Source organism: Magallana gigas, chromosome 5, assembly GCF_963853765.1.
Source record: "Magallana gigas chromosome 5, xbMagGiga1.1, whole genome shotgun sequence".
Lineage (NCBI taxonomy): Eukaryota > Metazoa > Mollusca > Bivalvia > Ostreida > Ostreidae > Magallana > Magallana gigas.
In genome coordinates this window covers 45,377,108-45,449,196 of record NC_088857.1, presented here as the reverse complement: position 1 = coordinate 45,449,196, position 72,089 = coordinate 45,377,108, and the positions used below count along the sequence as shown (strand labels likewise).

The 72,089-nt window shown below is 33.6% G+C and overlaps 4 protein-coding genes across 4 annotated transcripts; 2 read left to right on the top strand and 2 right to left on the bottom strand.

Moving 5' to 3' along the window:
- Window positions 1–12,769: 12,769 nt before the first annotated feature.
- On the top strand, window positions 12,770–15,091 carry LOC105339784 (SAM pointed domain-containing Ets transcription factor). The gene is made up of 4 exons (XM_011445507.4): window positions 12,770–13,284; window positions 13,408–13,605; window positions 13,942–14,268; window positions 14,409–15,091. Exons 1-4 carry the CDS (start codon window positions 12,771–12,773, stop codon window positions 14,717–14,719), a joined length of 1,350 nt encoding a protein of 449 aa, XP_011443809.2. The 5' UTR covers window position 12,770; the 3' UTR covers window positions 14,720–15,091.
- A 3,717-nt stretch (window positions 15,092–18,808) lies between these two features.
- Window positions 18,809–31,945, bottom strand: LOC105339783 (mitochondrial potassium channel ATP-binding subunit). Its single transcript, XM_011445506.4, has 18 exons — window positions 31,791–31,945; window positions 29,924–30,242; window positions 28,158–28,313; window positions 27,612–27,757; window positions 27,196–27,271; window positions 26,764–26,904; window positions 25,736–25,821; window positions 25,165–25,262; window positions 24,974–25,079; window positions 24,791–24,863; window positions 24,517–24,636; window positions 24,154–24,226; window positions 22,881–23,014; window positions 22,522–22,593; window positions 21,908–22,086; window positions 20,101–20,159; window positions 19,919–20,007; window positions 18,809–19,586 (listed from the first exon to the last, which is right to left on the bottom strand). The coding sequence occupies exons 1-18, from the start codon at window positions 31,829–31,831 to the stop codon at window positions 19,473–19,475; spliced, it is 2,082 nt and encodes a 693-aa protein (XP_011443808.3). The 5' UTR covers window positions 31,832–31,945; the 3' UTR covers window positions 18,809–19,472.
- Window positions 31,946–32,095: 150 nt separating this feature from the next.
- Window positions 32,096–48,605, top strand: LOC105339782 (opioid growth factor receptor-like protein 1). Its single transcript, XM_011445505.4, has 7 exons — window positions 32,096–32,252; window positions 35,933–36,025; window positions 37,010–37,082; window positions 38,058–38,136; window positions 39,070–39,136; window positions 39,412–39,557; window positions 47,494–48,605. The coding sequence occupies exons 1-7, from the start codon at window positions 32,133–32,135 to the stop codon at window positions 48,317–48,319; spliced, it is 1,404 nt and encodes a 467-aa protein (XP_011443807.3). The 5' UTR covers window positions 32,096–32,132; the 3' UTR covers window positions 48,320–48,605.
- A 1,985-nt stretch (window positions 48,606–50,590) lies between these two features.
- On the bottom strand, window positions 50,591–56,003 carry LOC105339793 (clumping factor A). Its single transcript, XM_011445516.4, has 3 exons — window positions 55,841–56,003; window positions 54,364–54,419; window positions 50,591–52,130 (listed from the first exon to the last, which is right to left on the bottom strand). The coding sequence occupies exons 1-3, from the start codon at window positions 56,001–56,003 to the stop codon at window positions 50,790–50,792; spliced, it is 1,560 nt and encodes a 519-aa protein (XP_011443818.3). The 3' UTR covers window positions 50,591–50,789.
- Window positions 56,004–72,089: the final 16,086 nt, after the last annotated feature.

The window sequence follows — 72,089 nt, the reverse complement described above, 5'->3', positions numbered from 1 at the left end:
ATCAAAATTTTGAGATATGGTGTATTTCATCGTTTTAAAGCATTTTTCGATATTTTTGTAATGTGTGTAATTCGAATATATAAACGAAAAAGTGAGATAAAACCAACAGAAAATATGCAAAATTATGTTGACTAACAAATAAAATCTTAATTTTGAATATTACAGTACTACTACATGTAAAAAATATGTCAGTGAAAAACAAAATATAAAAATATTAGTCCGAATTTCCTCCGTTTTGCTAAAAGTCCAACTTTGTTTGAGCCTAATTCCATAATATATTAAAAATATCGAATGGTATGTCAATAATAATTCATTTCATAAATATTTTTAGTGTTTAGAACAAATTTTACTTATGACATTGAACTTTATAACAATCGGAATTTGAGAACTCAAACCCTGAGTAAGCAACGTCCTTGAGATCCTTCTCAGGGACTCATGGAAGGTTGACAGTTCGCTCAAATCAGTCTCTGTCATTCTCCAGCACTCTGATCCGTACAAAAAGATAGGTAGAATGCAGCTTTTGTATAGTTTTAGTTTTGTTCTAATGGTGTATTGACCATTTCTCCAAACAGTTTGTAGGTGTTAAATGCTGCTCTTGCCTTGGATAATCTGAAAATTAATGAAAATTAATTAACTAATTTGTATAAGCATGCAAAATAAGAACCCTTCTTTTTTATACTTGCACTTACAGTACATGTAAATTTACATTAATTCGAACGCAACTGAAAAAAACATGCTTATGAATATTAATTATTATAAAGAATTCAATATTTCAATTTTCAATATTCTTTATACTTGACTCAATACACATAGCTAACTTTAGTGTAAGTTTTATATATATAAATAACGCTACGTTTCCACCATCACGATTCGCGGTGCGATTGAAATTCCGGTTTTAATCTTGGAGTTATCGTAGTATCGTATCAATTCTCACTAGATCTTGAGTTTTGTCGTGGTAATTTTGTTGACTGTAGAGAATGTTTTCACTGTCAAAAAATGTTCTACGATCAACACGATTGAATTTATGATCATTGTATCAGATCGCATTGCATCGTAACAGCGCAAAATGTCGCATTGAATCGTGCTAGTATGATTTTTTGGATCAATCTAAAATAAAACAAGCACAATGCTGCTCTGCGTTCAGTTGCGATATGTCAATATGGTCAGTCGGGCTATATTAATATATCCATCGGGGTTCAATCGTAGCTCAAATCGTGATCACCTTCCATCTTTATCGTGAAAAGAATCGCCGTCATCATCTTGCCCTATCGCACTGCCCTGTTCGTCCTGAACATATCGAAATGAATACAAATGCATAGTACCCGCGTACGCAAGCTACCCAAATCGGGGGCTTGAGTCGTGATGTTCGGACCAGACCAAGATCTAATCGGCAATTTTATCTGGACAATTTTACCAAAACGCACATGTTATCGTTTCCAACGGGCAATGAGATCGTGATAGATCACACGTCACTTAAAATTGATATATTCATTTTGACGGATTCAGAACTCAACGAATCGCAGCAGAAAGTATCGACTCGCATCATATCGTATTCATTTCTAAAGTCCAGAGAAGTCCTACGGTGAGTTACGATTTGTCAATTGCAGTAGATTGCAAGACAGTCGAATCTAGCAATAAAGATTACAAACTATGATACGTAATGTTCAGCGTTCGTCGCAGCATGTATGTGTTGTCACGATAAAGATCCTTCACGATTAGGAAACTTCATTTGCAAGGAGAATTTTACACAAAGTGAAACATCTCAATCGTATTACCCTCTACTTTCCTCCAGGAAAGATTATTTGTAGAAGACAATGAAAATGATGAAAGATGGGTGTGAATTTAGTTTATGAAAAGATCGATATGTAAAATTATAAGGAAGATTATGGTAACGAAACATAATTTGAAAATAAGTCTGAAACGTAAGATTTGGTATTACTTGTGACTTAAAATTTCGTAAGTAAAATTATTTTAATAAAAGATTATTATGGATATTAAATTTTAAAATGGATTACATAGTATCTTCATTGACTTGAGAAAAAAAATTAAAATATATGGAATATGAAGAAAGAATATACTTCATTTTGCATATCAGTTGGATGTTGGAGGAAAAATCCAGACTGTTTAAGTAGTTGTTCAGTAGCGATACATCTTATTTTCTTAAAGTTAACATTTCTTCAGGTTGTTGACCAATTGATGATGGGTTCCTGCGTATGGTTTACAATTCTAGTCTCATCAGGCAAAACCTCAGTTATATTACATGGAATGTCCATTGCCGACAGAGAAAATGTCTTAGTTTTAAGTGTACAACATAAAACATGTAAGCATTTTAGTATAAAATAAGACGGATCAGCATCATGCAAGTGTCAGAAAGAATAATTGAAATATATAAAAGATGATTGAACGAAAATAACAGCGAATTATCAAACGGACATAATCAACCTCATCAAATATCACACAGCACTTCCAGGAGGACCATCAAAAGAGAAATATAAAAGAGGGTGAATCCATTTCGGATGGCATGATTGCAAGAAACAAAATCCAGCTGCCAAAAGACAATGCTGTTACAGTATGTGAGCATTGTTTTGCCTCAGACGCAAAGCATTGGTAAAACGCGTCGCGTAATTGCTTTTATATCCCTTTAGTTGGCACCTAGCAAATAATACACGGCAACATGGCGGCCGTGACGTCATTTTTAATATATACTATATTACTATTGGCAAAGTGGTATCTCATTTTTTTTTAAGAAAAAGTTGAAGTCAACTATTTTAAAGAAAGTTACTCCCCCCCTAAAAATGACAAACAATAGGGGAAAAGCCAAACAAACAAACCAAACGAAATGACATTTCTTTGGCTATCATTGATGGGGACGTCGTCTTGTTTTTAAATGTTGCCTGACTAAGATATCTGAGAAACGCAGGTGATACTTGATGAAAGGATAATTCCCATAAATCTCCTGGCCAGTTCTCAATGGTACAGTTGTACTAATTGAAAAGGTATGGATTTTAATTATGCGAAGATCTTCCCAATTTGATACCATGCTACTGGGATACTGTGATATTGTGTTACTATAAGCCAATATTGCAGTTTAAGAAACATTTGTTTTTGATACACACATAAGACACAAGGAATATAACTTTTATACAAATCCACAAAATATAAATCATTAGCTACACACTATAACAGAAGTTTGAAACATAAAAACTAAGCAATTTTACACCATCAAATTAAATTTCGTGTTTTTAAGACAAATTTGGCGTTATTTAAAACAAATTAGCTATCATCCATTTATATTTTATTTCCTCTACACTGAGGTAATGACAATCGGGCAACAAGCTACATAATTACATTTTAAAACATAACAGGTTAGAATATTGGTTAGCCACAAAGAATCTGCACACAATGATCTGTTGTAACATTTACTCACAGGAAACCATTGCATCAGCGTATAAATAACACACCAACACACACACAAACCACAATACCATGTTACGCAACGTATGGTTTACGTGCAATTATAAAGCTGTGATTAAAAAATCTACGTCAATTTACATTTATGAAATACGATTTAACGGGTGCACGGTGGTTGACGTCAAACGATTGTTTACGAGGTACTTTGCTACACTCGAGGCTTAGTGGGGGCTATACAGTTTCAAGGATTAAGATACTTAACGTTTCCGACTATCCATGATATTTGTAAAACTGACCCTATTGGTGGCCAGTACATGAGCATTGTATTCCTTTATGTTTAACTAAAATGCACATTGTAATCTTGAACGTTAATTATGGTTGCCAAATAATTTTAAATTAGTGTTTTTGTTAATCAGTTGATAATCACTTTAATAAAGGCACCTTTTTTGGACAGAGCTCAACCCTATCCGATTTTCTATTACCAAAATGTCGATGTATTTTTGCATGAATACAGTCTCCATAGACCGGGAAAGTCGTTTTTTAGTGATCTTCACTTTTTATGAATTTTAGCTGATAAGAATTCGGTTTATATTTTAAGAAATACGAGTGTGCACTTTATAAAATTGCAATCTTCTGTGAATGCAGCCACGATGGGGCTCTGGGCGCCAACATACACAACACTGGGCTGTATGTCAGAACTGAAATTAAGCTTTATAAAAGGTGGTGGTATATGATTGTTTGAATAAACATGCCAAAAAAAATAAAAACATGTACAAGTGAGACAATCACATGCATAATAATCAAGTCAACGAACAAAAATGAAATGTATCGCGTGAAAGAAGAATATTAATTCTTGTTTTTATGCGACTTTGTGACACCGTAACATTAAGGTACATGGACATCTAGGTACAGCAGTGTCCATAGTGAAGATACGTCGAGACGCCAGTGTGACCACTCACTCGGTGGATGTATATCATTTTAATCTATCTAAAACAAACAAAGGGGGACATTCATATAGTAATACCATATAATTTTTTTCTTTTTAATAAATTAAAACTTCTCGGAAAATACAATAAATCTTGGTTAAATTTAGATGGTTAATTTATGTCGAGAGCAGAATATAATCGTTCGAAAAACGCATTTGCTATCCTGAAACTAGTTTTAAATATTTAAAGTGTGCAAAACTTGAACACCATATGGACTCTGAATTATTCATGTATTGGGGCAAATATGTTAAAAGAAGTTGCAGTGCAAAAAATAATTCACTTCAAGTGAACAAATGAACCTCGAGTAGATATACAGCTAATTTATTATAATTTCTTATCTCTTTTTTTTTACATATTAGATAATTTTTAATGTCACTTAATTTGATAACACGACGTCTTCCAACCTTGGTCATTATACTTCTAAAAAAAGTCAGCTTATTCATTCTTTATTCACTTTAGGCTTTTCAGGCCATCAGTATTCATGTTTATACAACACATATACCATACAAATATGCCAGTAGAACAGGAGAATAGAGAATATACTTAAATATATTTAACAAATCATTTCGTAATATTAAACTATAATTTATAATTTCCAAGATTATTCATAATTTGGACATATTTTTTCTAGCTTACTCGTAATTCCACATGTCAGATTTTAATTCATAGTAGTAAAAAAAAATATTTATTTGGCCTATACATCACATATCGACATATATATGCAGTAAGCCAAGGAGCTGTATTAAGGGCCCACGAGTGTTTTAATTGATATGGAGATAGGAGATTAAATGACCACTTATAAGCGAGCTTGTCGGAAGAGATTGGAGGCTTATTGGCCGTGGCTCAGACTGGCAGAGGAAGTGTCAAACACAGTAACACATCCACGCCGTAATATGAACGCACACAGTTATTATACGATTAAGTCAGCTTGTATCATTTTACAAAATAGTATTTGATTCATAACTGCAATAAACCTTAATCAATGCGGTAAGCCTGATGGTCAAGGACATCTGGCGTGCACGCGCCTCGTTTACAACATTTGAATAGAATATTCTTTAATTTTATTATAATATTCGTGATAATAAAACCCCTAAGAATATAAGATTTATTTTTTGTAGATAAGAATTTAAAGTACATGTAGATATTAACTAAAACTTACGCACAACGCCAATGGTCAATATACAAAATTATGAAATAATGTTCTTTATATATACATTATATATAGATATATATGTGTTTTTTAAAAAAATTTCCATAAATGTGCATAATCAGCTGTTACAATAATCCGGATAATTCCAGGACAACATCATTTTGTATAAACCGGAATAATACATGTGTGTTTTTGTTACATTTACAAAAATAACATGTTTTTTCATATGTTGATCAAAATGTCGTACTACATGTATATGTGCCATTCCTGAAATTATCAGTTACATGTATGTCCACATGTTATAAGCCATACATAAAACTTAAAATTTTGATACTGATTTTGTAGACTGGTGCATGAGTTGATGACGTCAAACGGTGTAACCAAGGGCCGGTCAACAGTTCATGCACTCATGCGCGTTCATGTAATGGCTTCAAACTGATTTCCTGTTTATTGAAATTGCCGTTTACTAGTTGGCAAAATTTGTGAGATCGTGAGTTTGTCGAGTCCAAAATTTGCTGAAATAGAGCGAGAGCTTCAACTGCGTAGATAGGGACACTGGAGAAATTGTTACACGTTTACATATCAGTAACCTTTTAAAATCAAAATTTGTATTTGGCAATTTAAACATGTAGAAAAAATATATTAAATTTTTTTTTGATATTAAGTACATATTAGTATCTAAAATCTAAGGTTGTGGAAACAACAGTAAGTCCTGTACGGTCTTATTCAGGGGAAAAAATTACACAACTCACATTATATTGAATATTTTTGAATAAACATGAATTTTTAATGCTTTCATTTTTAGGTTGAAATGATAATATAGTACACAATATTTATTTAATACCATATTTAATATTTTGTCAATAAAATATTTTTTACAACGTTACATTTTGAAGGAAAATAAATATTTATAATGATTATTTTTGAAAAATTTATTTCACAAAATGTATAAGGTTCAATTATAAAATAATAATAAGTAATTCCATGTTTTGAAACTCGAAAAATGGAGAATTTATTCATGTAGTTTATGATTCATAATTGTATTATTCATTTATTTTCATATCAAAATTATTCGCTACGACTCATTTACACAAAGATTTAAAAAATTAAATTTAAAAAAGCAATTACTGTTTTACAATAAACCCTTTAAAAAACTTTACACAAATTAAAATAACCAAAAACCGTCATTAAGTTAAAATTGAAAATGTAAGCCGTGTTTATAAGAGAAAAAACCAAACAATAATGACAAAAACCCTTAGATAAAAGATTCATTGTAAAACATAAAGTGACAGTGGTTTCATGATAAATATTGATATTGCACATGTATATATCCCCTTTTTCAACTTGAGAGGTAGGTCGACGAACCTTGTATTTGAAAAAAAAATGAAAAAAGTAACATCTTATAACATAGTATTAATTAATCGGAATTAATTAACTTGCATTTACAATTACTAATCTGTTTAACAGATAAATCACGCATATATACAAATCAGCAAAATCAATCTACAGTTCATGTACTTGACTCGCAGCAATCAATTGAAGGTTATTGGCCGGAAGAGCTGACACCTCACTACAACCACAGTATAACCTTTACATTATGTCACACCCCTCCAGCGGGACCAAATTCGACTTTGTGCAGACTCCAGCAGAAATTGTTATCCTTTGATTTTTTTTCGATGAGAGTGACTGGTGTAGAAGGAAAAATGTATCATCTAGAAATTTTTGAAAGTATACGGCTATGTTTAGCTTTTTTACGTAACCATGTATGTATATACATGTAGTCGGGATGGCAATCGATTGCAGAATTGCTTTTCGCTTAATTGAAATTCGTTTTGACCGATTCCCCGTAACTCTTTTTAAAAAATGTTATCGTTATTTTTAATAACTTATAAATAACACAGAAAGTATGATAGAAATATTCTGTTTCTGTATAAATCAAAATATATTACAAAAATTGTAACGCATTATAATTATAGAAAATCTTATACAACAATTGCGGACAAACAGTCATAAAATAGTTTCACTGCTTTAATACATTTCTCAGTTTTTAAAAAAAGAGTCAGTTTAACTTCTCAAAACATAATCTGACAATGACAAGTAATAGATCTCCATTTGAAATAATTTATCCTTTCGGATCGAAGTAACATGTAACTATGTGCTCACTTTAGACAGTTGCATTTTCTATGTAATAAATAAATGTCTTGTGTAAAAGGAACGACATGAAATGTTGTTTTGATATCATGATTAAGACATACTGACCAATTTCTGATTTCCAGTGCTCTGTAATTGAGGACAACGAGATCACAGCCCCTTTTCCTGTGATTACGGGAGTCGAACACAGATAATGGGTGTCAGGTTTCTTGTTCCTCCTCATCATAGACTGGGTAATGCAACATAGAGAACGCGAATTCCCTGGAACTTCACCACTATGTTTGAAGACCTTGACTTTTGCTGACGACATTGCCCTTCTGTCATCAACAATGAACCATCTCCAGTTCACGACAACAAAGCGGGAGGACAACTCGATCAGCAAAAGTGTGGATAAAACTGAATGCCAAGATATGGAAACTGCTGAAGCTGAACACAAAGAGAAGAAGAAGTTGACAGCTTCACATACCTTGGCACCAATGTCAACAAAAACAGTGGGAGCATGGCTGACATCAAGAAGAGAATAGCAATGGCCGGCGCATCCTTCAGGAGGCTACACAATATCTGGAAGGCCACGGATATAGTTAGAAACACCAAAGTCTCCCTCTTTAAGAGCCTGGTCCATATTGTCCATATTGCTGTATATATGGATGTGAGACTTAGAAGATAACCAAGACCGAGGAAAAGAGAATAGACACCTTTAAGACCAAGTACCTTCGAGGAATTCTAAAGATAAGATGGCAGCAATATATCCTTAACAAGGCAGTTCTGGTGATGGCAGAGGCAGAAAACACCAGTCGTGAGGTTAGGCGAAGGAGTTGGAACTGGATCAGTCAAATTCTAAAATAAAGGAAACGAATGAGTGTGCTGCGGCACTCGTGTGGACGCCTGAGGGGAGAAGGAAGAGGGACCAAAAACAACATTGCGACAGATGGTGGAGGTTGAACGGAACAATGCCTGGTGGAGCTACTAGGACGCGGCACGCCGTGCAGCCTCAGACCGACATCAATGGAAAGACAATGTCTAAACCCTATGTGCCTTTGCTTTTAACAGTGGGGTTTTTTAATGACAGTAAAGTAAATTAAAACAGTACGATGCAGCACTTTTGTCTTGTTAATACCTGCGTAGTATTCAAATATTTGTGGGTCTTTGCTTTGTTGTCCTTTTTAATAAGTAAATTACACAGTGCATCGGTTTAAATGAGGAGTCTTTATTTACTAAAATAACTAGATATATATCTAGGCCGCCATGTTCTTGATATAGCGAATCAAACATGATCAAACATCAAAGGTTCAAACATGAGGGCACCCGAAATAACTTGGGAAAGTACATTTCGAATATGAAGTTAAAAGAAAACATGGGAATATGACGTAAAAACAACGGTTAAAGTCATAATTATAATGACTTGTACATGTATAAAGTAAATACTAAATAAAAGATTACAATCGCATTTATTTGAATTCATTCCCTGTATAAGATTTGAATTTGATTTGAACATATTTTATTGTATTTAATTAAAATACATACAAATAATTAGGACACAAGTTCTGAAAACTTACTAGGTCTTTACCATTAAAATAGAAAAATTGTACAAAATTTACAACTGTTATAACATGATATATATTTGTAATAACAAAAAAGCAAAATAAGTAATATCTACGTACGAGAATAAGAAACATGCACACTGTGTATGTGCATAAACTCGATGTATCATGATTATCTTGCCTTTATTGTAAATGAAAAGTCTTGCATCGATGCCGCCATATCCACTAATGTGTATATGAAATAAAATATTTGTTCAAACTTATTTTCACAATAAAACCTTGGTATAAATTTTAGGCATGAAAACAGTGGGGAAAAAATGATAAATATGCCAATATTTCTTGGTCAATTTTAATAGTGTTGATGTGTAATAACCAACATTGTCGAGGGTGTTTTATGCGGTCATTTTCTCGAAGAATTACGTATGAGTAAATGGGGCGGAGGCATTGTAAAATTTATTCCATTAATTCATGATGAGACAGATCTGTGTTTATTAATTAAAATTATTTCTAAACTGCAATTTTCTCCAAAAAATGTGCTTTTTAAACAGCAATCTGTAGAAACGTAACTCTTCTTCGTTATACCAAAAACAGTCCAGAGTATTGACTGAAGGTGAAAAATTAACCCTCCTTAATATTTGGATGGGTTCGTTTGCAATATACATGCAATTATTAGCATGATCTATAAGAAACGGGGAGTAGTTCTGTTTTCATAGTGTCAAAATTACGTCAAATTTATTAATAAAATGAAATTAGGTTAAAAGACATGGGAAAATTGTTTCCCCATATTTTTCCTTTTTCAACCAATGAAAACCCGGGAAAAAACAGGATTCAGAATTATAATGAAATATGCTGTAATAGCAACAACGGTTTTACCAATTTGAACGTTCATGGAGCAAGTGTGATAATAAACTCTGTCCTGTCTGAACTGCATGTAATACATAAGCAGCTTACTAACCATGTTTCATGCCTGATGTACACGTGCCACAATGCTATGCCGGAAATAAATAGTTTAACTCTATAGTTACAACTTCTCTACTCTCGATATGTGAAACATTTGTCAACTTGCTTACTTATATCTCGTTCTGTATTCACAGACATTTAATTAAGTGCTTTAAATATTACTACTACATTAAATAAACTACGAAATACTAAGCATTTGTTTACAACCGTTTTCAAATGTTCAACAACAATCAATATAAAATAGAGCAGTTATGAAAAATGCCCCGAGGGCTTGCACTTTATGTGAGAGCATTATTACGCAGTATACGCTTTCGTTCAACTTATTTATCACAATAAAAAAAAATTGTTACATTAATTAGATTTACAATCAAGAATTAAATTGAAGCCGTTTTGTATGAAAACACTTGCTTATTCACGTCTTGTTTCAACGACACCGTGCATGCTGACAGGTGAAATCAAATATAACATACGTGTAATTGTTTATTTTAATTTTCAAAACAAAGTTACCATCTAAGGCAAGACTATGGTCACTTCGTCTCCTTCGCTCCTCCTTCTAAAATGATCTAAACATTACATTACAAAATTTTGCTTTTTTTGCAGAAAGTTAAGTGTTCTCGATTAGCATCGTAATTTATGCCAAATCCTTTATATTTATGTATTGATCGACGTAAATAATATTTAAACTCGTTATCTTAATGCAAGGAAGTGAGTCTAATTCTAAATATGTCGCTGCAAATGTATGCCAATGACGTTGTATTTTGATTGGCTCTGTAGATTAAGGTATTCCATTATTTTTAGCCAGTGATTGACAAAATCTATTAGTTCTTTGTAGTTATAAGTCGTTCTAAAATACGCATTTTCCTGAACTTTAGGGAAATCAGAGATACCATTTAATCATATTCAGGATAGATATTGAATACTGGTTCAGCTTAGGTTAGATCCGACAAGTTTTTAGATACACATCATGTTTCCTTGTCAATTTTTTCTGTATCTGATGATCTGAAATGTTGATTTTTTGCCACAAGACTTTAAAACCAAACCTTTATAGCGTTGACGATGTATTGATTTGCACATAATTATCGTTCTGCGCAAAAAGAGAAAATTATAGAGAAAACAGGAAGGGTTATACAAATGTATACAGGTGTTTATCACTTTTAACATCTTAACATTTCTTGTTTATATGAGAAAGTATTACAGCTTTTCATTACATCATTTATATAATTCATTACATCATTTATCAATTTTTCTTCATCCAACATGTTTATTTTCATTTACTCAATAAAAAAAATACAATAATTATGTTAAGAAAATCGACATTTCATAAATAAAAATTGTCATGCGGTTTTTTTTCTTACAATTATAATATCTTGTCCAAAGCCACTTAGCGTATTTCATTCAAACATGAAACAAACCCTGGTATCGTAAAAGATTTCAGTAACAAAAATGATATATATTAGATGTAAATATACAAAAAAAAAAAAAAAAAAAAAAAAAAATGAAAGTTAACGTACGTGTTATAAAAAGTTTTTGTTCAATCAGATCTTGATTCATGGACCTTCAGAAGAGTCGTTGTTAAATATTTATTTGAAAATATTTTGTTTATGATTAACAAGAAACTTTCTGGGGGCTGGGTTGTCATACAAAGATACAACATACAATTCAGGATAAACTTAATTCATATTATTATATGTAAATCATATATTGATTATGCCTTATCTTCAAGAGAATATTTTTCTTCAAAAACTTTTTCATCTTTATCAGTTAAAAATATCAAAAATTATATCTGTATCCCGTTTTGTCTTTGTAATTGTTCGAAATATATTAATAGACTGTTTAACAATTAATGATAATTTTTATTTTAACCCTTTTTTGTGTATTTTTTTTTATATTTTGTGATACTACAATCTGTATTGCAATATTTTAAAACTGAGTAATTCAAAATACATAATATATCATCTTTCGATTCCATTTTTTAAAAAGTCTATTTTATATAATGTCATCTTTTTTAAATCTAAAATAAAAAGTTATGTTTAAGTTTACTTAATTTTGTTAATTAGCCCTAAGAAGATTTCAAAAGATATTTAGATTTAATTCAAATTCATAAAAGTGATTTCACAACTTTGATGCGATAAGATTAAAAAAAAGTTGTCATCTTTTGATAAATTATCAAGGACGCTTAAATTGTGTGTGACGAATCAGGTAGAATCCTGTTCAAAAACTATGTATCAGAGGAATGGAAGAGTATATAAACATTGGTCCGGTATATAATAACGCTGTTGAAGGAAACGTCATCAGTATGAAAAGACAGAGAGAACCAGTGACAAAATTAATGTGGTGATTGTCTTGTGTCAGATATACTGTGTACATTTAAAGGAATGCGTCTTACATATTGTGCTTCAGATGCAATGCACTGTCAATTCAATTGTCCGGAAATGTCCGCTCTCCTATGACAAGAGGGCATGTTGAAGTTTTCCGGTCAGCTCACGTGGTTACATACCGTTATTTAAAATCAATCATAAGTAATAATTGTCACATTCCTCGCGCACCTCTACCCTGGACAACATCGTGGAAATGTCGTCTGTTGCAATCGCAGCCTCATCTCCAGATCCAAGATTCGTTCAGTCGATTCTCATGGAGGACACACATTTACCTGGAGGAGGTGCTAATTGTCACGTGACCTACAGCACAGTGAAAACCGAAATCATGTCATCAGAAGAAAGACCTCTAAGTTACGAGAACTCCAGTCCTTGTTACACTCTTCTTCAGCCGATGCAGCAAAATCCCAGTCCTGTTTTGTTTTCTGGACCTTCTGAGGTTCAGGTTCAAAGACGCTTTGATCGGTCCCCGCCACCCCTCATTTTCGATGACCCAAGGACCTATCAGAATTCACCAAGGATATTTGAAGAACCAGGGTTAAAAGTAGACACTCACTTTGGCGATATTTCTCCTTCTTTGCCCCCACAACATTCTGGATTCCCTCCACAAACTCAGCCGGGACAACAATCGGAAAACTTCGAAGAATCTGTTCTGAAGGCATTACAAGAGGAAATCGACCATATTTGCCACATTCTTGAAATATGTCCAGGTACACAATATTAACGTATATATACCTAATACGAAAAAAGTAGGTTTTTTCATAATTTATAATGTGTCTTTAACGAAATAGTTGTATTGCTTTATTTCTAAATTTAATAATTATCTATCAAAGATCCAACAAAATGGACGAATCAAGAAGTAAACAAATGGATCGTGTGGTACGGGGACCAGTTTGGTGCCCCTCAGGGAATCACCGACAGGTTCCGCATGTCGGGGGAGGAGCTTTGTCGCCTCACCCTGGAGGATTTTAAACAGAAATCCAAGGATGCTGGCCCGAACTTCCACGCTCAGCTTGATGTTTGGAAAAATGGTGAGTTGCTTTAAAATTCTGAAATAAAAATATTGGCTTCAAAATCAGAATCATTTTAATTTGAATGCTGGTATATATTATAATTAAGTTAAATATAAATATATAGAAAAGTGTAAAAATAAAAATTGCAAAAAGTCTGAAATGATTAGCAGATAACCCCATTTAAAAAGTACAAATACTTTTATAAATAATTGAGTTTAATATTTTTATCTTTCTCTCTCTCTTCCCATCCCTCCCTCTTCCCTTCTATCTCCCTCTTCCCTTCTCTCTCTCTTTTTCTCTTTCTAGTCAGTTTTCTAGCCACCTAATAAACACAAACCAATTTCTCTTAAACAGCCTGTAAATTAAGCGCACGCAGAGAGCAGCACTCTGGACCCCCTCACCCCAACTACTACTACAACAGTTACCGCCACAACAGTGTGTCCTCGCCCACTATCAGCGAATGCAGCGAGACCTCGGGGGCCATGATGAGAAGGGACGACTATATCTTTCACCAGTCGGCCGGCTCCGACTACCCCTCCCCTCCCATCATGCAGCAGCCCGTGGGCTTCCATCCGGAGTATCCATCCCAAAACGAAGCTATTCCCTCCTATTCTGATTACTACAGCTACACGGATTATAATTTTTACGATAACAACTCTGATACGCCCTTCACACAAACTGGTAAGTTTTATGTTGTTTATATGTGTAAAGGTAGTTCATCTATAAATTCATTTATTCCTATGAACCTCTAACTGTAAAGTTAAATGATCAAAAATGCCAAAATAAGGTAGATAATAAGACGTCAACTATCTTGTTTGTAGATGATCTGCCGGGCTATCCAGTGGAATGCCAACAGAAGCAAACAATCCATCTTTGGCGGTTCCTGAAGGAACTACTTCTTCAGCCGGAGAGATACGACAGATACATCCGCTGGGTAAACCGACAGGAAGGAATCTTCAAGATTGAGGACTCCCCGAAAGTGGCCAAACTCTGGGGTAAAAGGAAAAACCGACCCGCCATGAACTATGACAAATTGAGTCGCTCAATACGACAGTATTATCGCAAAGGAATTATTAAAAAGACTGCTAATTCCAAACGTCTCGTCTACCAATTCTGTCCCGCCTATCTGTGATTTTTTTAATAATATTAAACGAACAGCATAATACTAGTTCTGGTTGTGATAGAAGTCAATGTTCCTGTGATAATTCCAGCTCGCCCCCTATGAGTTATCCCACCACATATCAGAGTGACAGAGTCCACGCCGCGGTGTTACACTCACTCCCACCGTGGGGAATCTGCAATAGATAACTGTGTATTAAATACAATATTACTTAACAGTCGCATTTATGAAATAAATCAATGCATTGTGTATGCCGACGAGAAGTATCTGACTTAAAAAAAAATGCACGGCAATACTTGAGGACTTGAATCTTATGTACTGATCTCATGATTGTTTTTTGTTATGTATTTCAAACTATAATAAAAGAAATATATATTAAATGATCATTTTTGTTTCTTTTCTAGGATTAATATTTCCCCTGTACCCCCCCCCCCCCCCAACAATTATTTTATTTTGCTACTAATTTGAATCATCAATTCATGAACACTTATTTAGCATAATTTATTTTTTTCATTTTTAATCACCTATTTGAATTAAATCAGGACACACGAGACACCCCTCAATTTTATATAATTTTCCTTTATCTGTTATTCCTTATATATTAACATGTAAACCTGTTAATTTCTAAGAATTCAAAGTACATTATCAAGCTATTTTGTCGCAAGAATATTGATAATTTTCGTCATTATAGCATGCAAAATGCATTTGAATGCTTATAAACAAAGTCATGGTATATATCTTTAATTGAACACTTAATATCTAAATAAAAAATGTATCATATAACATGACATTATGGAATTACTTAGTGAAAATCTTCACATTGTTGAGATAAGAAAAAATAGGAAAAATGGAAGATAAGTCTCGTCTGACCTTAACATACAATATACACCAAAGAAACTGAAATATTGCAAACTTTGATATTTTCATTCCTGAATATCTTAATAAAAAATATAGCCTTCGAGTGTACACAAACCAACCACATTTTACATTAAGACTATGATCTGTCAACGGAAATTCGATTGGCTACCAATAGAACAGTCGACACTGTAATGAGTCTTCCTAATGCTGGCATATGTTTGACCTTTGTATGGAGTAGGTTAAGAGTAACCAACTTAATTATTTAAAAGAGAAAGGTCTATAGTTGGCATTTCCATTAAATTGCATAAAATGTATAACAAATAATTGATTTCAAACATTATTGCAGCACACATCTACTGCTAATTCTGACAGTGTGCTAAAATACTACATTTTGTGTGAAATTAATAAATATCTATGGCAAAAATTTTCCAATGTAAATAATCAAAATAAAACAAGTTTTAAAATTTTACTTTGAGATGGAGACAAAATTGAGAAACGGCATGGTTTTGTTCACCTCGATGACCGAAATTTCAAACGACATACTATTCGGTCACTTAATTAATTCGGTGTTACTCGGGTTCGAAGCCCATTCTTCCAAAAATGATGACGATATCAATCCTAGAGACATTCCTTCTTCTCGCTCTCAACCCCGGGACTAACACGGCCTTATGTATTACATAATATACACTCCTTAAATACTTTTAAAAATGTTTAATCACCGAGCGAAGGTCTCAAATCTTTCACCCCCGTCACTGCTACCGAGGCGGCACATAAACAGCAGAGGGTTGAGACAATCATTTACTTTTTAAAAAATAATCTAGCCGGATCTGGACATCATTGTCTACTATAACAAATAACAACCTAATATTTATAAATAAATTTGTCATTTCATCCGGACATGTGTGGGGTTTTTTTAAATAAAAGAAGTCAGAATTATTGTAAAGTTGATTTAATTTTTCTAATAAAACCGCAAGTTCTACATGCATGTACCTATATGTATAACATATCAGTGGGTTAGTATCGTAGGCGATGTTCCATTTTCGACCCTATTTTCTAATTTATTCAAGAAATTTATAGATAATTTATTCAAGAAACTAGCCCACGCTTTTGATTTTATTACTGCGTTACTAATAGTGACCTCAACTCTTAAATATTATACAATGTTTAGATTCAAATATTATGTTTTAACACACACATCCCTTTTCACTGAATATCAATTTGAGCTAAAAATAAGTTAATGTAAATTTAAGGCTACGTGGGCACGCTAGTGACTGATTTTAAACAATAAATGAAGATATTTTGTAGAACAAATCTCTAAAATTAAAAGCAAAACGTATTTTATTAAATTTCTAATGGTTAAAGTAGTGTATTAGAAATGAAATTTATAGATAATTGTATAAAACGTATACTAATATCCGCATATGAAATATAAACATTTGACAATTCGTATATAAGCGAAACTAAATTTATGGATAATTTTATTATTAAAAAATGATTTTCTGCGATTATTTAGGTTGTCATTGTGAAATTCCTTCAAAATTCATCCACAGATTTGGAAGAAAATCACAATTAATTTTTAAGGGTAATTAGAATCAACTGTTTTGGAAAATACTTATGACGCGTATAGCATCGGTTTAATATGAAAAATGTATGATTACCAATGCTGTAAAAACGAACAGATCGTGGCCATTAAAAAGAAAATATATTTAATTTTCTATATAAAGACAGTTTTATTGAAAGATATACGAAATAATAAAACTTTAAAGCTAAAAGATAATCTATACGATTTTTATTCACTAAACGATTTTTATTCACTAAACGATAATTTATGGCTTAAATAATCATTTTTTCTTTTTTAGATTTTAAGGAAGATCTGGAGACTCCATGTTGAGTCACCTTATACCTGAGTTTTTGCTTTGATACATACATGTACATGTATTTATAGTAGATTTTTCTTTCGTTATTATAATTTTTTATAAATATAAATGATGAGCATACAACAAGATACTTTTAGATGAATACAGGTAGAACATTTTAAGCAGTATACAATATATGTATAGATTAAACGATTTAATATATTGGAAACATTCTTGTTCCAATAAGCTGAATAACTGATATTAAAGAAATTAACACAGTGTTCATGCAATTGAATCGTGTCCAACTTAACACGCAATGTTTACTTGGCAGAAATCGCGATATTGTTCATGTACCTAGCATCTCTTCACACTCGCTCGCGTAAGATGGTCAACCAACTTCAGGACGTCCGCGAGTGAGGCGGACCTTTGGCATGTTTGCGGGAAACAACGAAATTAGAACAAACCGTGCTTCTACCGAATGATTCAGTTAAACAAAGAAAAGAGAGAATGATCTTAATTGGCAATTATCTATGTAAACTATCAATATTTGTAGCTACCCATCTCCGAAACAAATATGTATGTATTCGCTAGATCTGACGGTTAGTTTGTTGACCACCCAGCCTGCTTAATCGTACTACAAACCTGCAAATACAAATATATGTACAACGACGTTACATACGTAATATGTAAAATCAAAGGTAGCCATTGGTCTTATATTTATATATTAGAGAAGTTTGTCTAATATAATTAGTTTTGAAAAAATACGATGGTAAAACTCGGGTTTGAAAGAGTTGTTAAAATTAACTGACCTGTAAGAGACCTTGGGTGTTAAAGAAAAAATACATGTAACTTTTGTTTAATTCATTTACGACTGCTACATTACAAATACCGCAAAATTGCAATTGACGAGATCGAAAGTAGATTTCTTACAAAGATTTACAGTGTACATGTAAATCTCGCACTTCTTCTTTAACATTATGACTTGTGTTTATTTCATGCATGTGTCATTTTCAAAGCAAAATATAGACTTTTTATCTATAAATGTCTTTTTCAGTCTTACAAAATAAAGGGGGTGTTTCAAAAGAGGAGACTTGAAATTTTTTCATTCTTGTGAATGAATGTAGTTTGAACCTTGGGATATTTATGAAAATCCTATAACAAAGGAAAATATACTGCATCAATATCTTGGAGCAGAGTATAGGTGAAGGTAATTCAGGACGCAGCTCAATCTATATATATATATACAGTGTGTCATCTTTACATTTAAGGCATTCTACAAATTAAGACACCTAAGATATAACTATCCATGTCTTAATTATTTTCCATCATAAGGGTAAATTAAAGCCTTCACTACATGTACCGATGACTCAAGAAAAAACTCAATAACTACAGTATATAGTCACATTTATCACAACAAATAATCATTAAATCACTTCTTCAAATAACATTCATTTCACCTTAATGTACAAAAGAATCCGTGCAAGAATTTAATATCTGTAAAATTATCTTGCAAAATATTGACTTCCATAATTATAGATACAAACATCAAATTTATTTGCCATTTTCAAGGAATTAATCACATTCCATCTAGAGGCTATTCACAGTTTTTCTAGTTCAAACTTGGGTCTCAATCTTTCTTGTACACATTGTAATATGCACTGTGTGAATTAAAAACCTTGTCTCCTGTTGGCTAAAACTCAGGCTATCATATCATATTCCATTTAATATATGTGCACAATGGCTGATTTAGAACCCTGTAGCACCATTCAATATAATCATGTCCCCATTTAATGGATGCATTTATACAGTTCTGAACTCAATCACATGATTCCGCTAGAACTAATATCATTCAATGCCCCCAACCCCCATCCCCAATTGTTAGTCTAGAATTACCTTAAAATTAATCTCTCTCTCTCTCTCTTTCTCTCTCTTTCTGAAAGATTGGGTCTGCCAATTTGATATCTGGACACAGTCTAATTCTTAGATCAGCCCATTTTACAACTTGGTGCATTCCGGAACTTAGGCCTGCCCACTCTATAACTGGGCGTTGTCTAGAACTCAGGCCGGCCCCACTGGTGGGTTTGGATCTCCTCCTCTAGCTCCTGTTTACGGATCAGCTCCCAGTATAGACCCTTCTTTTTCCTTAGCTCATCATGACTCCCTTGCTACAGCACAGAAAGAGAGAAAAGTAAATATTGTTTTTAAGTTGGCTGCATGTAAATATCAGTAACAGAAGTTAATAAACCATTTTTCTGTATTCAATTTCATGTACATGAAGTACCCGGTAAATTTCATTTAATGACTTATTTTTATAATAAAAAAACATCTACATTTTTGAATTACATTTTTAAGCTATGAACCTTACAAAATCAATATAAGAAAACCCCCTGTTATATGGTGAGAACTAACACATAACATAATTACAGGTATTGAGGTATTGTATTAGGTATTGAGGTACTGTATCAAAGTACTGAGTGTATTTGTGAGGGTGACTTACTTCAACTATCTGACCATTTGACACAACTGCTATAATGTCAGCATCTCGTATAGTACTCAGTCTGTGTGCAATGATTAAAACGGTTCTACCTAGAAAAAAAAATCCATTGGAAATATAATATATATTATTTTTCTCTCAATTCTTTGAGCTAACAAGAGCAATGGAGACTAACTCCAACATACCTTTGACAACATTATCTAGGGCTGCCTGCACTATCTGCTCTGACTCTGCATCCAGTGCACTGAAAACAGACCCAAACATCTTAATCATCAACTCACTGATTACTGTAAATACAGGTATTTTGAATGATGGGAATAAAATGACAGGGGGAAACAAATGAAATTAACTTAGAGAGGAGGATCATATTTCTGTATCTTATACCGTAAACAACTTTTTAGTGTTGACTTTATTCCACAATTTACCAGTTATGAGCTTTTTTGCAGCAACTAATTTTACATGACAAAGACTATGTACATTGTGGTTATACTTTAATATACAGATGAGAGAATCATCTAATGACTGGTTTGGCAGCAAGAAGTATTTGTGACTAGGAAGTTCTTGCCAGCTTCTTGAAATTTCTTACACACAATTATAAGTTTGTTTACAGTACAAGATAATATAATTACCATATTTAAACAAGAGGCCAGTTGGCCTTAACGGTCACCTGAGTAGCATACCGGTATAACCCATACACAAACTTGTTAAGGAGTCTCATATTTATATGCATTTAATTAATAAGGTTTCATTCTGGACTAGAAAAATTATAAATTTGTAATGACGACCACATCCTGCCTGAAATCTTTTAAAAAGAACTATATGAAACCTACAATTTTGGTGAAAAACTTAAAGATCTGGTCTACAAAATCATGAATTCAGTTTTCCTTTCAGGTGTGTGGAAGTAAAGAAGATAATTTTTTAACATTATATGCATTAACACCTACACATCCATTTTGGCCCTGCCCTAGAGTCAAAACCCATACTCCAGGGGACATGAAAATTAAAATTTCAGTGAGGACTTCCTGGTCATAATTATAAGTAAGTTTTTTTATACAGATGTGTGAGAATAGAGAAGAAAATTTTTAAACACTATATGCATTAACACTATATTGCCATATTGCCCCCCCCCCCCCCCCCCTCATATCCTGAACCCAGACCCAGGGGCCAATTTCACAATTTAGGTAGAGGAGTAAGTGGACATCATAACGATGTATTAAGTTTTTTGCCCACATATGTAGGAGTAGAGAAAAAGATTTTTTTAAGATTTAAAACATTTTTACTATATGGCCATATTGGCCCAACCCTAGAGCCTGAACCCCTGACACAGGGGTCATGAATTTCACAATTTTGGTAGAGGGCTTCATGGACATCATAATCTTGCATTTAGTTTTTAACAAATATATATGGGAGCAGAGAAGAAGATTTTCTAAGACTTAATACATGTTTACTATATGGCCATATTGGCCCCACCCTAGAGCCTGAACCCCTGACACAGGGGTCATGAATTTCACAATTTTGGTAGAGGGCTTCTTGGACATCATAACCATGCAAACAGTTTTTTCCTCACATATGTGGGAGTAGAGAAGAACATTTTTGAAAATTTGGCTTTTTTTTTTTTGCATATTTGGCCCCACTTGTGGTGCCCCAGGGGAGGTAGAGCCACGAATTTCACAATTGAGATTCCTTTTACCATAGAGATGCCTCACACCAAAAATGGTAACAATTAGCCTTGTAGTTTTTAAGAAGAAGTTAAAAATGTAAAATTGTTAACGCACGACGCACAACGACAGAAAACTCAGGTGATTAAAAAAATTCAATACAGTGATGAAATATAACATTATAAGACTATGGTACAGTGGTTCCAAATATGGTACTATCCTAATGGTACTGTGTGTTTTATATGTTGATGGGGTGTAAGGAGTAAGTTAGGGAAGCAGTACAATGTATGTTGATCTAAACCAGTCAGTGATACTAGGAGACTAGAGGTGGTACCTTGTGGCCTCGTCCAGCACCAGTATGGAGGGGTTCTTAATGAGGGCCCGAGCTATGGCGATTCTCTGTTTCTGTCCTCCAGAGACCGTGACCCCTCGCTCACCAAGGACGGTATCATACCCCTCAGGAAAAGACCGGATAAAGCCATCAGCATTAGCCATAGAGGCAGCCTCAATCACCTAATACAATAGAGAAATAGTCAATACAATGAATGAAGTCATAAGCATTAGCCATAGTGGCCGCCTCCATTACCTATAGTATAATACAGAAACAGTCAATACTTTTATTTTAGATTTGATTAAAGCTTTCATATGATATGAAACTAAAAGATATAAAGTTCATGTAGATCAAACCAGGTTTAATATCGTATACATCAGGTATAAACTGATCAAAATAACCATCATATACCAGGTACTTGACAAGATATTACTAAGGATTATTTTCAACTTTCTTAGAATTAGTGCATGCATATACAGTATCCTAAAAAACATTAAACATGCATGGTTACATGTATATTGCAGCATATACAAAAGAAACATGAGTAAAAAGCACATTTTGGGTTCAGACACCAGTTCTGAACCGGTAAGTCACATGATAATCAGTCTAGTTCGTACCTCAACATCCGTGGCATCTGGCCGGCCATATCTGATGTTCTCCATGACAGAAGTGGCAAACAGCACTGGTTCCTACAGGGGAAAATATGAAGTACATGTATATGAATACACTCACTACAGCATATAAAAAATAACAACAAATCTGGGTGTACAAAAGCGGTGAGCAATTTAAAGGAGCTTGAAGAAAGGGGCTGCTAATTCTGAATATACAGCATTCTTTAGCATTTTCTCACTTGATTTCAAATTATTATCTGATATCAGGTTATTCTCACATCTGTAATAAATAATGCACTGTATATATGTAAAACATCAGTATATTCATCAGATGGTTAATGTTGGATGACATGACTACTGCGTACCTGATTAATAAATCCTATAGCTTTACCCCTCAACCATGTGGGGTCCAGTTCTTTCAAACTGACTCCATCTATACTAATCTTTCCTTCATCAATGTCATAAAATCTTTCCAGCAAAGCAGCCACAGTAGATTTACCTGTGATGAGGGAAATAAAAGATCAACAGACCGAGATAACATGTAGGGTGATTTAACCATGCATCGGACACATACCTTGGATCGGACAACTTTGTTTATAAATATACAAATAAATGTGCATGCGCTCATGTGTTGTTTCGTATATTCCTGAATTAGAACAAATGAACTTTATCATTATTAAGAATTTGACAGTCACATTGTCAAAGAAATAGCAATATAGACATCGTAAAATGACATCAAATACGCCATCATTGAAAATTTAGTTACGAAGATTTTACACTAAAGCATTATTTGAATGTTGTGCGTTTGATTGTGAATTAGTGAAAATGCACTCTCTGTCTAAAATAATTAGAAAGAAGTAAGTTTTGAAACAAAATTTGATTAAAATAAGTCCAAGAAATTTGAACAATTAATGTCAAGGTCATTATTGCACCATATGTTCATTTCACCATGGATCGGACAAAAGTTAACCATGCATCGGACAGTTTTCACTGCATGATTTTTTCTAATAATATGGATATTATGTGCCCATTCCTTGTGATATACTTTAAATGTGAAGTAAAATATAAATTTAAAAAATAATTGATACAAACATTTTCCTCAAACCACTTAAAAATCGAGTTTTACGGACAAACCCTTTTTAGTCCAAAGTTCCTGTAGGAGCTGGCACGATAAAGAACCCCTTATGATAAATATTCCTTTAAACAGAAGCACTAGTCTAAATTCCTATATGTAGATTGAAGGACTTACATTAAAAGAAATATGAATTGCAATTGAATAAATTAATATTTCCGAACCTTTGTATTTTTGCATTAAAACCAGAAAATGTTGTTATTTTTTATCTCTACTGTACTGCTATAGCTGTCCGATGCTTGGTAAATATTGTCCGATCCATGGTGAAATAGTTCAACGCTTCATTAATTTGCTTTATTTCTACATTTTTAACAATTTCACAATTTTTTCTTCAATAATTAAGCAAGGGGAAAACCTGCAACTTTTAAAACAAGTTTTATTTATATTTGGACGATATTTGATGCGTGAACAAAGGGAAAAATCCAAAGGTGTCCGATGCATGGTGAAATCACCCTACATGAAAGTGGGAAAGGAAAGATAACTGATAATTCAACTAAATGAATTACCTCCCCCTGAGAGTCCGACCAATGCTACCACAGTTCCTCTAGGAACCTTCAGACTGAAGTCCTTTAAAACTTTCTATAATAAAGACAAACATGCATGAAATAAACAGATAATTATTATGACTTTTTAATCAAATTTGGAATAATCAATCAATCACAAAATCAATATACAAGAGAACATAAAACATGATTGTATTACCAAATGTACATGTTCTATAGACATTTTCTCTCATTGTGAATATAAAAAAATTCTTTATTATTACAAAATAAAAACTTGGATTTAATCAATTAAAAACTAACTGAAGGCTTCTACTTTGCAAATAGAAACTTCCAAGCCTAACCAAACAACTCGAGACTACAGTGTACCTGTCCTGCTCGTGTTGGGTAGGAGAAGTTGACATGCTCAAACTCGACATCTCCGTACATGGCGTAGTAAGGGATTATTTTACCGCCTTTGATTGGAATTTTGGGCTCATTATTAATAAACTGCAAAAATATTAAGTAGATATCATAAATTATAAAAATGTTATATCAAACTCTCATTTATCAGTACCTCATTATTGTAGAAAAATATCATTTACAATATTCAATAAAATTAAATATTTTACATCTTATGGACAAAAATGCATGTACAACTTACCTCAAAAGCTCTAGCACCTGCACTCATTCCTTTAACAACATTCCCAAACAAAAATGACATTTGTGCTAAAGACCTGTCAAGAAAAGAAAAGAAAAATATATACCAAAACATATACCAGTATGCAATACTGAAGCAAGATCATGGATAGTCATATTGATCTAGAGTAAAGAAAATTCTAGATACCTTTCAATGGTCTGTGAGGCCACCAGGAAAGACATCAGGTCACCCGCAGTTATTTCCCCTCCTGACATTAGGTATCCTCCCGCAAACAGGGTCCCCAGGACAATACCTTGGAGAAATGGTTAATGTTTTAAAAATCCATGATAAATTTTATACTTCAGTTTATACATGCTATAGATATAAACCAGATTTACCATTCAAAGCTACATTTGAGAGGCCCTGGAAAGCTCCAATGCCTAAACCCAGATTAATGTTCATCTTTTTTGATAGCTCCACCTGCTGACTGAATATCCTATAAAGAAACACAAGTTGAATAAATTGCAAAATCACCACACCAAAACTTCATAAATATTGCTTGAAACTACATGTACATGTTCCAATGGATAAGAACACATAAATGTTCTAAAATATTTCTACCCATCACAAATCTTGCACCACATACACAGTAAAACATGGTTATAAGAAAACATGGTTATAGCAAACACTCTTTTACATGTAATGAATTGACGCTTACAGTGAATTCATTTTCTTTAACTGAGATATAATTACATGTTGTAAACTTGACGGATATAACAAATTATGCTTATAACAAAATAAATTCACCATTTCCTGGCACTTCATTGTAAATGTGGTTTACCGTATTAACAAATTTTGCTAATGTGATATTTTTAATGACAACAAATTTTAGACTGGTAGGTATCAACATTGTTAGTTTGTAAATTGGTAATTCTCTTCTTTTTTTATGGAAAAGAGTGAGAACCCTACTCATTTTCCTTTGTTTCCATGGCAAAAGCTCTCACAGTGCGGACATTCCCCAGAGCTTCGTCAGCCACTGCTGTACTCTTAGCAACCTGAAAGAACATACATTAATATTAAATCATATTTCTAGTAGTGTATCAACCATGATACACCTGTATCGCCATAAGGGTTAAGTTACCTGTCTCAATTCATTGTCAAAAGGCTGTACTGCATTCAAACATAAAAAGGTAAATTACCCATCAATTTTGGTTGTATTTAGATGGTACCAAGTACATGTTACATGTATAATATAATATAAATAGTGCCTGTTTGGGAGGGTAACAGTTGAAATTGACATCCCGAGAAAACCATTGTCAACCGACGCGAAGCGGAGGTTGACAATGGTTTTCGAGGGGTGTCAATTTCAACAGTTATCCTCCCAAACAGGCACTATTTATTTTGTTATACTGAATGTCTTAATTTCTAAGAAAATTTTACTGCTTTTATATAGGAATAACGTGAATTCTACAGCGAACCATACGCGCATAAGTTTCGCGCATGTAACATTTTTTAATGTTACCCGTTGCTAAGTGCGTTGCTAACGCTGAGGGTAATAGACAATATTATTAACTGCGTCTTAACCAATCAGATTTCAGTATTTAACATGAAAGTATAACAAGATAATCTGGACCATATGCATGTTTTGATGTTTTATGGTATGATTTATCTGCATAATAACACGATTCTTGCTATTTGGTGGCATATAAAAAAGAAAGGCTAAACTTCTTTTAGTCGTAAAGCATCAAACTCAAACAAATATCTCAATTAAACTTATTTCCTCTTGGTGATCAATATAGCATTGAATGATTTATTTTTGATGTCGTCGTGACAATAACTGGCGTCAGTTAAGCACACAAACTGAATAAGGCGCGTAAGCGCGTTATGACAATTTGTCTGCTTACTGACGGCAGTTATTCTCATGATGACGTCAAAAATAAATTATCAATGCTTATATTTTGCATTCCCTTGGTAATTAATCCATGATTTACACATACCTGATCCTGGGCTGCTTTAGACAGAGCCCTTAATCCCGATCCCATCATAGTCCCGACTCCTATTACAGCGGGAATCACAGTCACCATTAGAACCGTCAGTTTGGGGGATATGGCATACAATGTGAACACACAGCCTATTGTCTGAAAACAGACAGATATCACACGTAACCCACAGACACAGGGCGTGGGGTGATATTCAATGTAGATATCCAATTTGTTTATAAACTGTTTGTTTTAAAAGGTAAATTATAAATGCAAGCTTTGTCAAAAAGGTAGTCATACAAAAACAGCCCTTGTTCTTCTATTAAGAAATTTATTACACATGTTTAAAGTGAGGTGTAGAACAATTTGTCTAAATAGGAGTCTATATATTGAACATCTGAACACATAAAAAATTGACAAAACAGGAAATGGACTGATGTATCCACTGACCTGTGTGACAGCTCGCAGTCCCTGAGATATACACAGCTTGAAAGAGCTCTTGAAATCCTGGATGTCAGAGGTAAGTCTGTTTGAGTGATCAAAATAAAAACATCACAGACATATCTTACAGGTGTAATCATCAAGGATAAAAAAACAGCAATCAAAGCTTGAAAAAAACAGAAGTGCTAAACTTCAATTTCTCCCACATTTTGGGTACATATGAATTCCTGAAATAACCTTTACTTGACATTCAGTCCTGATTTTTATACATATAAATATTGTTCAAATCAAATTGAACATTCATGTAACCTAATGAAGATCCTCTTGTCTCATCAATCCAAAAGATGAGAAAGCAGATTCCTGCAACGTTTTGCTATACATCTATATATAGAGATTTACTTGTTGATGACAAATCTGTCACTAACCTGTCTACTAACTCGCCAGTTTTATGTGTATCAAAAAACTCCACATCTTGGCGTAGAAGGGAGTCAAAGAGCTTTATTCTCATCTGAGCTGCTACATTTTCACCAACAGTTGATAGTAAGGATATATAGATAAAAGTCAAAAGGCCCTGTGAAAGAAATATATATTATATTACATTATATAAAGTCAGCTGAATCATTTATTTTTGAAAATATTACTTTCAATGTTGAATACATTATGGCTAAGGTTGAAAATGTGTAGTCTTAATTAATATTTTGAGTTAAACTTTCATTAGAAAACTACAATTTTCAGTGTTTCAAATATTTTTAAGAGCAAATTCTCAGATTTTGTGAATACAGCGTAAAGCTGTAGCATCTTTCTCGCAAAAATGAGCCACAGATAAAAAATGAGCCACAGATCAAACACCATGGTACAAAAAATTAAGATATACATGTATATTTATTAAATACAGTTAATACATCACTGAATATAGTTTAAAAGGCTACATAAGGATGTCTTCCAGGGGAGTATGTACCATTATACTTTACCTGTAGACTATAAAACATCATTAGTTTGATGGCAGGTATCCTGAGGTTATTGATGAAGTCAGTGGTGGTCTCTTTAGTCATGTTGGACACCACATTAACTAAATCTCCCAGCAGAAGGGGAATCTTGATGTTAACTAATGCAGCAGCCACTGCAGCCTATAAATAGGAGTCGTGTGAACTAACTCATGTGTAAATTTATCAGTGTAATACTATGTCATATGCACATCAAGTGATGACATATCGCTGCTGTCATTCTCTGATTTTTTATTAGTTAATAAAGATTTAATGAGAGATGTTTGTGAGAGGAATGAATGACAGAGGAGAGCTTGGCAACAATTGTAAATATGTTTTATTTGTTCAAGTAAACTTGTATATATAAAATATGTGGTTGTTCAATGTGACAAAATAATCAGAGGGCTCAAATCTTTCATAGACTATTTTAAAACACGATTGTATCCATGTTATCAAATCTGTGAATTTGACTAGATGTAAATAACCACAGGGGCCAAGCCCGTTTTAACATTAATTTCAATGTAACCATAACTTTATTTATGGTTACATTGAAATAAATGTTAAAACGGGCTTGGCCCCTGTGTAAATAACCAAGAAAATTTATGCTAACAAGAAATTATTAAACCCCAGAATCCTTGTAAGGTAAAAATTTTTATGTTTTCATATTTTTATGATAAATACCAAGCCCTTTTGTTGTTTTAGTATTTGTGAGAGAAGATTGTTCTCTATTCCTTTGCATTAGCAGTGATTTAAGAATCCCCCTTTGTGGCCCCACTCTTCTCCAGGAAATCATGATTTATCAAACTTAAATCTGCACAACCTTTGCTTTTAAACAAGTTTTAGTTTTTCTTGATTTTAAATTTTAAAGATTTTTCATTATATCTTTTTATATATAAATTTCACCCCCCCCCCCCAATTATGGCCCCACCCAACCGCTAGGATTATAATTTGAACAAACTGGAATAGATCTACACGAGGAAGCTTCCACACAAATTTGAGCTTATCTGGCCAAATAGTTTTTGAGAAGAAGACTTTAATCTCTATATATTCTTATGTAAAACTTTATCCCCCCCCCCCATTATGGCCTCACCCATCCCACGGGGACCACGATTTAAACAAACTTGAATCTACACTACCTTCGGATGATTCCACACTTAAGGCTATTCTGGCCAAATGGTTTTTAAGAAGATTTTAAAGACTTTTTCTATATATAACTAGTATATGTATATTCATACGTACACAATGTGGCCCCACTCAACCCAAAGGGACCATTATTTGAACAAACTTGATTCTACACTACCTGAGGATGCTTCCATACACATTTGAGCTTTTCTGGCTAAATCGTTTTTGGGAAGATTTTGGAACAATACCACCATTTTTTCAATAAATCCTAATTATCTCCCCTTTATAGAGGATATGACCCTTCATCTGAACAAACTTGAATCCCCCAACCAGTGATGTTTTGTGCCAAGTTTGGTTGAAATTGGCCCAGTGGTTCTGAATAAGAAGATAAAAATGTGAATAGTTTATGACAACAACAACAACCCAAACAACGATGCCAACAATGACAGACAAGGGACAAACCTTGATCAGAAAAGCTCACTTGAGCCTTTGACCCAGGTGAGCTTAAAAATCAATCAGTAATGATGATGTCAATTAAAAAACAATGATTGAAAATCAACCAGTAATGATGATGTCAATTGAATTAACTTCTAAATGATAATATGAAGTCCTATAATAGGCAAAGAACTTACTATCACTGCTGCCAGTAAATACCACATCTCCGGGACCAACATCTGGAAGAACTGTTTCCAGTCAAACTTTGTGTTGGAGCCCCCTCCCCCATCGTCCTTAACAAGACGTGAATGTTTGACCTTGGGTGCACAGAGGGCGGTCTTAGGGTGCAATTTGAATGTTATTAGTCCATATCCAACGGGGAGAGAGAGGGCATACTTTATACACTGCCCATGTTTAGGAGACCACTTTAATTTGATGCTGTTTAGAAAGGTCCCAGTTTTCTGTATCCAGGAAGGGTGGATTTTCAGTGAAGACAGCGGCACTTGGTGTAGAAATCTACAATTAAAAAAAGAGTTTTTTTGGAACTTTTTGAAATTTTTTCTTCAAAAACTTCTAAGCTTGTGTTGAAATCTCTAAAATGTGTTTATAAAAATTGAGCTGTACAATATACTATCTTTGCATCAGCTATGGTTTGCAACAATAATTCTTACAGTACACATAATAATTGCCATAGTATACCAGTCAGACTGGTTCTATCACTATAGGGCCAGAAAGATCGGTTGGTCATTGAAGAAGCAAGGAATGTGACAATCCCAATTTTGTCTGTTGTTATTCCTCCCATCTGATCCCATTACATTTGGTGTGATGAGATGTTTGAACTATGTGGGGGAAGATCATACATGTATAAGGGGAGAATTATGAGGGTCAGACCAGTTAAATTACTGATGCCAGATAGCCCAGTTAGTTGAGATATACAGGTGTATATCAAAGATTCAGGGAGCCTGGTTTAAAATCCCTGTCTGATTTGTCATAAACTTAGTATAGAAACATATACAGTACCCATCAGACCCAACCTAACATATTAAAGTACTTTCAGGGTAAGCTCGGGGTTTACTTCGGGTTTATTAGAGGAGACCCAGAGCTAACCCTGAGTAAACCTAAAATAAACCCAGAGTAGACACAGAGAGTAAATTAAACCCCGATCTGAAGTACCGGTAGACCCCTTAAAGCAGATGCTACATGTGTATTTGAAACATAAAAGGGGTGGGAATTACAGGTGGTAAGATGGCAAGATGAAAGACTGCTGGTCTGCTTCACACTTCAGTGCATAAAGTGGACCCCTGACGCAAACCCCGAGTGAACCCAAAGTAAATCCTAGGTAGACCCAAACTAAACCCAGACTAGTGGATGCAAATTTTCAAAAAAAGCAGACCCAGAGTAAACCCTGAGAGTAAACTCAGAGTTTAGTTGGGGTCTGGTCAGGTGTTAGGTTGGGTTTGATTGGTACTGTATACATACTTGCATAAACTCAATATTTCTTCCATTAAACAAGATGAAGGATTCTGTCTGTACAAATCTTTATATATCTTTAATAATATCTTTCCTGGAATCAATTAGTTCTAATAAAATTGTCTTTTCCAATGCCGTAATATTGGGAGATTTGCACGATTTCGACATCCTCCTCTTTGTAAGTTTGGATCAGATAAGTCTAGTTCAGATTTAAAGCGTGCAATGGAATCACTACTCAGGTAACTCCAACTCACCTGGCATTTAAACCCGGCTTACGTGATCCGCGGATCTGAATCTGAGCTGTACTTACCTAAACTACAGATGCGCAACCGGCCATTTAGGTTTACATAAGTATTCGAACTGAATCATATGAAATTATTGGTAAGACTATGGAAATTGAAAAACTGTTATGTTAGTCCGAGATTCTTCTGACTCTACCCCCACTTTTATAATGTAAGCTGTGTGGGGGAGACATATGTCACAATATAAAAGCGGGTTTAGAGTCAGAGGAATCTCGGATTACTGTGCACGATGACAGTTGATTTCTATGTATAGTATTCTTGTATCTAGTATTATTGATGAGGTCCACATTACCTTAAAAGACATGGAGTTTTTAATCTGAAAAATAAGGCCATTATCTCAGACTGTCTTCCAATATGTAATTCAAGTTATCTAAATGTCCAAAAGGGTCAATATGAAACATTTCATGGGGGCAGCCATTGATACAGAGTCAGGTGGTTGTTATTTTCGAATCATGAATTCTGGTGTAACTTCCTAACATGTTAAAGTGTAAAAGACGAAAAAACTTCACACGATAAATTATAAGTGAAAGCATAAGTATTTTAAAATAACGTTATAAACCATATTTGTTGAAAAATGTTTACATTGGTTACTGCTCTATGAATTTTACTTCCGGTTGAAACCGAAAGCGGAAAGATGTCTAAATTGTCCCCGCGATCTTCCAGGAAAACAAACCAAAGTGATGCCACAGACGGATTAAAGCAGACTACAATGGGGAACTTCCTAATGGGCTCAAAAAAGGAAAAGAAACCGAGCGTATGTATTTGTTGATTAATGACGTTGACACTAATTTTAGTCAGTATTGCCCCACAGATCAATGGTCAATTTTAACCAGACATTTGGGTCAATGTGATCAGATAATTTACAAGATATCACTTGTCTGTGTTATCGCTTGTATAGTATTTTGAGTGTCATTTATTGAAGGTATACCCTCTTAACATGAATAATGTTATCATTGTTATCTGTTTCTTGTCGGCATTTGATAGAAAAGAAACTAAATGGATTTCAAATATTGCAATTCCCAAACACTTTTTATTTTGATCTGTTGGTACTGTCTATTTTGGTTTTTTTAATCATGCACACTTTATAATAGGCCAAACCTTAGATGAAATACTTTAGTAGATTCAGTTACGTGACATTCCTACAAGTACTAGCTCTGGTCAGTGGTTCAACCCTTTGGCTCGATCGGACTGTAGCGTGCTGTATTCCAGAGGATCAGGGTTCAAACCCCAGTGGAGACAATAAGTGTCTTTATTACAATATAATCCTTGTTTTATTGGGTATCTATAATATTTTGAAGAAATAATACGTGACTAGACTGGGATTCAGCCCAGACCTCTCAATCTTTGGTTAGATGCACTCAACCGTGAATGAGCTATCTGGCACTGAGCCAAGGTTCTTTCTCCTAGCAAAAGTCAATTATAATCTGTCAGTTCCAAGGGTTTTCAAGGTACCAATGTAATGGGATGGGAGAAATATTGATGGATCAGATTGGGATTTGAACCTGGGCCCCCTAAAGCTCAATTACATTGTATGGTGCTTTACCTTCTATTTGAGCCATCTTGTGCCTACATGTCTGCAATGACCATCTTTGGTATAAAATTTAGAAAAGAGAGATACGTTTTATACTTGTGCATGTTGAAAACAGGGTAAATTACATTATGTACATTATTCATTCTCAGTGTAGTCTAAAAAAGCTATATTAGCAACAACACTTCCTACAGGAAGATATTATTCAATAACAACTAATTAGAGTCATCATGCACTTTGGTACCATAAGTTTTGTTTTTTTTAATAGATAAAAGTCTGAATACATGGAATAGGTTTAAATTATTTTGAATGTAAATAAACCCTGTTTTATTTCACCTCAATCTCTTCTGTCAGAAATACTGTAAACCAACTATTATTCACGACCACTTTATTTCGCGATTTATCCGAGATGAACTGGTTCGCGGCGAATAATTTCCGCGACTAAACCTTATCAACACCTGTTTCTTTTATTGTCGCGAGAAAAATTCGCGACAGTGAGGCCCTCGCAAACCTCATGAAAAATAAAAGTTGGTTTACAGTAACTCTGCTTTGAAGACAAGGTTGCGAAACATGAATTTCTCATACCCTCCTGATTTATTTTTGCCCATTTCACCCTCAATGTCTATGGGCAAATTTAAGACTGGGTAAAATTAAATGTCTTTAATTATCTCTCTTTAAACAAAACTGTGTCTGGGGGAATTAAAGACAGAGCAAAACTGTTTGCAATGTAGAAGGGCAAAATATTAATAACACAAGGTGAAAGTAGAACCGTTTTAACAAGAGCTTGGACTTTGGGTAGTTGTGTCAAACAGCAATGTGACGTAGGCCTGTCTATTTCATTGCTGGCCACTCAGCCAAAGTTCTGTGAAATGAACAAGATTTGTCTGGCTTTTGAGCTAAGACTACGCAATCGGTGTATATTTCGCTTGAAACCGCGTCAATTAACTTGTTTTGACGCAAGAAATAGATAGCTACGCTCAACCGAAAGTCCAAGGTCTTGTTAAAATGGTTCTAACTCTGTAAACAGCAATTATTTGATAGAACATGTAATATTCTCTAGAAAATAAAATTTAATTGACCAGGTTTATTTACATTAACATGACTATTAAGGAACATAAGTACCCATTTTTGGGAGTTGATTTTAATCAACTCTCCTATGCAGTTACTCAGACAAACCGAAAGTGAAACAGTGTTTGGACCTCAGCCTAAATCATTGCTGCTGACAAGAATTAGTTCTTGAAAATAATTGATAAATTCGATGTAATGTATGCTAAAGCATTGTTTTTCAAGGAAACTTATTTATAAATACCTTGAAAATAGTCAGATTTTAAATAGTACGAGCAATTTAAATATTTTTTGTAGTCGTATGTATTCCAGAGTTCAATATAGTCTCGTTCAACTCGACGCTCGGCTGTCTCCGTAAATCCTTGTGGGAGATTTACGGTGTCAGCCGAGCGTTTGGTTGAACGAGACTAGAGTTCAATATTGCTTGGATCCATACAATTTTCGAGAAATATTTCTATTACTGATACATAGTTTGATTGAATTAATTTTATCTTTAAATGTTATTTAACATGATTTATATGGAGGTTTCTCGACATTCTTGTCGAAAAAGTCCAAAAAGTCATATTATAAAAATTTGGGTGATTCAAATTAGAAACTACACGTACTTGTCATGCAAAATAACATATCATTGATTTTAAAATAAATAAACATTGACAAAATCAACTCCTGTCTGTTCTTCAGTACTTTGATTTGACAATGCATTAGACAAAGTTCATAAAGCTTGCCATGAGAAAAATATGTATATTTATTTTTTTTTTAAATCTATTTGATGCATGATTTGAATTAGTATTGGTATGGATGAAGTTCTGAATCTCATATCCGTATGATTTTGGGTGTGTACTGATGACCAAAAAAACTATAATTAATAATAAGATCATGATTGCCATGATTGCAGAAGCTACTACTTTGTGTATTATGTGGGTGTTCCAGAACATGTATTAGTGAATTAATTAATGAATCTCCTGTTTTGTATTTTAAGGTCTCTTCCTGGTACATTTGTACATGTACTAATTTTAGGGTTAAAAGAGCTAAAAGTGGACTACCTTGTCATGCCTGCATGTACAAAGTCTTTAATTGTCAAGGAAATAAAGACAGATAGTGGATTAGCATGAATATACATGTATTTTACACTGGTATTATTCCATTGAAACTGTCAAAAAAAAAAATTAAGTTACAAAAGCAAAAGGAACATGTACATGTAGTTTCCATTTTGATCAAAGATCAGTTACTGTATCAAATTTTACAACTCATAAAAAGGCCTGAAACGCCTGAAATGAATGAATATTAAAACATTATTTAGTATTTACAGTCATTATTTTAGAGCAAAAATATTAATATTTAAAATCAATTAATATACCGCTAAAATAGTATGCACATTTCCAAAAAATTTCTCCATAAAAAATTTAAAAAAGGGGGGTGTAGTATTTGCTTCAGGTAACTTTACTGTTTGATTACCAGTAAGCGTTATTTAATTTTATTGTCTCGATCACAGTACCTACATGTACATGTTTATGTTTCAGAATCTTTGTATTTACCTGTACATGTACTAAGGGCTGTACAATTCAAAATTGATCTAGAGGTGAACTTGTTAATACCGGGCCTTTGGCAATCACAGCAATTATTAAGTGAATTCCCCACAATAAACAGTTAATTGATTTTGAAGATTGTAGAGATGGAATACACAGTCCACTTTTCTTTAATGACCTGAATCAATTTTATCATCAGAATTCAATTTAGCATGTACATTGTACAAATTTATCATGTTTATAATATATATATACATATTAATTCAGGTCAGCAGAAGAATATTAACCAGTTTTCAATGCATTATGTCGTTGCAGATGAAGAAAAAGAAAAGTGTCCTGGACGATGACAAAACATATTTTTCAGGCTACCGACACAATGATTTAGAACAATACAGACGTGGATACCCAGTAAGTAGCTCACTTCATGTATTCTTGTATTTATATTGAACTATTTTTTAGTTCTTCTAATAAACTATCCTATGTGATTAAGGTTGGTAGGTATATACATGTATAAGGAATTCATCCTTGGAAACCAACCACATGTACTGTATACAGGGAAATATTTGCCCCCGTTTTATTTTCGCCCTTGTTGTCAGAGGGTGAATTTAAGACTGGGCGAATTCTATGTTGCAAATAATATCACTGTTTACACATTGTCAACTGCATCTGGGCGAATTCAAGACTGGGTGAAATTGCTTGCAAGTGTAAAAGGGTGAAAATTACATGGGGCGAAAATAACCCTTTATACAGTATTGTCAATTATTATTACCCTGAATATATGTCCTTGACCTTAGGTCATTTTATGAAGTTCAAAATCATTCATACATTTCTGCATATGGCTTTTGTTTTGCTGATAGTATTGTTATGACATGATCGAGTCATAAGCCAGATATAATTATTCCCACACAGACATTTTTCGAAATGAGAAAATAGTATAGTTATAAATTGATATAACTATATTTACATTTTTCAGTGTCTGTCTGGGATTACACTGCAAATCGATTTTGTATCATACAGTCCAATAAATTCAACTGACGTATTGTTGGGGCGCAAGCAGTTAGGATTTGCATAAATTAAAAAAATGTCAGAAAGTCAAATAAATATGTCAATATTCTAATATCTAATTGTACAATTACTAATATTATATAAATATAAGTAAGAAGAAATTTTTCTTTGAATACATGTATTATGAGATGATAATTTTTGTCAGGGCTTGATAAATTCTATCTTTGGGCTTTATTGGATTTGCAATAACGCCCCAACCAAAATTACATGTATAACCTTATAATACTAAAAGAATGAATCCTTAATTATTCCTTGATTGATAAGTAAAATTATGTACATTTATGGTGTTGTATTGATTTTTTTTTTCGTGTCAAATGTTCATTTCAGGGCAAAAAGGATTACAAGGACCTAAAAGACAATTTGAAGTTTTACAAGAATGAATTAAAATCATATCCTGATGGTAAGATTGATAATAACTTCAAATTCTGTGTGATAATATTAAATATAAGATGGTGAAATAAATGCAGTATAAAATTTTTGATAGTTTATGATGTGACCATTTCATGCACTGTCATCGTTTTGAAACATGTACATGTAATAAAAATGATAATAATTACTGGAACACCCAGCAATATCCTTGCTGACATTTCTGTGGACATATCTTTTATTTTGACCAGAGTTAGAGTAAAACAATTTGAAATACTCATTTGTATTTTCCAAAGACATTTAGATTTACTACTAATTTCCAGGGTAGTGTCTCCAGTAAAATACTGGGTTATATTTTAGAAATGTGTTTTGTGGGTTTAGAGCCTCAAGATATATATTGTGACATCAAATATCAGTACATGTAGCATGTTGTTCATATCTAGATTTACTTCAGAATTGCAATATCAAGAACTCGAATATCAAGAAAAAAGTAAAAAAGTTACAGCTATAAAGAACTGTTATTCATTTCATGTATAGCATAATCCTTGCATTAATCGATTGAAAATTACTTTATATAACAAATACAATGTGAGGACTATCAAGTGAGAATATATGTAAAAGTTTATTTGATATTAAAATTTAAAACAAATTTTGTACCTACATGTATATATAATAATGATGATACACAGTCATGTATGATAAAGTAAAAGAAATATGTCAGGAAATAAAAAAAATGATGATTGAAATAAATGTAATTTTATTTCAATTTTGATATCAATATTGTGGTGAAATTACAAAGATAAAATAATAAGTAAATAATAATAAATTAATAAAATGGAAGTGAACTTTTTTATGTGCATTAATTACACTGCAACTTACATGACAATGACATACAGAAGGGTTTTGTTTCCCACGACACAAACTTGATGGTATTTTAAAATTGTTCATGAGCCTGAAAGATTGTAAATGAGCTTTGATTTATATTACATGTATTGGCGTTTTATTTCAGGTGACTACATAGAAAATTTTTATAAGGACTGGTGGGGAGACTATGAGAGACTGGAGCGGCATCATGGCTATATTCAGTGGTAACTATGGAGTCCAAGTCACAGTGGACTAATTCATAGAGACTATAATTTCGATTTCAACTTCATTTTCTCTATTGACCAATTAATAATATAAGGGCCCTCAAGGGGCAACATGAAGATTGTACATAAAACATTCAATGTTCATAAAACAATCAATTAACATATACAAGAGGAAAAGAGTTGGATGGTTGAAAGTGCTAGGACAGACATGAACATTTAATAGTGTATATACATGTATAGGGACTCAATATCAGGACTAAGGAAAAAGGCCAATGGGCTGACATAAAATTTTAAAGGCATGCAGTGTGAAAATGCCTGTTGCATGTATATGATTAAGATTTTATTTTTTTTAAATTCAATTTGGTAAAATGATTATTAATTATAATAAAATCAATTTGTTTGGTACCGTAATTCTACTACATGTGTACAATAATTGCAGAAATCAAAGAATTCTGCTTTTCCAATAAATGATGAATGTCATCAAAAGGTTATCAGATAAAAAAAACATTCAAGTATGTCAACCTTGAACAGTTAAGATGTATATTATAAAATACATAATACGTAACTATTAATGAAAAATATATCAATATCCCATGTCACAATACTGTAAACATATTACATTTGGCTGTGTAATCTTTTTAGTGTTTTTGGCGGAAAACAGCATCTGCTAAATCAAGTACATCCCTAAATGTTAAATATATAAGTAGATAAATAGGTACATTTAGAAATGCGCTAAATCAAATCCATGCAAACTTTTTGAAATATCATATTTTGCCAAATATTGTACACGCTAAATATAGTACGATTACAGTATTTTGCCTCTAACAGTTATTGTAAGAGCCTGCTGGGGCTCTTCAAATGACCTGCGCTCCCTAATGTACACTGTATATTTGCAGAAGATTCAATACAAGCTGCTTGCCATTTATTTTACAGGTTGTTTCCGATCAGAGAGTCAGGGATGAACTTCCATGCTCAGGAGCTCCAATGTCATGAAATCAATGTGTGTACAGAATTTTTCTTTCTGCATCTACTTGTATACTTATAAAACATGATGTGATGATCTTGTGGTTATTAGAGCATGTACTACAAAATTGAAAGTTATTTGCATAGGAATATTGATTACAATGTTTTAGAAACATTTAAAATAAATTTAAGAGTATAAATGTATTTTAATTCATAAACAACTGTAAAAAAAAATAAATAATAAATCGGAATATATGTAATTAAATTTTGTGACTTTATGAAATTAATATGAATTTATGTTTATATCTACAGGGAATAATGGACGACCCTAAAGCTTTTGAACGAGTGTTGAAGTCTTATGAAATGATGTTGGACTTCTACGGCATGGAATTAGATCCAAAAACTGGAAGAATTACTAGGGCTGAGAACTGGAAGAGTAGATTCCAACATCTAAATAGGTAATACTACAGAATATATCAAGAAGATAACTATCCAAACTTTTTACATTTCATTTGGAAATTTTACTTGATGATTTATGCAACACATTTTACCTTCAGCAATTGGAAATTATTCTGAATGAGACCCTTTTAATACTCTGTAAAAAAAACCCACCGAAAAACAAAAACTTGAAACACATGTGCAGATAATGTCTTTATACAACAGTTACCTTTCTTTCCTTATTGATTCCTGAGCTTGAACATGCAAGTCATATCTTACAGTGGCGTAGCTACCTTTTAATTTACTTGTATTCAAAAAACGGTAGGGGGTCTGGGGGCCGCCTTGAGGCCCCCAGCGGGTCCAGGGCTGAGCCCTGGTGGGTCCCAGGGGGCGAAGCCCCCGGAAGCTCCTGGATTTTATGTTATTTGAATGACAAAACAGCCTTAAAAATATGACATTTTTTAAGTATTATGATTCCAATAAATATGAACAAAAGTTGCTGAATTCCGAGACAAACATTATTTACCTAGTACTCTTCGAATATTTTCTTTAAAATTTCAAGACCCCCGATGCTCTTGGATTTTAGGTTTTAGCTTTAAAATTTACAGGCTTTTGATGATGAGATATTGTCTCAAAATGTTACAATTTTACATACTGTATGCGTAAGGGAAATGTTGAATTTTAAAAGAATGTGTAATTATATATGAAACACTGATACCCAAGCGGAAAGTTCAACCAACTGCATATGACTAAAGATAATAGGCGTTTTGAAACAGGTCTATTATTCAAACCGTAACATACTTACCTAAATGACAAATTTTTGATCAAGTTTATCACAATGTATTGTGACTTTGTCAAAATTTTAATCACCCGACCGCCGACTTTAAATTACATGTAAGTATAGACTGACAGAATACAATTACGGACAAACACTAAAAACTTGATGTGTTTTCAGATTTTAGTATGAATATTTAAACTTGAAAGGAGTTAATAGTTATTCATCTCATTTTAATAAGTTTATTGTATATCATTCTTTAAGCCAATAACACGAAAGTCAAAGGTATAGCTCGTCCATATTAATTTATGATTCAAACGAACTTCCAATTAATTTTAATGTAAAGTATGGAATGGCGGTATTTTCCGGAATCGTAGTAATTGCATGGTTTACGATGAGAACTGAATACTAAATATAATATGCAGATTATAATTCAGTGGAGTCTCAATACGATTTGTTTACGTGCAAACAATAGGAAACTCAAATCATAAGACCTATGCTTTGCAAAATTTTGTGTATTCATTTGCGTTTTTGCGTTAAGGGCGCTACGCCACTGTCTTATATTAAATTGATAGAGAAACAAGAAAATTTTAATTTTATAGTTTAAACAGGAGTTTATCTCCCTTGGTTTTTTTGGTTGATGGAGGTGTAGGGGTGTATTCCCTTCAAAGACTCATGCAGTTTTTAGTTTAAACATCCAAAATTAAGGGACATAGTTTGGTTAATTAGAGTATTCTTGCTTCATGTGAGGTATCAATAGCAAATTTCTATAGATGCATATTTATAAACCATTGATGTTTTGTGAGTGATTTGCTCATGAGCATTTACCCATCTGTTGGTAACATCAACAGTCTTTCGGGTCAAGATCTTTATTGTTTATCCAACACGAGGAATGAATAATTAAGAATGAAATTGTCTTGATAATTGTTAAAGTTGACTGAATTACTTGTAAGCTATCTATATTGCAAAAAGGTAACAACTTTTTTCACTTGATCTATAATTATATCAATTTCATTCATCACATGATATTAAGCATTATTTTCATAGAGAAAAAAAAATGATAATTCATTTTTTTTTTCATTTACTAATTAATTCATGTGTTAGGTTAAAAAGTTAAAAATAATATCAGACATCAAGTTTTAATTATGTATTTCTGCCTAATGCAGATGGAATATTTATCAGTTGAATATTCACATAAGCTGATTCATTTATGCCATAACAGGCATGGTGTTGACTTTAAAAAAGCAAAATCACAGAACCCTGTGTAGTCAGCTTATGTAATAAATTATGCTCTACTTTCAAAAAGTTGTCATCTTAACATAAGAAATGAAATTGAGTTGCTGATCTAGTTTCTAAACCCAAAATTGAATTTTGAGGCCTCTTGTATCTCGCTATAGTCTAGAAGTTTGATTTACTGTCAATTTATTAAAGAAAATTCTTGCTCCCTCAGATTTGGCCTTGTATATGCATTGGCAATAAATTATCGCCAATCTGTTCTTATTTCTCCTTTCAGAGATTGCATACCTTTTTGAGACTTGTAACTGCACAAAAATGAGTACACAGGTTTTCGACTGGTTTTTAAATTGACAACATTGGCCTCTTAAAAAAGCAATAAACAGAAAAATCGATCGTGCTCATTTTCACCTTAGTCATTTATCAAAGTTGCAATTCATTTTGAAGAAATTTGATAAAACGTGGATTGAATAGTGCATTATGTAACTACCATTTACAAGTATTATGTTGTAAATTGCGATCAAAGACGTCAATTACCTAAACAGGTTTCAGATAGTCTTAGAGAATTTAACCTAAGGCGACCCTGAAAATTGAGTGGAATTCTGGGAATTTGGCCTATGGATCAGGAACTAGGTTCAATACTCGGTTTCATTTTCTGGATTAAGAAGTTTTTTCGTGCAACTACCATGCACAGAGCAACAATGTTGTACAAATGCTGCATAGTTCTCATGATCCACTTGCCCAAAGTTCAATAAAGGCAAATCACATAATCAAGTTTATCCACGATACTCAGCTATTTGTCAATCAAAATTCGGACTCTTAATCTTGGTTTGAGGCAAGTTCCCGGCAACCTTATAGTATCAATGCTAAATAGTTTTCCACTTCTCACTCTGTGACCATAAATACTGGTACATCCAGGTTTTGTAGGTGCTGGAATGTAGAAATTTGATAACAAATCCTTTTATTAGCCCCCCATTTTTTCATTTTGATTCCTGAGTAAAGGTTAGAAAACTGTGAAAAGTAAATGATTAAAATAAAAGTAATTTTTATGAGAAGTTAGATAAGGTCGCAGTGACATACATGTAAATCATCCAAAGCCATGGGTCTTTTTTCTATTCTTTACTCTAAACCATGGTCCTAAATGCTTAAAAATGTGTGAAAATGCTGATAAAGTTGTTAACAGTTGCAAGTTCATGAATATGTAGGTACCAGGTATTTTCTAACAAGCCCTGGTATAATTCTGTAATTACACTATCGTATAATTGCAGAATTTACATATATAAATTATTTTGAAATTTTAAAAAAAAAGTGCATTACACCAACAATTACATGTTGAATGTATACATGGCTCTTGTGAAATGTACATTGTATAAGTAACTAATTGCTTTGCCTTTGGCATACAGATGTTAACGGAGCCAATCAAGAACTTAATTTAAAATTAATCAGTTACGAATTAGGTGCATAGTTGCAAAACCCAGCACCATAAACACTTCGGTGCTTGCCTTTCAGCATGTTGTAAAGTGCACAGTGATAAGATAATATGTATACATGTAGATCTTTGGGAAGAGAAACAATATCTTTCGAATTTCGGTTTCTACGCACAGTACATGAAACTCAATTTTGAATTTTTGATAGTGATGCACATAGCCACATTACTTTAATAATCTGTGGACTTTGTAAAGCCCCTGCCTTTAGAAATCAGATTATTTGTTCCTTAGCTGTCAAAACATTGCACAAGTAAGCTAGCTTTAAACCCCCCGCATTACGTGATTGGACCATATATTTATCCTGCATTCGTTCCGATTGGTCTGGATGTCAGAGTGTACATTCCTGAGGTATGAAGAAGGGCTCAAAATTCCAAATTTCAAAATGAAGATGTTTTCATTAGAAGTCTTAACCAATGCTTGTACAAGAACTAATTTTTTAATACATACATGTATAAGTGGTAATTGCTTACTAGATGGTATAAGTGGTAATTGCTTACTAGATGGATAGTTTAAGACCTTCATCTATATTAGTATTAGTACTGGTACAGTGTAAAATAAAAAGTTACACATGTATATTAGCAAATTAGCTGTACAATTTTTCAGATTCAAAAATTAATATCCTTAAATGTATAAATGTTCATAAAAGAATGGACACTGAATTACGTCATATCAGTGGGAGTTAACACTTAGTTTACTCAGCCCTAGTTTAAGAATGTTTATCATCTGACTAAACTCAAACTGTTCTACCAACTCGGGAAACAGGTAGTTAGGGTAAAAATCAAAATATTCAACCTAAAAAAGAATTGGATTGCTAGCTTTTTATACTGATTTAATGCATTATTTGAGAAGTAGAAGCAGTTACTATACTAGTTGCGATTGCTATAGGGGTAGTGTATATAGTTTATAATAGCTTTACGTTTCAGACAGTAGAAATGCATTCTAATAGTACATGTATTGGCAGTATAAGATATGAAATATGCTAAATATTAACTATTTAGATTATATAGTTGTAATAGTGCTCAGTGGTAGTATGTAGTAGTATCATAGTAGTTAATGACAAGGTAATGCAATGTAATAGTATATTGTATTGTTTGTATAGTTAGTGGCAGTCGTGGTCAAGTGAAGTAGTAGTAGTATAGTAGCAGTAATGTAGAAACAGGGTCAGCACTATTATAGTAGTAAAATACAATTAAGTTATATTAAGTACATGTACTAACAGTGGTGGAATGAATAGATAAAAATTGGTAGAGAATACTTTGTATTGGTAAAGTTAACCGTATTACTGGTACAAGAACTGATTGTACCTTGTAGTAATAATAGTACAGATAGCTATATTGACAAGCGGTCGTAGTAACATATTTTTCTGAAATCTGAAGACCCTATAATTTACCTTTTACGGAACGCCTTTTAAAATTGACATAGATCTTGCACCGATTGTCCTGCACAGTTTCGCATGTCTCAAAGCGTTTAAAAGGTAAACAGGGTGCACGAATAATATGCCTTTATGCTGGGAAGATATTCTCTATCGTACAGATTGATTATTGATAACATGGCCATTATGAAGTAAACCTATAATTTAGGTGTTTGCCCGTTTAAGCTCCAGCCATGATTTTAACACCCTCTAAAGAAACTGTCTTGTAGATCAAGATATTTCTTGTGTCTTGAAAATTCCAGCGTTTCTTTAGAATAAATTACGTACCACCCAATCATTTAGAAATTTAACCTCGTTCTGAAACCCAGCATTTCACAGACATATTGCCCAGTGTCATGGCTGTTGGTATGCCCTTTGATTTATGTACTTTTGATGTTTCATTTTTTAAGTGCAAAATACAAGCAACTTCATTGCCTCGTTTTGAGACCTTGGAAGAGTCCGCTTTGAAGTTTTACGCCCTAACGTGACAATAACCAAACTAAGTGTTATATAAGGACTTCTGCGCAGACAATCACCTCCTCAATGTAGGGTGGATCTTTTTTCATGCTTGCCAAACACACAGGTGCATAAACGCCTGCTTTCCCTCGTGTTGACTTTTAATTAACATTTTTTGTGGTTCGTCATGTCTCTAGGTGCATTGAAGTACCGTGTAAAAATGTCCGAAAACTTCAAGATTTGTATTGCATGTAATAGTTAATGTTCAATTCCAACATACCACACATGCTTCTATTGCGACAAGAACGATCTCAGAAACTATTGTCACTTTTCCTCCCAATGTACAATGTAGTTTATATTTAAAAATAGCTATTTGTAGATTTTATAATCATCTAAATAATATGATTTAAGTTTTCTTCCCTATGATGGTGGTAGTGAGTTGCAAGTTTGCTAGTGAGTTGTGGAATTAATTGTTAAGTTAAAAATAAATGTAGCACAGTATTGAAGAATAATTTATTTTCATGTGCCTGATAACGCGGCGAGTGTCGGTTTCCTTAGCCCCTTGTAAAGGTGTAAATTCAATATTTGTCCGTGATTAGAGGTATCTCAGTGCCACACGCGCAGTGACAAATGCACGGCCGTCTGCGCCAACGATAAACTTTCTCCCTCCTTTTACATAGAGGGTTTTGTCGAGGTTCTCCTCTGGCTCCAGACCCCGCTAAGAGACGTTCGAATTAGGCGCCATTTTTGAAAGTGTCCTTGTGAAATACACGATAATAGTGAGTTACTGTGACATCCGATGTTTATTGATCTGTTCGAGAGAAAGAAAGTTATCAACTAGAACTAATTTCAGTAACTGTTTTATTCCTTAGTCAATGGTTAACGTCCAATTACCGAGGAATCATTTGACAAGGAAATACGTCATAATGCTAATTTACGCATGCTTTAAAGATTACAAGATAACTTTATAAGTTTGAAGCTCAGTGAAACTGTTTGCACACTTTTAAATCTTGGTGTGGAAGTTTGACATCATGATTCATACTGAAAGATTTATTAGTAGCTCTTATATTTCAGTAAATATTGAACTAATAAAATAGTACGACTTTGCATATTTAGCAATATTTTTTTTAATAAAAAACTAAGATCGAATGGATCGAACTCAGTTGGTGTTTGCAAAATGTGCATTATCTTTTGAACATTATACTTCTCATTTTCTATGCACTTTCATGCCACTAATTGCATAACTTATAGAATGACCCATGCGAAACGCGTAACTAGGGGAGAGGGATAAAATGTGTATAGCTCCAACTATTTCCAACAACTTCCAGTGTATTGGCTTTGACGACCAATCTGTTTAAATGGTTGTGGAAAGCCCACACAGTTTTGCATGACAGATACATTTCAAAGACGCATAGATGGCAACAAAACTTTGTGTAAAGCCAAACGGATACCGAAACACGAACAAACTAGCTTATCAACCCAGATAAAACTGCAATTAGCACCTCTTTGATGACTCACCTTTTCTGTATAAAAAGTCAACCTCAGTTATCGCAAGAAATCGTGTCTGGGTAATCATTGCCTGACCTCTGTAGCTAGAATAGGTGCAATGATTCACAACTATACTGTGATATGACCACCTTTACTTTTACATGGAGTGGTTAGGACAATGACCCCACCCCACCCCGTTTTAATGTGTACTTTTGTAGCTGACCAAACATGTAAGTGTACATGATATTTTTGATAACCTCAAAATAAAACAGGATATCAAAGACCAAAGAATGCATGTATGTTTTTTGACTTTTAAATTTTAGATACATTTGTTGTCCACTATTATTAAATTAATATAGTATAATTATTTAGTGCAATGATTTGACTTTAAGTTCAGATAAAACGATGCAAACAATATTCTTATCATACTTAAACGATTTGTTCTTGAATGTTTGAAACGATTTCGTCCTTATATGTTATTTAATCTCAATATACAAAAGTTGCATCAAAAGAAATGACAAGAAGGCACTTTGTACACACGAACGTAACACGCACATACCAAGCATTGCATAAGTAGGATGCCTTTTTGGTTACTCATAGATCAATAAGATAAGTCTTCTAATCCCGAAGTGTTCGTATTCAATAATAGCTATCTGATTTGTTTGTTTAGGTAGTGCAGGATTTACTAGCGCTGCAATACTTTGTGGGGGAGAGAACTGGAGAGCCATCGAACGTGTTCAAACAAACACTTCTCGAATTCTTCCGTAGAAATATATGTACTTAGTGCATACCTATAGATTTCCTATACTTTCGGCCGCTTGTGCACTATTTTTGTGTACTAGATCAGCAAATTGACAGTGTTTTTCTTGTTAGGTTCCAAATTTTCTCAGACAGTTAAAATACTGTGTATATTCTTAGAGTTATTTTCAATGTCAAAATACATGTAATAAAACTATATCAAGAAAAGTTACATGTATGTAAATGTAAATAGTTAAATGAAAATATGTGGCGAACTAATAGGTTACACTTCTAATTAACTAAAAATTAAGGGCGCTTCCATGAATCAAATGATGTTTCTACATGTGAGTTTCACTTGTCTTTTGTAGGTCATATCATAACTATTTACGGATAACCAGAATCCTGAAGTTCCTTGGCGAGTTTGGCTATGAGAACTACAAGCGTCCTTTTGTAGAGTTTGTTCTGGAAGAAGCAATGGAACATGGAACTTTAATCAACACACTGGAGAGCTGTGTGAGGTACTGGCTAGAAACCATTAAATCCGAGAAAGACCGGGAGGAACTTAAAGACTATGTCCGAAAAATAGAGTCGGGTTACAATTCCCCGGATGTTGAAGCAGATGACTCAGAATTGGTTTCGAGTAGAAAAGTGGATAAAATGATTGAAAAATCAAATGAAAATCAAAAAGAGTTTTCTAAAAAGACCGGTTCTGAGGAAGATTTAGATGAAGCTTCAAACGCGGAATGGAAAAGAAAAGAGGAGGAAATGAAAAAGAATTCACAGAAAGAAGGAAAGGAAAAGTCAGATAGCGAAGCTTTAGAGCCCGAGAAAAAGAATAAGGCTGATACCGGTGGTACCGGCGAAAAGCTGGCTAGGTCAGACAAAGAGCAAAAGGATGCGGATAGACTGTTAAAAGATGAGGAAGAAAGAATGAGAGCCTCTAATGCTAGAAGGGAAACAGCTATGGAAGAAGAAATGGAAACAGCAACGGAAAGAGGCAATGCAGGGACGGGAGTTAATCCTTCCGAGATAGATAGAAAAGAAACGCCTATGGAAGAAGGGAAAGATACTACAATGGAAAGAGACTGTGCAGGGACTCGAATAAATCATTCCGAGGTGGACACAAGTCGTCAGACTGGTGAGGACCAAAGTGATTCTCAGAGGACACTTGAGAATTCTCCAAGTCCAGTGTGAAATCATTGTACGCGCATTGTTACAACGCACTTTGAAAAAAAAAATATATTCAAATTGCGTTGATTTGGTCTCAGAATTAAGGCAGTTTGAAAAAAAAAATTAAAGTGCGTAATTTTTTCGAAGTGCGTTACCACGGCGCATATATCATAAGAAAAAAAAAGAATCGATATTGTCATGCAGCATTTGTACAGTAATATCATGTGTAGGAAATTCATTAAGAGATGCTGATTATTATTTGCACAACTTGTGGATGAGTAGAGAATGAGAAAATAAATTCTATTCAAAAGTACAATGGAGACCTACTAGCAATGTTACCAAACTTAGAATGTTCTTTGAATGCGTCACACTTTTTTAAATACTATGTTCTCAACTGTGAAAAGGATGATGTGTAGTTATATCACATATACTTTATGTCTGTGTGTAAATCAATTATTTAACTGTTCTTTGTAAGTAGTGTTGTTAACTTCACAAAACGCAGATAAAGATAGTATTTTGTAAGTACATGTAAATATTTGCCTTGCCACTTGGAGAAATGATAACTTTTTTTATATTGCCCGATGCTGAGTACCGTCATCTATTTATACTGTTCCAGAAAATATTTTATTTAAGGTGGTATGGAGCACCATGAGATCTCAATGTAGGTGAAAGTCTAACATATTTAAAATTCTTTTAAATTAACCTCTTTGCGGGTTTCAAACTCATGGCGTACATAGAACAGTAGCATACGCTTTAACTGATTGCGTAACACTGTAAAATAGACATTAAAATTGCGAAAGAAAATCTCAATATATGAAGTAAATGTAAATTTTATAATTGCTTATTTCGTTAAAGTACTTGTCTCCTAACTCCTTCTTCCATTGGACTTCAGTAAGCGGGATCTGCCCAATGGGCGCCTCCATCCTTTACTGGTTTTGTAGAATTGTACGTGACTGCATGAGCTGTTTGGCGGTAAATTGTTAATTAAACAGCATACTTTATAGGAGGTGGAGGGTGTTTGGGGTTAAGATCACTATATCGTGACTATTCGGTGTAAGAAAGTGACCCTGCCCTACAATAATATTGTGCCCTGCCTCTAGGTAAACAATGATGAAGAATTTGTTTCTACATGAAGTTAGACCAAGAATTAGCTCCAAAAACGTCAAACTGAAATTGTGTTGTTTGATTTGGAGGCAATAATACAAGCTCTCGGAGATGGGGTTAATGGTTGAGGTCAACAGGCCCTAGCGACCTGAAGGAACAAAGGCATGAGATTAAATGGTTACGTACACATATTTGTTTGATTAAAGGTAATGTTTTGATAAGTTTACACAATTTTCTACAACGAAAACCAGTTAACGCCGTGTGTATGTAGGGACTTGTCACAATTTTAAAAGACTTTTGGACCGATTTAGAAGGCTTGATAAATATTTGACCAATTTAAAAAGAAAATTTTTTTTGGCTTTCAACCTGCTCCGAAATCTTCACATACTATCCCACGAAGGCACCCCAAAGACACGTACGCTAGTTCAGTAAAACTGCATCCTACACTGTTAGTGAAGAAATATAAAAGGCCCATAGGCCACATCGCTCATCTGAACGACATTTCGAACTTTGATCAAATAATATAACGAGCTTTACATATTTTTCTCTTTTTATCTAATATCTTTTATCTAATATTTTAATTTCATCTTAATTCGTTGCATGAACACTTATTTTCGCGTAATATCGAATAGCATGGTGTATCAATTGATTATATTATTTCATATGACAATTTTCGTACACCTATGATATAAACTTAAAATTTCTTCTAATAAACATATTCAATTTTATTTTACCGAATAATACGCTATATTTTCATTGATAGTATACTAGTACATTGTATTTCTTTTTTAAAAAGTATGTTTCATTTGTGGCCTCTTTTGGATCCCCTGGCCAGGGTTAACGGTGAGAATAAGCTCGAAAACCATTATGACCCTGAATGAAAACACTTATGAAGATGATTATAAAGATACATGTACTAAACTGATATTCTCAAACATCATTTTTTTTTGGGGGGGGGGGGGGGGGGGGGGCAAAGTCCAACCAAGACCAATTGATAATTGCAATGCCAGATACTGGCGGAAAAACTTGCGTACATGCCACATATAGATACTTTTGATTTTTTGTGATTTCTCAATAAAATGTAAAGAATCGGAACGATTTTGGGGGACGGAAAAAATCAGTTAATTTAAATTTGTTTCAAGTACATAAATCGTTTTACACTCGTTAAAATTCATCTAGAAAAGAAATAACTAAATTTAAAAACATTTATATGACATAAAATGTTAAGGTGAAGATGCTATGTAATCAAACAAATGATGCATATTTTATCTTATTGTATTTCATTTATAACTACATTTTAATCCAAATTGTTAATATTTTTTGCAGTTACTGTGAATTAACCTTTATCATCAATAATAATATATCATCAGATTCTTAGAGTTCATTTGGTTCATTGCTGTAGGAGTTTCTCAATCTCCTGCTGGATCTGTTCGGCCGTTAGGGTGCTGTTAGGATCTCCAGTTTTTGCTTTAGAGTCTCTCTTCTCTGCTTCACCGTCCTTGCTGGCTGTATCCTCTCGTTTGTTCAGCCCGTCTTCCTTGGGTGTTAGATCCTGTAGCTCGTCTATCAGTTTGTTCAGGTTTCCGGCATTGTGTCCCTCTGCTTTTGATGCTGATCTTGACGTTTTGTCATCGCTTTCTTCTGAGACATCTTCCTCTTTATTGCTAACTTCGCTGTCATCTGCCTCCGCCTCTCTGCTTGAAATTTCATCGTCATCTGAATCTGCGTTCCTTATTTCAATATTGTTGTTTTTATCATCTTGAAAATCGATAACATTGTAATCATCTGCACTAGCATCACGTTTTGTTTCATCTTCAATATCCTCATCATTGACATCCTCCTCCTCGTTAACTTCATCATCGACGTTCCGCGGGGCTCTGTTAATCAGCTGAGAAGAGGTATCTCTTTTCTGAACGTTGGTTGATCTTTTAGACTGTGCTGTAACATCTATATCTGTGTCCAAATCATCATCATCTACATCTACTGTGGCCGTTTCTCTTTTTTTGTCATCTTCTCTTTTATTTAAATCATCCTCATCATCCTTATCATCTCGTTTCTCTTCGTCATCCTCATCATCATCATCTCTTTTTTCCAATTCATCATCATCATCATCATCTTCCCGTTTATCTAGATCATCATCATCATCGTCATCATCATCCCTTTTCTCTAGATCCTCATCATCATCCTCATCATCATCATCCCGTTTTTCCAAATCCTCGTCATCATCATCATCATCATCCCGTTTTTCCAAATCCTCATCATCATCGTCATCATCACCCCGTTTCTCTAAATCATCATCATCATCGTCATCATCCCGTTTCTCTGAATCCTCATCATCATCATCATCCCGTTTCTCTAAATCCTCATCATCATCGTCATCATCCCGTTTCTCTGAATCCTCATCATCATCATCATCCCGTTTCTCTAAATCCTCATCATCATCGTCATCATCCCGTTTCTCTGAATCCTCATCATCATCATCATCCCGTTTCTCTAAATCCTCATCATCATCGTCATCATCCCGTTTCTCTAAATCCTCATCATCATCGTCATCATCCCGTTTCTCTAAATCATCATCATCATCACCCGCTCCCCTCTTGTTGGCCTTTTCAGCCTCCTCAATGCTATCCTCTATCTTCTCGTCTTCCCTTTTATCTAGGTCCAATTCGTTTTCTTTCTCAGTATTGGTATTTTTGTCTCTTTTCACTGCTTCATTCAACCTTTGATCTTCCTTAAAAAAACAAAGAGCATAGATTTACACCACAGAACATCTGTAAGTATTTAGGCAATTTTATAGATTCAAAGTTGCTCCCAGCCTTAGATTTGAATTTCTGTGTTTGCTGGCTGAGAATGGTTTTTTTCTCGATGCCTTGGAAATATAGACTACACCCCATGTTTAGGAATCTACGCATTTTTTTTAGCGTACAGCCGTACATCAGGACTATGAATGATTCTAGTCATTAGTCAAAAGGAGTATGTCAATATCATTGCTTTTGGTTTCATAATTTTTATTTTACTTTTCCTAATTGTCAGTATACTCTAAATATTTTCTTCAGTATACTCTAAATATTTTCTTATCTAAAGATTCAATACATGACATGCCGACAACATGTAGTCAAACAAATTTTCTGTTTTGAAACGCCCCCTCTATCGCTTCGGGTTTCAATACACGTCCATAAATACAAAGTATTGCATTGCAAACGACATGATAAGTACCTGGATGAAAATGTTGAAAAAGTGTGCAAGAAGTCTGGAGAAAGATTATTTCGAAAGAATAAAAGATGTTAGATTTTCCCGTTTTAAATCCCCTTAAGGTCAAGATCTAGTAAATGATTCCAGACTGTCTTTTCGGTGCTAGAACCATTTTGACGTCATTATTTATTTGAAGAAAATGATCGTTTAAAACATGATTTTTCATTTTGTTTACCAAAGAAATAAGCACCGGTACACCCTATAATGGCATATGAAACAAAGATATTGTTATGAAGCATCATTAAAAGAGTTCATATCTTGAATTTCATAAACCTGTAGGCACCTTTCATTTACTAGATCTTGACCTTAAGAAACGTATTTTTGTTCTTGTGATTGTGAATTTCTCCGGGTATAAGAAGGAAACTTCTTAGAATATTTGCCATATAGGTCTATATCTCGAATTGAATAGAAATTGAAAAGTAAGGGTATTTATTGGGGAAAAAATCAACAACAGGTGATGTAAACGATAAATTTTAAGAGTGACTATTTACAGAACAATCTATAACAGGCTTAATAGCGTGAATACTAAAGTCCATTTCTGATTTATTTTAAACAATCAGTTTTTAACTCAATAAATCGAGGTCAATCACTCTAAACCTTGAAATAGTCTAGGAAGAATGAATTATTTAGGACGTTGTTAACTCAGGTTTCAAGATCGGATTGTTATAAAGTTCAATATCATGAGTAAAATTTGCTCTATTACACAAAAGATGTTAATGAAATGATTATTTATTGACTTTACATTCGATATATATCTAATCTATATTATGCAATTAGGCTCAAACAAAATAGGACTTCTAGCGAAACAGATGAAATTCGGACAAAAATTTTCAGATTTTGTTTTTTACTGAATTAGTTTTGGCCATATCTCAAAATTTTATCATTGACCTCAGATAAATTGTATGCCAGCAGAGCTAGATTAAGTTATTTCAATGCTATTATTAATGTTTTAGCATTGTCATCATTTAGTGTTTTTGCAATAAATTAAATCAAAAAGGGACAGGGATTTGAAAACTAATAGAAGAAATTCGAACTGGAATATTTATAAAAATTGCGAATGAAAACTTAATGCTTTGCCTCCATTTATATAGTGTCATTGCCATTCATAAACTGTATTTCATTTTTAAAAGTGTTTAATTAATTTGTATTATTTTTACAAATAAGAAAATCTCTATCATAGTGTAATTTTTGTAGGTATTTTCTTAAATTGACCTACTTATATGAAAGTAAAAAATAACACTACCTTAAAAGGTTTATAACACACAATACATGGTTTTTCATTATCATCAGTGGAATTTTTTTTTATTCTGAGTAATCGTAATCCTTATAGCTTTTTTTCAACCCACTTTAACAATATCATAATTCTTAAACTATATTTCTTAGAACTTTTAAACGGGGTTTTATTATACTTGCCGGCGATTTGGTATGTTGTTCTGATACGCAGGCAAATTCCCAATATTATTAAAAATACGTTTGAACGTGTTCTTTTTTAAAAAAAGCTCATCAGTTTTTTTTTTAAGAAATGAAAAATAAAACATTTTGAGCAGCCAGCATGCGCAAGGCTTATTGTTGCGCTTCATTTGTACGACAAACATCATAAAAATATCTTTAACTAATAAAACTATAACCCCCCTTCCTTTCACAATTTGCTTGATGGCATTTCCAGTTTTTATTTTGAGTTACTTCCCTTTGACTTTACAGAACATACGTACCTTACTGACATCATCAACAGGAGACAGATCAGCGTTACGAACTTCTCGGACGGAATCTAAAAGGAAGAAATAATAGCAGTTATATTCCACTGAGGAACATGATTAAATTTATACAGCCAGATAAAAGTAAAAAAAATTTAAAACCTGCATATTTCGTAATTTTTTGTAACCCAAAAGTATAAATGTGATTATTCTGGATTAAATGGATGTTCTGCATTTTTTCTCTTTAGAAAAGGGTAACTCTGTATGGTCATATTACGTACAGGATATCACTGTCGGGTCATTGGATTTTAAACATAATTATTTTTAATTTCTTTACAATTTACATGACATTCTTTTTAATTCTTTAAATAAAGTCTGATTCAAAAGACATTTCATCACTTATGACAACATCTGTAGTACAGTAAAGAGGTGAAAATAGAAAACAAAGCAGAAAACGGCAATTAAAAGTACTGAGAGAAGATTACTTAAAAATCATTATTTACAATACCGTATCTTAGAAAAATAACTTTACTGGAACGCCAGTACGTGTCAATACATAAAATGTCAACGAAAACTGGAATTTCAACTGAGTGTTTACGATGTTGTAGTTGAATCGAAACTTCCCAACAAAAATACGTTACTTGACCTGGCCACCATCTTAGGGGAAACTTATGATTATTTCTTTTTTATTTACATTTCATTGAAACCGTCATTTTTCACAGTATTGTTAAAAAAGTGACAAATTTTGAAAAGAGTAGATTAACATATTTTGAATATTAAAGCCTTATTTTCTATAAAAGATTTTTTGGCATAATATCAAAATATTTTTTTTCAATCTTTTTTTTCTGAGATTTGGAATAATATTACAATCCAAAAGAAGATTTTTAGCCTTGCACATTTTACAAGAGATAATTATATGTAGCATAGAGCTCTGACCAATCAAAATGCTGTGTTTGAAATACTAATTTTACAAATGATTGAAAAAAACAATTTCAATCAATACAGTGCATGTCAAATCTGCTTCAATCTAACAAAAGTAAAAACATAAAACCTTTTGAGAATAATTCTTGTTTCAATGAAATATATGGGGGAAACAGTTTGGCACGCAACTGTACGTTTTACAGGGTCTTTCGACTTTGTGTTGGGAAGGGGTCGAAGAGGATAGACGCTATTGCATATTTTATAAAATCCTAAAAAAAATTAAAAGAGTTCCCAGTTTAACTAGTGCTAAATACATTCGAATTTGTTCACTTTTTTATTTATAGGCCTTTAGAATTTAAAACCATCACACAAGTATTTTGATAACTCAATCTGTTTGTAAAATATTTTCAAATGGGTGAAATTTTTTAATGGCAAAACTTTAACATACCGTAAATACAATAAAAATAATCAAATCTTTGCATAAACTTTGTGTACTAAGACATCATTATGTTGTATTATGTCGTCTGCATTGCGAATCCCCTATCTCACCATGAAATTCAAGCATTTCACTTACCGTAAGGAAGCAATTGTTGTCCATCGACATTTTCTTTTTCAAGGGGTGCAGCGTAAACTGCAAACAAAATCACACATGCGAACAAATAAGTGAAATTGAATGAGCGACCCATCGTTGAAACACTTCCAGCAAGTTTAGCAGGACCGATAGAAAATGACGTCATAAACGAAAAGTGACGTCATAAAATGTTAACATCTCCCGGACTTAGGATTGACTTATTTTCCTTCATAGGGGCGGATCAAGAAATCGCGCTTCGTAATAAAACAAGGTTTCTTGGGACTCGATGAAGCCAAAAATCTTGAAAAGGGGGAAAAAGTCAAGTAATTTGCCTTTTTTGCCGTGAATAATAATGCAAAGTTAAAAAAAAAATCGATTACATCAAAGACTTTGATTTCTTTTAAAGACTTCAAATATGACTAAATCATAACTGTTAGCGGTTTAAATTTTACAAGCACTATATTTGTTTAATTAATAACTTAAAAAGCTGGCAATATAAATCTTGTTACATGTACCCAACGTTGAAATTATATCAATTACAAGAGGCCCAGGGGCCACATCGCTCACCTGAGCAACAATTGCCTTAATTCTGATCAAATTAGCATTACAGTATCAAAATATCTTGACAACTGAGTACAGTAGATCTTGCTAAAAAAAATTGAAAATCTGCCAATTTTTTATCAACCTCTTATTTTTTGGTAAATACCAAGCCCCTTTTGTTGTTGTACCTGTAAGAAGATTTGTCTCTATTCCTATATACCCCCCTCCCCCCATTTCATGGCCCCATTTTTCTCTAGGGAATCATGGTTTCATCAGACTTAAATCTGCATAACCTTTGCTTTCACACTAAGTACTGAGTTTTGAACCGAACACTTTCCCAGAATAGTTTTAAAGATTTTCTCTTCATATTCCTATGTAAAAATTCAAACCGCCATCACGGTCCCGCCCTACCACTAGAGACTGTGATTTTGCAAACTTAAATTTACACTACCCGAGGATGCCTCTACACAAGTTTAAACCCTTTCTGGCCAAAAATTCTTTAAAAAGAAGATTTTTAAAGATTTTCTCTATATATTCCTAAGTAAAAATTCATCCCCCATTGTGGCCTCACCCTACCCCTGGACTATTATTTAAACAAACTTGAATCTATACGATCTGGGGATGCTTCCACTCAAATTTGGGCTTTCCTGGCCTAATAATTTTGAGAAGAAGACTTTTAAAGATTTTCTCTATCTATAAAAATTCATCCCCCATTGTGACCACGCCCTACCCCCAGGGACCATGATTTGAACAAACTTGAATCTACACTTCCTAAGGATGGTTACATGCCAATTTGAGATTTCTTGGCCAAATATTTTTGAGAAGAAGATTTTTAAAAGATTTTCTCAATATATTCCTATATAAAACTTGATCTCCCAATTGTGGCCCCACCCTACCCCCGGGGATCATGATTTGAACAAACTTGAATCTACACTACCTGAGGATGCTTTCATTTCAATTTAAACTTTTCTGACCTAATAGTTTTTGAGAATATTTTTAAAGATTTTCTCTATATATTCTTATGTAAAACATGATCCCCCTATTGTGGCCCCACCCTACCCCCGGGAACCATGATTTGAACAAACTTGAATCTACACTATCTGAGGATGCTTCCACTCAAATTTGAGCTTTCCTGGCCTAATAGTTTTTGAGAAGACTTTGGCTCAGGTGAGCTAAAAAAGGTTAAGTTTACAATGCAATAAGTTGTTAAAGTTGGTTTCTGGAAGAAGAGACTTTGACAATTTTCTTAATAAATATTGAAATTTTTTTTAGTTTTTTAATCTTTAGTTTTTAAGATCTGTGTACAAACATAGAATTGTGAGCAAATCTCTGTATCTTGCTTATAATTCGAAGCTTAACACTCAAATATGGTTAGTAAATAGAAATTGTAAACAATTATATAAAACACAAGAAACATGCACTATAACAAATAAAGAACACAATTTATTTTTTCGAAATGAATCATATATATACATGTACATGTACATACCTACATATTTCCGACAGCGATATCAAACTCTATTTAAACTGAATAAACTCGAGAAAATGCCGAGCATATCAACAAAACCTATTGCATAAATATACCATTACGCAAAATATAATGCCGAATTACCGATAGAATGAATTGTATTTCAGTACTTTTTTGATACATCAGATTTTGCTTAATTTGCGCAGGTAAACAGTTAACTGTTTGATTTACCGAAGTCTCTGTTTGATTTGATACGTAAAAATCACGAAATACAGACGATAGTTCCCAGGTTACAAAGCATAAATAATGAAAACGAAACGAAAATCAGAACAAGCTAACACCAACGTCATGTGTGAAAACTGTCAACGCATTGAAATATTTAGCCTCAATTTACTTCACAAAATCGACACAAATACATTTTGCATGTTTCAAAACTCTCCCTTCATTCGCTAACTGTTGCACAACAAGCAAATTCATCATAGTCAGATCGACCCTTTTTCGTATAATGTCATGGCTGCTTTAAACAAAGAACCTCGTTTTAGATGTATGGAATACGAGTCTTGGTAAAATGGGTACGCAAACCTGGGCCGTGGCAAAATAAAAGCCGGGGCAGATCGGCAATCGTCAATTCCATATACGCATTATTTTGCAGCAATATTTACAGCAAATACAAATATACTGGTCCATCAAATATCCTGAAATTTTAATGAGATTGGCAGATTAATAACTGCCAATCTTTTGTTTTGCCCAGGCCAAGTCTTGTCTACCCATTTTACCGAATGCCGAATCCGAAGCTATTAAACTGATTGAAACACGCCTTTCCTTTATTATTATTTTCGTAATAACTCAGATTTGAAACATAATTAGACCTTAATTTTTGCAATTTATATTTTCCTTCCCATAAGGATAATTTATGCTAAACAACGTTGAATTGGAATCAGTAGTTCTTGAGAAGAAAATTTTTTTAAAATGCACCCCCCTTTTTTTCAGTTTCAAGGTTTTCTCCGCTTTGAATACAGATCTGACTTTTATTTCTGCAATTTATATTCGCCCTCCCATAAGGATGCTTTGTGCCAAATTTGGTTGAAATTGGATAAGCGGTTTTAGAGAAGAAGTTCAAAATGTAAAAAGTTTACAGACGGACAGACAGACGGAGAGACGGACGGACAGACGGACGGACGGACGGACGACGGACAAAAAGTGATCAGAATAGCTCACTTGAGCTTTCAGCTCAGGTGAGCTAAAAACAAAAGTCATAAGGGTCGATAAAGATATATAGAAAGTTGCATTTGATACATCAATTTCGATTAATCATTCATGATTGACAGATTCACGAGTTTGAACATTTCATGAGTTTGAACATTTCATTTATGTCAAATTATACAGTTCGTACAATATTATTCAGTCAACAAACGCTGATTTTCTGCGTGCGCACATACGTAATATTAATAATTTTCTTAATTATAAAAAACATAATAGCAGCTAGAAGAGCAGTGTTATTTTCTAAGATGGAGATCTTTAGAGCGTTTGTTTCGTCTTTTCCCTGGCTTGCGATCACTATCGGAGATAATGAACATTTTTATATCAGCTATCATCTTGTGTCACGCCGGATTATCAGAAGTCCCACTAATTACATATTTTACGATTTTTCCTCAATTTAGGTCGTTGCCCGACTTCTGCAGGAAAAAGATTGCATTAAGATAAAAAAGTTTTCGTAAGCTTGTGACATTTTTCGCATTAAGATATCTTAAATCAGATTTCAGTAATAAATGGTGTTGTTTGAGATGTTAAAGCGAGAGATCATAGAGAATAAAAAGGGTGTGTAATTTTTTCTTTTATTTAGTGATTTATCAAACCTGTCAATCAAAACGTTAAAACTCGGATAACATAACAATTCAAAATATCTCACATAGTTTAATTCAAATTAATGTAAAAGTACATGGTTTAGTAATAAGCCTTATATCAACAAATTGACACACGCGTGACCACCTCTCCCCCCCCCCCCCCCCACCCCCACCCCCGCGCCCAAAAAATAAAATTCCCTCCATTGAAGAAGATTTTAAAGGCATAAATCCGTTATTTTATAAATGTGAAGACTTCCATAAATTTTCATAAGTGAGTTAAATTAACATAATATTTATATCTAATTAAAACTCATGATAAATGCGATTTTATATAAGGAATTTTTTTTTGCAAAAATCATATTACTATACTTAAAAAGCCAGAAAACAAAACGCCGAATTTATTCTCAATTTTTATAACAGTTAAACTCGATCTGCGCCGATGTTTCAGTAAAGTGCCAAAGTTTTCAACTTTTATTATGTATCATTTTCTTTAAACCATGCACAAAATTGCGGGTATACATTTTGACATTAATTATGACACACTTTGATATTCAGAGCGAGCCGAGATCAGGGTTAGGGTGAAACGACTTCGTCGCGGTCTTGTAGCAGGGATATGAAATTACAAACTTCATAGATTCTTTATTTCAAAATTGCGACCAATTACTTCTAATTCATCATCTGCCATTACACCGTTTTCTGTAGATGAAAGATATACTTTTGACCTAATATATTTTAGATATGTGAGATGGTGCGACTTTTTAACGGCAGAGGGATATAATTTAGGGATCCGGAGACCAAAAAGCTGACAATGGACAATGAACTGAGTCATGGTTCAAAACCGATGTTTGCCCCATGTGACGAATCAAAAGTTACATACAAATGATGAAATTTTGCAATGTAATATACAGTAAAGAAATATACGAGAGAATACATACGTATATAGAAAGATCAAAGACTGTCGAATAACTGAAACAAAATTCATATCTTAGATTTGTGCATTAAGTGTTAGAATGTTTCTAAACAAACGTGTAAAACATATTGATTCTCTTGACATGAAAGAATACCTTGATCTGTTTGCCTCTATTTAGAATACTAATACCTGAGATACACATAAGTCACATTCCAATAAAACGGCACTAGTTCGCCCCATTGTTCCTCTCTCGATATTGATAATAAGTATATTTGTCCTATACGTGAATTTGACTTCAGCATGGAGGGCCATAAAACTAAGACAAGTTTACTTTTACTCGTAGTCTCATACTTGCAAATAATGAATTTGTAGAAAGGTGATACCAAGATCAGAGCTAGATGAGCTTGTCTAAGCTTATTGCCCCGGCCCATGTGATTTTACTATGGCATATGTTGCTTCTCTTTGAGAGAAGAATGCTCTTTGTTCGATATTCAACAACAAATACATAAACCAAGAAAGCCTTTATCACTGTAAAAATACTCGGCAAATATAATATTCAGGGAAAGTTTTACACTTCAGTTATGATTGCAATAGCATTTATTAAGTTGCAAAATTGTAAACTATATACTGATTGCATTGTATTGAGTTACAGCAGGCAGGTAGGAACCTTTGAAAGGCACCGAGATTACCGAAGTCTCGAGTAGTCTCCAGTAGATGGCAGCACGATAAAGATCTTCAGTGCTTAGACGGGTCCATTAATTGTCCCCTATCGAACTGGTTATTCTACAACAGTTCAAACAAAAAAATCCAAGTGACCTAATACCAACAAGAGATCTGTGGGCTGTAAGGGCCACCTGAGTAAAATGCAGCCCTATGAGGAATCAATATTATGTGTATATTCGATAGATTACATTGTAATGACAAAAAGATATATGTTATGGAAAGGTTGTCAGATCTGAAAAGTTATTCAATTTGTAAACCAGATCTAGAGAGAAAATATAGGTATAGGTTTCCAGATATTTATTTATGACTTGAGTGGAAATAGATGCTTGGTATTCAAGATTTGCTATTAAGTTATTATTCTGAACCGTTAAACCAACAGCATGCGTTTCTTTTATATAACTGTATTCAATGTTGTTGTGTAAATGAACTGTTTATACATGTATATTATTGTTACATATAAAGGGTAATAATGTCTAACGGTACTTCGAATTTGAGCATCATAATAGCTACATTTTTACTGGCGCTTTTCATAAATATAAAATTTTATGTACCACTAAAAATGGTTCTGAATGCATCGACGTGCCTCTGTTTTATGTTTTGCACAGCACGATTAATCCAATTTTCTGTTCGTATTAAGCTCATGTTGTGATATTATAGTCTGCCATTTCTTCGAGAATATCGTCAGCTATGCATACTCTGTTTGCTTCTTTTCCATGCGATACCGTGCTATGTGCTCCCTGTATGATATTTAAATATCTTGTTATACTTTCAGGTAAAAGAATAGAATCTGGATTGGTCATTATAAATTAATTTATTAAGGTAAACTTTGTGATTCCATTATGTACATGAACAACACCACAGAGGATACTGTAAATTCCTTTTATTACGCGAGTACTTAATTCCGCGATCCCGCTGTTTTGTATCAAATCGCGAGAATCTAAAATCGCCAACGCATCTAACATTTATCCATATTTCTTATGGTTCCTTACTCTCAGAAAATAATGGCGAGATTTGATTACCCGCACGGGTGCTTCTCGCGATTTTACGCGTATATCAATTCCTCGCGTTTAATTAGGAATTTACAGTAGCAATCGAAAGCAGTGTTTGTAAATGCATATGAGCGAGATGTATATATTTGCAATCTGTAAAGACTTTGCACTTTAGTAAACTAAACACTTACATTTAATGTACAAAAAAGAAAAATTCTCGATACATGTGAAATTATTTTATCTTGAAAACCATTATTGAAACCAAGATTGCATTAGTCCGTAATCTTGGTTTTACAAGGATATATTGTAATTCAGCATGTATCGATACACTAAAACCATGTATAATTTTCATTTTGTAGTTACATTGTTCATTGTGGTCGATTCAGGGTTCAAAGGTTCTCAATTCTAATTCACAGTTACAAACACAAATCTTTGGATCAAGGAAAGTTACATCTAAAGATTCCCTTTGACATACAATTAATGTAACAAGCTACGACAACTTGTAACACGCGGAGTCGACCCCTGGTACCATAACGAGGCTACCTGACCACAGCCTCAAGGGAAGGTCTTCTTGTGGTCGAGTGGCTGTAGTCGCCGTGTCATTTTGATACACGCGAGGAGTAATCACAAGGCGGTATATAAACATGTAATTACATTCGACAAGGCTATTTATAGAATCCTGCTTTTGAAAGAAGACTCTCATTTAGATTGATCGCTATGTTTTGCTTCAATTTGCTTTTCAATAAACAGAAAATATCATGCCTGTATGAATACAGAGAGCTCGATCTATAATAGTTACAATTGGTAAAACATTCAAGACGCATTGGTCCATTTATTTTTCTTTTCAGCTACCTAAAAGGTTTCTTTGCATAGATTTGGTCAAGTGGAGGTTTCACTTCCGGTTCAAAAATGCAACGGAAGTATCTACCATCCTATCCGAGATTTGCGACCTTTCATTGGATGAGAATGTAAGACAGAGGCGAAGACTGTGCAGAAGGCTAAGTCACAATAAGAACAACTTACTATTTCAAACAACGAGATAACTTTCACCGCCAGTAACGACGTCAAGATATCGACAGGACGTTCAACAACGATCAATATACATATACGCTGATCAGCATACGAAATTCCCAAGGGTTATCAACCTTCTTACTTTTTATCATCATGAATATTAGAATAGATTTACTTTACATCTTTTAAACATACATTTTTTTTAATTCGGAGACAATTACCTCAATCGTAAGAGTACATCAAACAATTGACGAAATATTGATCAAACTGTAATTCAGTTTTTTTCATACATTGTATTTAATCTTCGATGGTCTGGAATTCAATTTCCTCACTTTGCTAAGTGCTGATAACCAGAGAATTGCAACAAGTTCGTCGGACAAATCTAAAGAATAAATATTGAAACTTTAAACATTCAAAAATTGAAATTCAAATATTTTGATGACTATGGCGTTAACGTAGAAAAGTCATTAAAATTCGCGAAGCGGTCTCAGAAACATTTAGTATTCAGCCATCTAGAAATACGTTCACGATTTATTCTTTTCTGATCGTGGCATATGGTAAATGTACTGAAAATAGATTTCCTAAACCGTTGTTATAATATTTTGTCACCTTAAAAGTGCATAAAACACTATAATATTTTTCTTACCTTGGTTTGCTCAATGCTTGAGCCGCATTTAAGCCTTCCTGACCACGGAGATAGACAACAAAAATACTACACAGGAAAGGTTATTCTAAGCTCTATTTAAAATAAACTTGTTTTACATGTTTATCCCAAGATTGAATAACTATATTTTACAAAACAGACACATAACGTTATTACATAACGAAGAAGCTTTCAATGAACTAACGTTTACAGACAGGCCAACTGTAAATTTTATAATATATAAATAACGAATTGCATGCGTTTACAACGAATAATTGCTTTCCCTGGTACTTCGCTTTATAAACATGCTTATTTCATGTAGTATAGATTGCTGAAATGTCTATGAATGTTTTAGTTCAGGAAAAAGTCCCTTGTTGGCAAAGACAAACAGATAGATTGACAATTTGACAAACACTATGAGAACCAATCATCCGTAAGAGATAATTAAATAGAACCGGTAGTAAAAAAAATTGGTCACACATGATACTTCTAAAAACAAACTTATTATAAAGAATTCTGGACTCTGTGTGTGAATCGTCAGATTCATATGAGCTAAATGTGATAGGGTTCACCATCAAACCTTTTTAATTGATTGACATCTCCCCTGTCAGATTCAGTTCATATTCAAGGGAATGATCCTCTGAGATCTTAATTAATTTGTTTTGGTGTTTGGACATGCTTTGTTACTTGGTGAAGAAACGTTGCTTGTTAACGATCGCCTCCCATACAATTCGCCGAAACCTGGCTTTGATTTGTTGTCACGGTTTTTTGAAGAAATCTGCCAAAACAATCGCTTCTCCTTTGATTAATAAACGAAACATTTAATGGCTAAACCTTACACATCGTCAGAAATCAATCTGTTCTTCGTTATTATCAACAACCCATGGCAAAGCAATATTAGGATTCTTTGAAAAACAAAGAACTTATAAAAAGATATACCAAAACGTTGGGTATGTAACTGAGATAATGCTCAAAAGGTCGGGTTCTGGTCGATCAATCAACAAATAAAAGACACACGAGGTTTAAGAGTTCATCAAACTACATTTAACATTCCTTTGGCCTTGAAATAGCCATGTCGTAAATACCCGGATAATTATTGACTAAACAGGTCCAAATAAACATTTCAATAAAATGACTGTGTAGAAATTTCACAATCAATCTAGAGCATTGTTGTGCAAGAAATGGTTCATAAATGTCTAAATGGTGGCAATGAAACATCTGTAGCAAACAATTCAGTTTATCCTTGTAAGCTGTTTTGCAGTACAGCGATTTGCGACACTACAGGAACTGAGCAAGATACAATAGTATTCACATTGTCATCCTATAAAATAAGTCCCAGATTGTGCGAAAATAGAGGATTTTATTTAGACAATTATCCATGACGAAGCATTCGGTAATCTGTAAGAAGTGGACAAGACTAAATTGACAAATAACCTAAACATTTGATTCAACCTTGTCAAAAGAAGAATCGTCGGTGGATCAGAGATATGTACAATCTAAGAGATGTTTGGGCGGAAATAATGCAACAGATTAAACTGAGATCATTCCGAGGAAAGGACCACAGTCGGCGTCCATAAAACTGACAATTCTCAGTCCATCAGGGAAGCCATCAGCTCTCCCGGAAGAAAACAAACTAAAGACCGAATCATGATATAAAAGAGAGTAAAATATTTGTTTGAGTCAAAAATGAATTAAATTAAAATTTTATGACAATAACACTAATTCGTTTTTAGATATATAGGTATATATTTTATTTCCTTATTTCTTTTTCTTTAATTATTTTATACACTAGCTGTTCACCTGTTCATATTTTAAGAGTACATTGTACCGGTATAGCATATATTTGGACCCTAGAAAGAGGAACACCGTCTAGGTCAGTGACTGGGAATTTCGTTTCCCCGGGCATCGAGTCACCAGCGACGGAGTCTGCAAAATTATGTCTACCTGTTCATGTCTACCTGTTCATGTCCTATCTCCCCCAACAAAGGGCTTATGACGTAGTTAGAACGCCTATACAATTACCCCAGTGTGAATGACATTTTCCTCCGATCACATTTGTTATTTCTTCGGCTTTCTTGAATAAAAAAAAATAATAACAAAGTTTGATTCCCTTTGTGGTGTTGAAAAAGTTCAATTCTCTGAAGTTCAATTGCAAGCGAAATTCAATATAAAAAAGACGAAGTATACAACAAAAAATAACATATCAAAAATGCTCCAATAAGTAGATGACACTATTCTAATTCTAAGACAGGAAGACCGCATTTTACATTATGTTAGCTCGAAATAAGCTCTAAACACACATAAACATGGAGAAAGCAGATCTTCCGCCATCTTAAAACAGCAAACATTGTTGTAATACGTTTTTGTGATATTGTTAGACATTTTAAATGTGATTTCTTACGTCTCATTAAATACACATCGTGACGTCACCGACGTCAATTGCGTTCTCGCGTTCTAGGTGTAAAAACAGAAGCCCTCTACTGACATTGTCGATAATGTTCTTATCGAAGGTCTTGACCTAGAAATAGAATATGCATACATTGTTTATTACAGAACACAAAGTTCCAATATGCACGAAAATACAAAAAATTACTGTAATTTCTATGTTAAATTTAAAGTATTGCAATATAAGAAAGCCGTTCATTCTCGATAGCATCTGTAGAAATTTAACTCATTGCTGGCACAATTAAAATAAGAATGTCTTCAATTCTAACAATGTGCCGATATCATACACTTTCATTTTAACGAGAGACCGATATATCTTTTGATTTTTCGTATGATAAACTGAACATTTATTTACCAATGCAATAAACCACGAAGAGGACAAGTACATATACTAGCTCCCTAATGAAACAAGTCTGATCCTTTGCTAAAATGCCCCTAACAATAACTATTTAGACTAATTAGATGACATTCATTCTCCCATTCTTTCAATTTAAGAAATGAATTACGAAATTCATTACTTGTGTCTTTTTCAATCTTATTTTTGGAGAGAATTAACAACAAGGTTATACCTGGAAGAGCGTGCATGTCGAGAAAGTCATGAATTTCATGAATATGGATAAATAAACAGTTTTTGGTGCTGTGACCGATATCTTTCCGCCAGATTTTAAAGTTAATAAGTTCAAAGCCCGTGACATGTTTATACAATCCCTGAAACAGGGTGAGATGGTACATCGACCACAAATGTTAAAAAACTCGTTAAATAGTTTTCTAAAGGATCGACATTTTAGGTCTAAATATGACCACCATCCATAAATCATTCGAAGAAGGAGCCCGCATCCACAAGAATTCAAACTTGTTGTAAGGGGATATTGCTAGTTTATGTAAAGATGTAGCATAGCCATTTTTATAAACCTTTTCTCAAATCTAAATCAATAAACTAAATAATTTTGATGCATTGCCCCGTATTCTTATTGCTTAACCATTGTGGCATAAAACTTGAGTTACCACATCTATATAAACCATGATGTCTATGAATATAAAATATAATATTAATAAATTATCAGTCGATTTATTTTATTTAAATCTAAAATTAAAATATCATTGCTGTTAAATAACATCGTTTGTGTTCAAACCCACTTTCCAGTTTAGCATTTATTGTACGTACATACTGTACCTATATAAGTCAGCCTTGAAAAATCAAAGTTGCTGGATTTCGTATCATGGTTTTAACATAAAAGCAAGAAAACCGGGGACAAAGCCAAGCTTGAGAAAATGTGCCCATCTTTATCTGTGTTGTCGATAAAGTCTCCAGTTCATGTGACAATACTATTACATGTACATGTATACCTTTTTTTATGTCACATTAAATCTAAATCATGTTTAGGAAAGGCAAGCAGTTTATGAAAAATACCGAAATATTAATTACCGAGCGTCTTTGTTGTTTTTCAAGAATAGGTCCGTACAGAATCCAGTGCGTGGAAAGCCTTGTGTGACTATTTGGTCTCATATCTAAAAAATAATATGGAAGTCATTGAAATACTTTAACCTTGAGCGTTTAGCCATAAAGGATTTATAGCCTAATGAATTACAATGTTACTGTTTTGCATATACTAGTACATTGCATTAATTTTCTTGATCGGGCACGGCTCTTGATGAAGCAAGACGGGAATAAAAATTATCTTTGTCATCTTCGTCGTGATAAAGTTTTTAAAAATCAACTATCTGTCAAATGATAAAATATACGGCGTGTTAACGTTGGTTTAAATAAATTTCAGTGACAAAAACTTCACGAATCATGACAAATGATAGTTTGTCATCAAGGCACCAAATCATGGAGCCGTCTGTCCCTCTTGGGACGCCATGTTGAAGACAGAGTGTTATGAATGGGATGCATTTTCAATCAGAAAAATTACATATACATACACGACATTACCAATGGTCTACCAATATGTAAACATATTTTAAATGCGGTGTTTTGTTAATGTTGATCTAACGTTAGGCAAAATTGATGGGCAATTGAAACTGGCCACGACTATTTTTCCTTGTCCTGGATATTGAAGAAAGAATTGTCGGGAAAGTTAATTAATCCAATAACGTCATTAAGTTTTCATAGAAAAAATCTCGGAAACTTGAAAATTAATCAACAACTATAATTATCATAAAACACGTAAATCATGTGACATCGAAGAGATATAAAAAATAATTAAAGATTGACCGTTTCACCTTATCAGAAATTCATATTTCATGGTGATCGGTAGACACTGGATTGAGTAAATTCAAAATGTACCTTAATTCACCTTGGTATCAATTGGAGCAAAGATCAAACAATTTTTGCCGGGTGTTTTAACCATATAGCTTTTAGCAAGATATGCCATGTCACCATGAAGCTAACCATTGCCAGGTCAAACAGGATTTGGTGAATCTACAAAAAACACTTGAGAAGGTGTCGGGGTACAAAACTATTATACCTGTGTTATCCGAATATTTTACAAATCTCAGAAACAACAGCTTGATTTTAACTTAAAAAGAAAACATTGAAACAGACTCTATGTCCACAGCAAAACATGGGTCTTCGGTACAAAATACTTCACTCCATCAAATATTTCTTAACTGGATATAACAGAAAACAGTTTCATTTCTGAAGAAAACGTAGCTTAAATCTTTCTTTTATTTTCCTAAACTTGTACTGTTTTAAAAGAAGAAAAATAATTATTTACACACCAGGTTGTCGATTAAACGAACACCATTCGTATTGGGGGTGAACTGTTGATATAAGAAATCATATATGTTGACTCTTCAAATTTTCTAGCAAATAGTGCAAATGTTTACATATGAAAAATCACCGGAATCTCGACTCACTTGGCTGAAAAGGCGCATACTAGCCCGAATTTACTAGAACCGTGGTCATTGTTTAGTTTTCAGCAAATATGTACTTGGGATATTTGAAAATTCCTCATTTATTTGTTAAACAGGTTTTATAATCACCGTGTATCGAGAAATTGCGAAAATTTAAAGGGAATTTTTTATTGTGATTTTTTTGTTTAATGGCACTAGCACTGTTACATCCATATTTGCATCGGGATTTGGATATTTGCGAAACACCAAGGAATTGAAACTACACATGCATTCCCATTAATTCTGTTGAGGACTCTTATATAACACTATACAACAATTCAATAAAAGTCTAACAAAGGTTAAAAAGGACCACCCTAGAGCAATCTATCTCTTTGCAATAGACCTCACTCAGTGGAAATTGACTGGGTTTATGGACATTCCAATAAAAACGTTAGCGGCGGGGTGTCCTGGTCAGCTTGGGGGTAACCCTTGTACATCCAGGCCAGCAATGTATCGCAGCTGGTGGAATTCAGCTATAAAACCCTTAGACGAACTAATCCTTTCTTGAATGACGATACCTTAGATATAATCAAATATTTTTACGCAAATCCGAGCTAGTGAAGGCCTTGTTATGATTTGATTTAATATGCGACACTATTACTTATAATATTATTGACCAAATACATCGTTCAAGGCGTTACGGGCTCTTGAGAGACCCTCGCGTGTAAGGTATGCATGGTTTATGAAAAGTTCAATAAAGAAGGGTAAGGCTGAAAATGGTTTTACATAAACACATATATAAAGAGACAATATGTTTAAGGGAATCCGTTGTGAGAGCCTCTTAAGTCTACGAGAGGTGGTCATCGAGTGGGGTATTATCGGCGTGTGTACAGATATGCCTTCCAAACACCTCAGAGAGAGAGAGTACTGTGGACGGAAGCTCAGTTTATAGGACCACACTTGTTAGGCAAAATCAAAATATGGTTGCCAGACCTTTTTTACCAATGTTCAATAAAGCTCGGCATTTTAACTGGCTTATAACTTGACCATATACATACATGTACCGGTAGTACAAACATAGGTACGAAACGCAAGAGTTATATTTCCGAATCAATTTGGTTCAAATGCATAATACTTACAAAAGCACGTGGTTTAATGTATATATGGAATAAACGTCAGAGCATTCACCTGTGCACGATTTACATTCTACATGTATACCGATTTTAATAATATCAAAATATTCATGTGCATGATTATTATTTTTTTTTTTAGATCATGGCTCACTGACCCATATTTCGGGACCTCAGTAACAAGGTTTTCAGCACTGGCAAAAAGATTAAATATTCAGTTTTAGCTTCGTTATCTTGAGAGACGGTTTAATGAACCCATTTTAACACACTCAGTAATTGGAAATGTTACTCGTGACTTAGCAACTTGTTATAATACTGCCTCTTAAAACATTTTCCCTCTGGCTATCTTATAATACGTTAACCGTTTTTAAAATACGCAGATAACCTAGATATTTTAACAGATTACTTATAATTTGGATAAAAAATGTCATTGATGATAATAAGGACGACATGAATGTCCACGAGTGCTGAAAGCGTTTCACAAGAATACCGCTTTGTAAGAAGTGTTTAGTTTAATTTCCCAGAGTTGGTCTTTCATCCGAAAAAATATGTACGGTCGCCTTTTGGTTCCTATATGTAGTCCAGAAAATTACCATTCTCTGAAGTGAATAGGTCTTTTGAAGATCTGATTTCTATATTTATATTTGACATTAATTTTACATGATAGCTAATAGCGTTTGAAATGGTTATACCCTTAGAATAAAAGCAAAGATTATTTGAAATATTAAATGTTTTTTGAAATTGATTCTTTAAACCACGTCGTTTGAAATTGGTGAATTTATTTAACCATGTGCAATATTCTTGTGCTTACATATTATGTTGCCATAAAAATTCGATGACGCACAATTCGATGACACCTATGTGTAAATTTGGGGGTTTATCCGAATTTTGGAATATACGGACCAGTATGGTGTTCAGAGATATCTCGAACTTTTCGTAATCACTTTGAGGCAAGCTATATCAAACGATTTATCATTCTTCTATACATTTTTTGTTTTTTCTGTATTATATCACTTCCTTTAAAATAAGGTACTCGTTGATTGAGACGCACTTTGACGCAGTAAAGGTGATTTTTCTACAAGAGGTATAGCTAGAGTAATGGCCATATCGTTATAGACATACAATTTGTGGAGATGTACGAATCAGCAAAAAGGAACTTAATTCTTTAATTTAATGCATGGATTCATCAAAGTTTTCCGTTAATAATAAATTGCGGTAACTTTTTTTAGAAGCACTTTACTAAGTCCGACTTCATTTCCATTACGATGGGAAAGCACCACGCACCATCATAAACGCCCAGCTGTCTGTATTATCATTACGGAATTGGAAAGAACTAATCTAATACATATGTTTTCAATCTTAATAATTCACATTACCATCATTTTACTTTTAAAATGAATTAGTAATGAGAAAACATTATTAATTTGTGCGTGCTTTAATTTAACGGAAATTCTGAGTGCAGACGCGCAGCAAACTGCAGTCCCGCACTGAATGACTTGATACGGAAGTGAAAACACCGACATTTCAATATGCTTTCCTCATCCATCACAATCAATTTAAATCGAACCACTGCAGACATGATACACACGTGTCACCGAGGTTGTCCTATGCAGGTTGACTCTATAAAACAAGACTGATTGGGAATTAGGAACAAGGCCAATTCGACATATAATGAATGTAATGCGTTTCGCATTTGCCCGTGGTTGTTGCAACA

Excerpts from the sequence above, each read along its gene's own strand:
- LOC105339783 (XM_011445506.4), bottom strand. The coding sequence starts at position 31,831 with ATGGCCTTATTTTTCAGATTAAAAACTCCATGTCTTTTAAG. Across the intron at positions 27,272-27,611 it reads ACTGGCGAGTTAGTAGACAG|ACTTACCTCTGACATCCAGG; the intron begins GTTAGTGACAGA and ends TCACTCAAACAG. Across the intron at positions 24,227-24,516 it reads ACCCAACACGAGCAGGACAG|AAAGTTTTAAAGGACTTCAG; the intron begins GTACACTGTAGT and ends TCTTTATTATAG.
- LOC105339793 (XM_011445516.4), bottom strand. The coding sequence starts at position 56,003 with ATGACGTCATTTTCTATCGGTCCTGCTAAACTTGCTGGAAGTGTTTCA. Across the intron at positions 54,420-55,840 it reads ACAACAATTGCTTCCTTACG|ATTCCGTCCGAGAAGTTCGT; the intron begins GTAAGTGAAATG and ends TCTTCCTTTTAG. Across the intron at positions 52,131-54,363 it reads CTGTTGATGATGTCAGTAAG|GAAGATCAAAGGTTGAATGA; the intron begins GTACGTATGTTC and ends TGTTTTTTTAAG.
- LOC105339784 (XM_011445507.4), top strand. The coding sequence starts at position 12,771 with ATGTCGTCTGTTGCAATCGCAGCCTCATCTCCAGATCCAAGATTCGTT. Across the intron at positions 13,285-13,407 it reads CATTCTTGAAATATGTCCAG|ATCCAACAAAATGGACGAAT; the intron begins GTACACAATATT and ends TATCTATCAAAG. Across the intron at positions 14,269-14,408 it reads TACGCCCTTCACACAAACTG|ATGATCTGCCGGGCTATCCA; the intron begins GTAAGTTTTATG and ends TCTTGTTTGTAG.
- LOC105339782 (XM_011445505.4), top strand. The coding sequence starts at position 32,133 with ATGTCTAAATTGTCCCCGCGATCTTCCAGGAAAACAAACCAAAGTGAT. Across the intron at positions 38,137-39,069 it reads CATCATGGCTATATTCAGTG|GTTGTTTCCGATCAGAGAGT; the intron begins GTAACTATGGAG and ends TTTATTTTACAG. Across the intron at positions 39,558-47,493 it reads AGATTCCAACATCTAAATAG|GTCATATCATAACTATTTAC; the intron begins GTAATACTACAG and ends TGTCTTTTGTAG.